Source organism: Asparagus officinalis, chromosome 8, assembly GCF_001876935.1.
Source record: "Asparagus officinalis chromosome 8, Aspof.V1, whole genome shotgun sequence".
In the NCBI taxonomy this organism is placed as follows: Eukaryota; Viridiplantae; Streptophyta; class Magnoliopsida; order Asparagales; family Asparagaceae; genus Asparagus; species Asparagus officinalis.
In genome coordinates this window covers 38,774,113-38,846,201 of record NC_033801.1, presented here as the reverse complement: position 1 = coordinate 38,846,201, position 72,089 = coordinate 38,774,113, and the positions used below count along the sequence as shown (strand labels likewise).

General features: G+C 40.2%; 1 protein-coding gene across 1 annotated transcript; it reads left to right on the top strand.

The window, feature by feature from the left end:
• Nucleotides 28,054–35,269, top strand: LOC109821154. The gene is made up of 8 exons (XM_020387346.1): nucleotides 28,054–28,198; nucleotides 28,279–28,350; nucleotides 30,869–30,997; nucleotides 33,143–33,220; nucleotides 33,318–34,424; nucleotides 34,485–34,685; nucleotides 34,760–34,837; nucleotides 34,935–35,269. Exons 1-8 carry the CDS (start codon nucleotides 28,054–28,056, stop codon nucleotides 35,267–35,269), a joined length of 2,145 nt encoding a protein of 714 aa, XP_020242935.1.

Sequence of the window (72,089 nt, the reverse complement as noted above, 5' to 3'; positions counted from 1 at the left end):
TTTCGCACTCTTCTTTTGTAATTTTTTTTTTGTATATGTATATATATTTTAAAAATATGTAAATCAAGACACTTTGAATAAAATTATTTTCAACTCTAAGTTAAGCATGCAAAAATTTCAAATTTTTAAATAAAAGTCCAAGTTATGGCTTAAGTAAAGTATACTACTTTGAAAATTATTTCTTAAGAAATTTATTTAGAGTTATCATAAAAGGTGAACTTAAGTAAATAACCAACTAAGGATTAGAAAATTTCAAATTTATCAAATAAATCAATTATTACATAACTCTATCAATTTGGCAAGTGACGATATTTTTATAAATTTTTTTTTAAAGAAAAAGGAAAAAATGTAACTAAAAATGTAAAATAAAGAGAAAAAATAAGTAATTCTCACCCCCACACCTAAATTTTGCATTGTCCTCAATGCAAACTCTATGATGTATAAAGTAAAGCAGATAAGAAGTGAAGCACTTATATTTTGTCTGCTGATAAAAATCTGCAATTACCTTTGGTCTGAAGAGGATGAAAACAAAAATTTATTTTTCTGTTTTCTTTTTTTTTCTTTTTTTTTTCTTTTTTTCTCTTTTTTTTTCTTTTTTTCTCTTTTTTTTCTTTTTTTTTAACAACTGAACAAGAAACTCTCACATGAGAGAAGAATAAATTCTTTTTATTATTCTGAAATAAACAAAATAAACAATATAGAATAAAATATTCAACATGAAGAGTTCTTGTTCTACATTGAATCCTACCTTATTGCTGAAAATTCTTCCCCGGATTTTAAACAAATTCAGAATGATATAATCAATAATGTGCTGAAATTCCTGGGTGTTCAATGATTTTTGTGGCAATGGAAGGTAGGTATTATTGGTGTCATGCATATTGGACTTAGATTCTTGATTTGTGAATGTTTGTTCTCTAACAACCAATTTTTCTTTAACAATTTTCTCAACCCCAAGATTCATGGTTGATGTGTAAAAATTTGGTTGTTGTTTATTTTCCAAAAATCTTAGTTCATCAAGAAAGAGTTTTTCAAAATTCAGTTCAAAACAGCAATTGTCCAACACAGTTTCTTTATTTTGACAAACCCGATCTGCTTCTCCTAATATTTTTAGCTCCTCACCGAAAATTTCCTCAAAACTTAGATCTGACTCTTCTTCTTCTTCCCTCGGTCTTTCCTGAATTGAATTATCAGGGGAAGAATGAATTGGAACAAGAATTTGGCTTAAAGGTGTTCTTTCCTGATTATCGACCTGTTTTCCTGACTGTAGTGCATTCATTTGAGTGTCCTTAGGATTGACCACGGGTTGACTCAGAATTTCTCCTTCCTCTACTTCACTTATGGCACTAGCTAGTTGATCAATATGGGTTTCTAATCTAGCTAGGGCTTGAGTGTTAGAGTTAAGTATGAGTTCGGTTGATTGCATAAAGGAGTTCATCGTGTAGGATGTTTGAGTTAACATATCCGTGGCTAGTGTGGAGGCCTTAATAATGATTTCAAAACCTTTTTCCAAAAAATTGAGACGTTCATCATGATCTGTATCAAGAGGAGTGTGAGTTACAACTTGATGATGAGGAGACTGATTTTGATGTGACAGATTGGGTTGTTGAAATTGTGGATGAGAATTGAAAGGAACTGTGTTTTCCCTAGGAAAATGTTGGGTCAAAGAGGGAGTGAAGTTTTGAGTTTCGGAGTGGTTTCCCTGATTCCATGCAATGTTTGTGTAACTTGCCCAACCTGGGTTGTAGGTTGGAAAAAATGGATCATTCACCGAATACTGAGATGGACTCTCTACAAACTCCCGAGTTTCATTGGAGATTTCAATCCTATTGGGATAACATAAATTTTGAAAAACTTGTGGATTAGCCATTTGTTCAAAAATGAATTTGTCCACGTTTTGCATGCACCAAAAACAATTTCTTTTTATATATTTTTTTTTGGAAAAATAAAAGTTAGTTTTTTTTTTAAAGAAGAAAATAGAAAATCCTAACTAAAACAAATAAAAATCAATCACTTCAATCACTCTAACTCTAGGGTTAAGCCTAACTCAACTAGACTAGCTCCTAACCAAAAATTCCTTAAGTGAAAAGATAAAAGTTTTACCCGGGTAGTTAGCCAGGTAAGGATAGTACTAGAGGGTGATCAAAGATCAATTAAGTACCTCTTTCCTTGCGGAGCGCTTTACGCAACCCCTAAACCTTGCCTTAGACACCAACTAATCTGAGAAAACTTAAACCAGTTCACTTAAGAATTTCTTGTTCCTTATTGAGCTCGAATCCTTAGGGGCCAACGTCTAATGAGTTTTATTAGGCTTGGGTGGTGTAGTGAGGAATTAGTGATTTTTGGGCTAAGGAAGGGTGATGAAATCCCTCACTTATCTTGATTAGGGGGTTTTGCCCTTAAAAATATTTTGAAGTGTGTGCCAAATCAAGATGCTCAAATCACTTGGTGAATTCCTACTAACGATATGAAATGCAACCCTATGAATTAAAAGCAACTAAAAAGGATGGAAAAGAAAAATCTTTTTTTTTTAAATTAGGGTTAACAATCAAACAAATGAGAAGGGGGGATTTGTTTGAATTTATTATCTTGTTAGTAAATGTCAAAGTGGAGGATAAATTTTATTATGGTTAACAAAAAAATAAAATCTTTTTTTTTAGTCCTAATTGTCTCTAATTGTGAAGAAGTAGCTAAAGGGTGGAATTAAAAACTAGAAAGAGGACTTACCCGAAAGCAAATCTTCAAATCCTAGATCTCCAATCCGCGATCTTCAAGCTCCAAGCGTTTCCTTCACAAAAAACACACAAGTTAAAGAACCAAAATAATTAAAACCTACTTAAGCACCTTCCCCGGCAACGGCGCCAAAAACTTGATGCGGCATAAACATGTACCAAAAAGGTTGCAAGTGCACAACCGTGTCAAGTTATAGTATTTAAGATATCGATCCCACGAGGAAGGTGTTTTGTAGGAGAAAATATAAAATCGGCTCTTATGTTGTGTGCGTGACAAATAGGACAATTGAACCCACTTCTTAGAAAAGGGTGATTCCCTAGAGGGTTCTAGCCTAAAGGCGAATCAAACAAAATAAAAATAAACAAAAAGAAAAACTAAACCCAAGAGGGTTCTAGCCTCAAGGTGAATAGTATAAGAAATTAAAATCTAACTACAAAATAAATTGCAAAATCTAATTACAAAATAAAATTACAAGAATTAAATGCAAGAAAATAAATCTACTCTATAAGCATGAAATAAATCTAAGGCAAGAGGGTTCTAGCCTCTTGGCTATTTAACAAGAAAAATAAAATCTAATTACAAGCATGAAAATAAATCTAACTAATAAGCAATAAAAGAGAAATAAAAGAGAAAAAGGAAAGAAATGCAAACCTTCAAATAATTCTCCATCTTCATCTTCATCTTCATCATCCAATAAAGAGAAGAAGAGAAAAATTTAAAGTTGTGAAAAAATTATTATTATTAATTGCAACTAAAGTTACAATTTTGGAAGGCCTTCTCAATTAAGAGTAGCCCTCCTCTCCAAAAAGAGTTACAAAAATTTTCACACCCTTAACCCCTCACTCTCTATCCCTATTTATAGTAATCATCGATGAATATGAGCCATTGGATTTGTCTTGAGCCCAAGCAACAATCTCCACCTTTGAATTTGCTTTTTGTTCTTCTCTAGCCCAACATAGGAGGCCCAATTGATTTTCAAAATTAAATGAAAATCAAGTTCTCAGCAGGTCCATTTCATACATTGATTTTCTTGTAAAAATAACCAAGCCAAAGTCCAGCCCAAATTCGGTCACTGTAGCAGGTCCATAAGAGTTTATTTGATTTTCCCATTTATTTCCAAAACCGAACAACAATCAATGAACCGGCCCATGAATTAAAAGCCAATCCTTTGCATCCATCATTCCAAGTCCGGTCCATTAAATTTCGGCCCAATTGCATTTGTTTTTCCAAAACAAAACAACCAGCCCATTGATGTAAGATCCATTTGATTTCAAAAAGAAATGAAGAGTATTTCCGGCCCAATCAAGTTTGCAGCAATCAATATTCGGTTTCCATTCATAAAAATCAAATTTTTGCATCCAAATCCCTTTAAATCCAACTCTTTGCATCCATCTTCATTTGTGTATTTATTTGTTGATGGGCTTTGGGCCTTCATTTTCTCATTTGAGACTAAAGAGGAGCGTGCTTCTTTTGGGCATTTGGGCTTTTGGCTTAAAATTCAAATATTTTATTTGGCTTCTTGAATTCCTCTTATTTCTTCATTTACTCAAGGGCCTTTGTTGAGAGATGAGATTTTTGGGATTTATTCTGCAATTAAAGATAAAAGCAATTATTAGTGGTATATTTATTCATATAAAATAGATAATGAGGGTATAAAATTATAATAAAATGTGATTATCAACACCCACTGGATCCATTGCTGCACAGAGAGCGTTTCTCGCTTGGAAGAAGACCTGAAAGCCTTGGAAGGCTTAGGTCACGTGGATCTAAATGCTCAAGTCCAATCCACCGCTGTTGATATTTAGGCTGAGGAGGCACGTCAATATGAAGCGATTCAGAAGGACTTGGCTAAGAGGAGAACCTAAATTGCACATCTACAGGGGCTATGCACCCAAAGGCGTGACGAGCTAACTATTTTAACCAACGTTTTGCAAATCGCTTGAGCCACAATTATTCTGGCCGAAAGGCCATTGCTCAGCTACAAACAGAATTAGCTCGACAAAAGGCCTAATACACTCAGGATGAAGCTATTATAAGGGAGTTATCTATCAGGAATGCTGCAGGTCTCATAACTTATCACCAAGAGGTCCGAGTCTTTGAAGAGGTCAAGAAAGAGGTTGCTGCCAATGTGCCGTATGAGGACAAGATTAAGAAGAGGGCTAAAGTAGTGGTGCGAGCTGCTCATGAGGAGAAGCTTTCCATTATTAAATCCCGGCTCGCATCAATTAACTTAATGGGCTCAGAGGCTTAATTTTGTATTGCTCTTTTTGATAAGAACAAAATTTTGTATCACTTCTTAATATTTTGAATAAAAGTCATATCATTTTTTACTTCTCATTGTTTCTTTTGTGTGTCATATTCTAACTTGAAACAATGAAAAATATAATTGAAAATGCCCAGAGGTGTGAATTTAACATAGCAAAACTTCTCACCTAAAGCGAGACTTAACACTTTTCTTTGTTATGGTTTAAGATAATTCTAGAAAATTTCAATCTACTGGGGATGTTTATTAGCTCCCGAACTTCATATTCTTTAAGAATCATCAAACCTTTAGAGTTATGTTAAAGGATTGTCATTCTCTTGAAAAGAATTAACAAGCTCATTTCTTCCTATGTTGCATTTTTACTTAAAACACTGAAAGAAACTTATAAGCGCCAGAGGTGTAATATTAACATAGCGTGAATTTTCTGAATAATTGTGGCTAAGCAATGGCCTTTCGGTCTGAATAATTATGGCTCAAGCGGTTTGCAAAACGTTGGTTAAAATAGTTAGCTCGTCACGCCTTTGGGTGCATAGCCCCTGTAGATGTGCAATTCAGGTTCTCCTCTCGGCCAGAGGTGTAATAATTGTGGCTGAGCAAAGGCCATTGCATATGAGTAACAGAAATTCAGAAATTTTCTTTTCTTTATCACCCTATTGGGGTAATTCTAGAAAAGTTTGATCCGCTGGCCATTTTATGAATACTTGTTACTCATATGCAAAAGAATAGCAAGTTGAAAGATGGTTTTAACTATTAGAGGTATAGTGTTAACATAACAGCAATTTGTGGACTTATCATCCTATTGAAGAGGATTGATAAGTGATTTTGGTTGTCAGAGGTGTGATATTAACATGACAGGAATTTTTTGCGATCGGAGCAACTTTGATGACCTATCATCCTATTGATGAGAATTGATAAATAGACTTTGATTGTTAGAGGTGTAATATTAACGTGACAGGAATTTGTGCGATCAGAGCAACTTTGAAGACCTATCATCCTATTGACGATGACTGATAAGTAGATTTTGATTGTCATAGGTGTGATATTAACATGAAAGGAATTTGTGTACTTGTGATTTGGACAAGATTTTGGGAATTAGCGTCTCACTGGGGAGAATTGCTAAATGAGTTTATCATCAGGAGCGATGAACTTTGGTACTTGTGACTTGAACAAGATTTAGAAATTTTATCACTATGTTAAAGGGGGTTGATAAATTAATTGTAATTTGAGCAATTTTGAGGACTAATTGCTCTGTTGATGAGAGTCAATAAGTTAATTTTGACTGAGGAATTGTTATCACATCGGTGGTGATGTAAGCTGAATCCAAACTCTATGGAGATGATGGTTGTCGTAAGTGTAATGTTAACTTGACGACGTTAGGAAATTTAGCCAGCTGATACAACTTAGGCCCTGTTGAAGGTGTACAGAGGTTTTGTCTATACTCTATTAAAAGAGAATGTGATACATGACTTTCATGAGAATAATTGACATGTTGGAAACGTGGGTTGAACCTATCGTTTGAGATCTGAAATGCAAAAGTAGATTTTACATTCAATTAATCGAAACGCGGCATTGACACATGCGTTGAAAGTTCAAAATGCTTGTCTAACTCTATATTTAGGTTGGGTCCTTTTGTTTTGATGATGTTTAACAAATAATTTACCACTAATATTATTTGTCTAGTATTTATGTTTTTGTATTTATTCTAGACAAATAATATATTAGAGGATGGATGAAATTGCTCTTCAACGAACATATCCAATGGAGGTTGGCGGAATAGTGGAGTGAAGCAACGTATATTCAAGTTAAAGATACAAGTTCAAGCTTCTTTCACAAGTATACCAAGTCAAGCTTATTGAAGATCAAGATCAAGCTTGGGTATATTTAGTTTAGGTTTTATATTATGTGTGTTAGTACTTTAAGCTCAATCATATATACACACATAGATTTGGTTTTTATATATATAGTTATATATATACACAAGTTTTGGTTTAAGGACTTAACAATCATTGTATACATATTTCATTAAGTCTATAAAATCATTTCATATGGTTTCAAAATATTGTTTATGTCAAAACATCAAATTTCATGTACATCACATTTTCATGTTTCGGACACACTTGCAAAATACATGAGTTTTCACAAATGGGAAACTCAATTTGAGAAATTCTTTTTCTAACATGTTCAATTTTATGTTTATAAATGTTTTCCAAAGTTTTATTAATTTTGGAATTAATTTGTTATGTTTATTTGAATTTATAAAACCGTATTTTTAGTAGTTTTTTTAGAAACTGTATATCTATGTTCAAATATTTATTTCTCTCAACTGGGAAGTTATTTTTAGAAATTCTTTCTCTAACATGTTTATCTATATGTCTAGAACCTTCCCTAAAAATTTTATAATTTTTAGAGTTGATTTACTATTTTTAATTGATTTTACAAAACCAGATATGCAAAATTCTAGAACTGTCGTTACTGTTCCAACGGCTATATATAAGTCAAATTAATCTCTCCCCAAGTCGACTTAATAGTGTTTTTCAGCCTATAACGGCTAGTTTTCCAGATTTGATTGTTTTTGTCTTTTTGCTTGATTTTTCTTGGTTTTTGGGGTTGTTTCATGAGCCTATAAATACCCCATGCCCTCATACTTCTAAAACAACTAAGAGAAAAGTTTTAAAGAGTTTTACAAGTTTGTTTAAGGGTTTCTAAGTGTGTTTAAGAGTTTGGTTTGTGAAGATAATTTCACAAGGGCTTGAGGAGATAATCTTTGGTGTTTGAGCTTCAAATCATCTCTCTCTCACTCTTATCATTTATTGGAGAAGTTTTCTAAACTCAATCTAGCTTTACATTTTATTGTTTGATTATCATTTTATTAAGCTAGTGTTTATATTGAGTTTAGTTGATTTTATTTATCTCTTTGTACAAGCACAACCATTGAGATTATTGTATTTGCATACATTGTATAATTAGGTTGTGGGATTGTGTGACTTAGAGAGTGAGCCTACATTGAGTTCTCATCTATTGTAGAGAACAAATTTGTTGTATTGTGAGCCTAATTGTGTTGAACACTTTGTATTATACTAGTACACCAAGAGGAGTGTGTGGTGAGAGACGGGGTCGTCCTAAGAGGAGTGGGGTAGGTGATAATGCCTAGAGAGAGGTTATAATTCCTAACACTTGAGGGAGACACGGGCTAGAGACCAACACTTGAGGTGGTAGTTAGTGTAGTTACATTGTGTGTGTGGATTGTAAAGTTTTCGGTTAGCTAGAAAACCGTATTGTGAGGTGTAAACGTTTTTTGGGTAAGCGTAGAAAACCCGGTGTGATAGTGGAGATCTTCTCGAGGTGAGGAGCGGAGACGTAGGTCGTAAGGATAGAACCTCGTGAACATATCGTTTGTTTGTGATTGCATTGGCGCACTTTTATATTCGTGCTTATTATTCATATTGCCTTTGTCAATTACTCATTATTTATTTTACCCACTATCTAGTTTTGTTTGTTCACCCTTGTGTTAACTTGTATATCCTTGCTCATATATTGTTCATAAGTCATTTGCTAGTATATATTTGTTAATAAATTTTAAATTGGCATAAATCGGATTAGATTAGCATAAACCCTATTCACCCCCCCTCCCCCCCCCCCCCCCAGGGTTCTTTCATAGCGACCTTAGGGTCTTTTAATTGGTATCAGAGCTTGGTTCTCTTTTATTTAAGGTCTAATCACCTTGAGTTAAAGATCCAAGTTAGTTTTTTTTGTGCTAATCTAGTTTTGCAATTTATTGATTACATTGCTTGCATATTTATATAATTATGGCTATGAATGATGCATCTTGTTTAGGCTCTGATCCTAGTATTTCTCCTAACTTCAATACTTTCCCTTATGCTCAATGGTGTTTTAGATTCAAAATATTTGTTCAATCTAAAAATATCGATTTATGGGAAGTCATTGATTGTGCTTATATTGTACCCACGTTGGAGAAATCCAAGTGGAGCAATCATGATAAAAAGATGTTTACAATGAACAAGCTTGTGTTAGAATTTTTATTAAATGCATTTGATTCATCAATATCTAACAAGATTGATTCTTTTGATAGTGCTTACAAATTGTGGAAATTCATAGAAGCACATCAAGGGAACTTGGAGGCTTTTCGACAAGCTTTGGCGGGTTCCTCTTCAAGTTCATGTGGAGCCTCATCTTGCACACGACCACTAGGCGATAGCCCTAGTGTGGTAAGCGATTCGAAATCTGATGATGATCTATCTATTAATGAACTCACTTGTGCATATGATAGATTAGCGCATGCCTACAAGAAATTACAAAATGATTTTATTGATTTAAAAAGCAAGCATGTAGAATTAAAATCCGATCATTAGTTGCTAGGTTCCAAATTTGATATCATTGCTAAAAAGAATGTTACACTTAAAGAAAATAATGATATGTTAATTTTGGAAAATAAAAATTTGAGCTCATCTATTGCTAGCTTAACTCATGCAAATAAAGATATCATGCTAGAAGTAGAATGCATTAGAAATGAATTTGATAACCACACATGCTCTACTTCTATTATCAATGATGTTGTGCATAATGAAGATTTGAATCTTGTTAAAAACCGCATTTCATCTTTAGATTCAACTCTTAACATATGCATTGATAATCATAAGAGACTTATGGACAAGTGTGCTAGATCTAGTGCTACAACATCTAAATCATCTACACACTATGCACACTTGTATAGCAAAGTTTACAAATGTTCAATTTATAGTCGTAAAGTCCACATTGCTAAATTTTGCTATGATACACATAAACCTACAAAGACTAATATTAATGCTCCTTGTGCATCTCATAAGGCTTCTTCATCACACACACATTTACATGCACCTAAAGTTCATCATAAGCATGCTAATATGTATTCATGTGATTATTATGGACGTTTTGGTCATTTGGCCAAATATTGTTTTGATTTGAAAAATAAATCTCATTTGCCAAATGTTTCTAGTAGACCATATGTTTTTAAATATGATGTTTGTTGTAGGTTTGGACATCTTGCTAAATTTTGTTATGATATGCAAAAAAAACTTATAAATTGTAATATTTTCCAAATAGACCATTGTTTAAGAATGTTTCTCATTTGTAAAATAAATTTAAAAGACAATCTTTATTTGCAAATGATTCCCATGCACCGCCACTTGGTCAACAAAATCAAATGGGCCTCTTTCATTGCACTTATTGCAATCGGAAAGGTCATTTACACAATTTTTGTTTTGACCGTGTTTGTGCACTAAATACGTCCAAATGGGTTCATAACCCAAGGACTTTGAGCTTTAATAATAGGGGTCATGTCCCTAGTCTCTTAGGTACCAAGAGTAATTGGGTATCAAAACTTGTTTAATCTTTAAGAACAATGTTTTTTAATTTTTTTTTATGTTCTTAAAGATAATTGTTTTTGTTGTTTTTCAAATCCATAGTTCATGATTCATGTATGTTTTGTAATCCTAATTTGAACTATAAAGAATTTGTTTTAGTATGTACTTTTGAATTCATTATAAAACACCTCTATGATGATATTTATGTATTTGTGCTTATGGATCATCTACTTGTGCTTTATAATGTGTTCTATATGTGGTTTGATCAAAATTTTCAAAGAAAATTTCCTTTATTGATCAAACATTATTTTTGAATATACATATATACTTTGTTTTGTGTTTTCATATGAGAGGTCTGTGTTTATATAACCCCCCGGATTTATTGGGTGTTTATTTCCCAAATTGTATTTACCAGGTGCTAAAATATTTATATGGGTTGAAACAAGCCTAAGAGCTTGATATATTTACCTCACTTGCCTTATATGGTTTTCTTTGATGTATTTATTTGATTTATGATTTTATTTGAGTGATTTGTTTTCATTTGAAAACTCTTTTTTCATGATTCTCATGTTTTTCTTTCTTTTGATTTCATAAATCTTTTTATAAATGACTTCTATGTTTTTGCCTCGGTTTTTTTTTTGCATATATTCCATAAGGCATTTTGATAGGGGGAGCAATCCCTATACTTGTTTATACTCACCTATGCTTTATGATAGGGGGAGCTTTCGCTCTCTTACTATTTTGTTTTCCCTTTTTGATGTTGTCAAAGGGGGAGAAATATTGTGAGTATATCCTTTTTGTTTATATGCATGATAATTATAAATTGTATAATCATTTCCTTTCATGCATATATCTCTTTTTGTAAATTGTTTGTCATCATCAAAAAGGGGAAGATGGTTAGGTCATTTTGTTTTGATGATGTTTAACAAATAATTTACCACTAATATTGTTTGTCTAGTGTTTGTGTTTTTATATTTATTCTAGACAAACAATATGTTAGAGGATAGATGGAATTGCGCTTCAACGAACATATCCAATGGAGGTTGATTGAATAGTAGAGTGAAGCAACGTACATTCAAGTTAAAGATACAAGTTCAAGCATCATTCACAAGTATACCAAGTCAAGCTTATTGAAGATCAAGATCAAGCTTGGGTATATTTAGTTTAGGTTTTAAATTATGTGTGTTAGTACTTTAAGCTCAATCATATATACACACACATATTTGGTTTTTATATATATAGTTATATATATACACAAGTTTTGGTTTATAGACTTAACAATTATTGTATACATATTTCATTAAGTCTATAAAATTATTTCATATGGTTTCAAAACATTGTTTATGTCAAAACATCAAATTTCATGTACATCACATTTTCATGTTTTGGACACACTTGCAAAATACATGAGTTTTCACAAATGGGAACTCAATTTGAGAAATTATTTTTCTAACATGTTCAATTTCATGTTTATAAATGTTTTCCAAAGTTTTATTAATTTTGGAATTAATTTGTTATGTTTATTTGAATTTATAAAACCGTATTTTCAGCAGCTTTTTCAGAAACTGTAAATCTGTGTTCAAATATTTATTTCTCTCAACTAGGAAGTTATGTTTTAGAAATTCTTTCTCTAACATGTTTATCTATATGTCTAGAACCTTCCCTAAAATTTTATAATTTTTAGAGTTGATTTACTATTTTTAATTGATTTTACAAAACCAGATATGCAAAATTCCAAAACTGTCATTACTGTTCCAACGGCTATATATAAGTCGACTTAATCTCTCCCCAAGTCGACTTAATAGTGTTTTTCAGCCTATAACGGCTAGTTTTCCAGATTTGATAGTTTTTACCTTTTTTCTTGATTTTTCTTGGTTTTTGGGGTTGTTTCATGAGCCTATAAATACCCCATGCCCTCATACTTCTAAAATTTTTCTTGGTTTTTGGGGTTGTTTCATGAGCCTATAAATACCCCATGCCCTCATACTTCTAAAACAACTAAGAGAAAAGTTTTAAAGAGTTTTACAAGTTTGTTGAAGGATTTCTAAGTGTGTTTAAGAGTTTGGTTTGTAAAGATAATTTCACAAGGGCTTGAGGAGATAATCTTTGGTGTTTGAGCTTCAAATCATCTCTCTCTCACTCTTATCATTTATTGGAGAAGTTTTCTAAACTCAATCTAGCTTTACATTTTATTGTTTGATTATCATTTTATTAAGCTAGTGTTTATATTGAGTTTAGTTGATGTTATTTATCTCTTTGTACACACACAACAATTGAGATTATTGTATTTGCATACATTGTATAATTAGGTTGTGGGATTGTGTGACTTAGAGAGTGAGGCTACATTGAGTTCTCATCTATTGTAGAGAACAAATTTGTTGTATTGTGAGCCTAATTGTGTTGAACACTTTGTATTACACTAGTACACCAAGAGGAGTGTGTGGTGAGAGACGGGGTCGTCCCAAGAGGAGAGTACACCAAGAGGAGTGTGTGGTGAGAGACGGGGTCGTCCCAAGAGGAGTGGGGTAGGTGATAATGCCCAGAGAGAGGTTATAATTCCTAACACTTGAGGGAGATACGGGCTAGAGACCAACACTTGAGGTGGTAGTTAGTGTAGTTACATTGTGTGTGTGGATTGTAAAGTTTTCGGTTAGCTAAAAAACCGTATTGTGAGGTGTAAACATTTTTCGGGTAAGCGTAGAAAACCCGGTGTGATAGTGGAGATCTCCTTGAGGTGAGGAGCGGGGACGTAGGTCGTGAGGATAGAATCTCGTGAACATATCGTTTGTTTGTGATTGCATTGGCGTACTTTTATATTCGTGCTTATTATTCATATTGCCTTTGTCAATTACTCATTGTTTATTTTATCCACTATCTAGTTTTGTTTGTTCACCCTTGTGTTAACTTGTATATCCTTGCTCATATATTGTTCATAAGTTTTTGTTTGTTCACCCTTGTGTTAACTTGTATATCCTTGCTCATATATTGTTCATAAGTCATTTGCTAGGATATATTTGTTAATAAGTTTTAAATTGGCATAAATTGGATTAGATTAGCATAAACCATATTCCCCCCCCCCCCCTCTAGGGTTCTTTCATAGCGACCTTAGGGTCTTTCAGTTTAGAGTTGGAAAACACAGGGTTGGGCATGACATTTAATAATTGAAATGCATCCATGGGCATTGTGTTTAAGAAGGCTAACAGCCTTATCTTTTAACACTGGGAATGCGTTTAAGTTGTTGGAATTCTATTCTAGAATTTTGTGCCACCTTAACAGCTTGGTTGCTTTATAAATAGACCTGAGCGATCAAATCAAGAGTCATTAGACTCTTTCTTTTTTCCATCTTGATTTCTTGAACGAGAGCTCTCGTTATTTTCGAAGAAATCTCCAGCAACCTTCTCCAACCATTAATATTAATGGCACCCAAGAGGATGAGCTCTGGCTCTAAGAAGTCATTAGGACAACTTTGGAAACATCTTAAGCGAGTCGATGGTGTTTTTGCTTTCACGGCCACACCGTCATCACCGCTGCCGCCGCGTGAACCTTCCTGTTATCGTGAGTGACGTCCGCGGTAACTTGTTTTGACAAGTTTTCAAAACCCTAATAGAGTTTTTGATAACGAGGAAGATGACTTGTTTTCTTGATACCCAAAGTTGGAACTTAGTGTTAATTATGAAACACAATGTTGACCCCTGTGTTTTGAAATCTGAACGTGGGTCTTGATCCCTTGCATTCGAGATTGAAAATGTGGGTTTTGACTTCTGCATTTGATATCGAAAACACGGGTCTTGACCTCTGCGTTTGAGCTCGAAAACATGAGTGTTTTGACCTCTACGTTTGAGATTAGTCTTTTGGACTTATATCAGTAACTTGTTTTAGCTACTCACTTCTGCTTTTTGTTTTGTAGTGTTTATCCCTAATGTACAACTCTCTCATGATCATCATTTTGGGTACACTGGTGGTCAAGATGATGACAAAACTTTTGGTTTCCGCTAAAGAATTCCACTATGCAATTTCCCTAATTTTGAGAGAACGTACCAGATCATGGATGCCAAATGTTCCACCCTTAGAATTCGGATCACCAACCTTGACATTGGAGACGCCGGCAGGTCATGGCCAATTTATAAAGACAACGTTTTTGTTTTGGGATCTCATAGTGATGGATGACAGATTTATACATGTGGATGAATCCAGGCTGCGGCGAAGAATCAACGACCATTTCTTCTTTCTCCCGAGCATGAAGAGAATGTATCCGCTCACTTATTTTCTGAGTGTTAGCTACCATAGAGGTTTGGCTTTTGACCTTATCAAGGAGAGGGAGAACATATCACTTGGATCTAGTTGACGAGCTTGTATACAGATTGGTGGACAAATCAAGGGCCTGATACCTAGAGATTTGATAAAAAAAAATCTCGCTCAAGAGATGCCCCTTCCGGCGAACGTTTTTATCATCCAATTCATTATCGCTCGGGGTGAATTCCTTACGCAAGCCTTCAGATCTCCTGGCTGGGTATATTTTGGAAAGGGTGGTTGGTAGACTTGCATGGTGGACTTTGTCCTTGAAGACCTTTAGGAGCCACTTGCCCAATCCGGCCTTACAATCCCAGTATTGTCCACCCGACGCGGGATCGTTCTGAGCTATCCTAATTTCTTCGCTATGTTGGAGTGATACAATCTGGATATCTGCACATTCTTCACACCTGTCGGAGAGCTGGGTTTCTCTCTCCATAAAATGTAAGCAGTATCAAGGCTACCATTCGGAAAGATGCCTCATGAGGAGTTCATGCTTACCACGGAAGAGCTCTCTATCTTGAGGGCGGCACATCCCGAAGTTTATGCAACTTTCTGGGATTTGATGTGCCACTTCTATATTTGTGCTCAAGTCATCGGGCTACGTAGAGGAGGCATTATGCACACTGCCTGGGCAGATTATCTTTTTCAAAATTTGAGTCAGATAGATGAGGCCATGACCGGACCCGCTGCCATCTCTCCCAAGAGCATTAAGGCTCGCATTAAGGCTTCGAATGCTAGCTACAAGAACGAACATGCAGAGAGCAGGTTCAAAGCTGGTACTGTTTTCGAGAGCTTTCACTACCATGCCGCGACTCCCATCTCCAACACTGGTCTCATCGCTGGCTTCTTAATGATTTGGTTGAAACGTTGTGTAGTGCCATCAAAGCCAGTAGAGTGTATCTTAGCTGAGGTAGTATACTCAGCTGTTTTATTGGCTCATGGAAGGCCTGTGAGTCTCCTCACTACCATGGTAGGTTGTATACAGAGTGACCTACGATCGTTGTCTTCTGAATTCGTTGACGTCCAAGAGATAAATGTTATTGGGAAGAAAGTTTGGAAAACTCCCCAAGCTCGTGTACCAGTGCCGTATACATACTTGGTGGCTTGGTTCATGTTGCATTGCCCTTCATTGATGATGGGGATTGCCAACGATAATGAGACTTTTGTTCCATTTGTGCAGAGGCTCGAGTCGGCCACGTGGACTAATATTTATATAGTCCAGGCTTGACAGCTCTTGTTCCAAGGGGATAATTATAAATTTTTTTCCTGCTCTCCCGATTTTGATGGGCCTGAAGAGGAGGGCACAAGCTTTACAGATGTGAGTTTTGAGGGATTCTTATCTCTAGAGGAGGGCGTCTTCAGATGGCTACTCACAATTAGAGTGGGTTACTTGGTCTTCCGTCAAAGGGAGAAATGTGTTATAGAGCCTTATATGCCTTCTCGGTTTGCCAGGCAGTTTGGGTATGACCAACTTTATGTTGGTAATCCTAACCCAGAGTTGGCTCAAGTCGAAAATTTATATGAGGAGGCTCGCGCTTGGTATTTCTGTTGGCCTCTTTGTTTTGATGATGTTTAACAAACAATTTACTACTAATGTTGTTTATCTAGTGTTTGTGGATTTCTATTTATTGTAGACAAACAACGTGTTGGAGGATGGATGGAATCGAGCATTCACGATCATATCCAATGGAGGTTAGCGGAATTGTGGAATGAAGCTTACGCAATTCAAAATTCAAGATCCAAGTTCAAGCTTCATCCACAAGTGTACCAAGTCAAGCTCATTGAAGATCTATCAAGCTTGGGTAAATTTAGTTTTAGGTTTTATATCATGTGTGTTAAGTACTTTAAGCTCAATATCATATACACACATATTTTATTGGTTTCTATGTATATATATATTGTTATATATATACACATTTTGGCTTTTTGTTTATCCACAAACAAAGTTTTTACTAGCATATAAATAAATATTTATATTCATACATGTTTGTTTTTACGTGGATAAATTGGTTTAATTTCATAGATATGAAACAAATATATGCTCATATTCATACTCATATGTTTTATATTCTATTGTATTTGTGAAAATACTATATCCATTGTTTATAGACTTCATAATAATAGTTTACATCTTTCTTCAAGTCTATAAAATCATTTTGTATTGTTTCAAAACATGGTTAAGCTAAAATGTCAAAACTCATATGTTCACATTTTCATGTTTTGGACTATTTTGCAAAATAATGATATTTTTCATTTGGGAGATCCTTTCTGAAAAAAAGTTTTTGTAGCATGTGTATTATCATGTCTACAATAATTTTCCAAAGTTTTATATTTTTCTGAATTTGTTTGATATTTTTAAACAGGGTTTCAAAATCAGAAAACAGTTTTCAAACCTGTATTTTCATGTATCAGTTCGCGGTCGACCGCCACGGTCGATCGCACCTATGTTTTTTCCTTAGGAGCTAGCAGAAACTTTCGCGGTCGACCGTGACGGTCGACCGTCAGTCCTTAAGTTTCCACGGTCGACCGCCACTATCGACTGTAGCTTTCTCTGGAAGTTTTCTCAGGTTTGAATATGCCTCGTGGTCGACCGTGAGAATTTCACAGTCGACCGCCGAAGTATCTGTTGGCTTCTAATGGCTATTTTCTGTAGCTGTTTTCTATGGGCTTTTTGGTCTTTTCTGTTGGGTTTTTGGCTGAGATTTTGGGAGGCTATATATACCCCCTTGCTCTCATCTTTCATGCATAACTAAGAGAATGCTTTAAAAGAGTTTAACAAGGGTTTAAGTTTGTTTTGTGTTTGTTTAAAAGAGTGTTTAAGAGTTTGTTTGTGAAGAGAATTTCACAAGAGCTAGAAGAGATCATCACTTGGTGTTTGAGCTTCAAATCATCTCTGTCTCACTCTTGTCATTTATTGGAGAAGTTTTCTAAACTTAATCTAGCTTTACTTTTATATTGTTTGATTATCATTCTATTAAGCTAGTATATATATTTGAGTTTAGTTGATTTAATTTTTCTCATTGCTTATACACACAATCATTGAGCTTATTGTATTTTCATACTTAGTATAACTTGGATTGTGGGGAGTTGTAATAATTGAGAGTGAGCTACATTGAGTTCTTATCTATTGTAGAGAACATATTTGTTATTTCATTGTTAGTGTTGTAAAGTTTTTGGTGAGCTAGAAAACCGAGTGTGAGGAGTGAACGTTGATCGGTGAGCATTGAAAACTATTATTATGAGTGATTGTGAACGTTGATCGGTGAATGTTGAAAACCGACATTGTGAGGTATAAACATATATTCGGGTGAGCGTAGAAAACCCAGTTGTGATAGTGGATTTCTCCCCGGGAGTGGGGAGCGGAGACGTAGGACGGAAGGTCCGAAGTCCGTGATCATATCGTGTGTTTGAGTTTGCTTTGGCGCACTTCTCTTATGTTTATATTTCTTATCGCCATTGTCCATTACTCGTTATTTATATCATCCACTATCTTGTTTATTTTGTTTACCCTTGTGTATATCACTTATCCTAGCTCATATATCTTATTGTATTTTATACTTGCTAGGATAACTTGTTAATTAGTTTTAATTGGCATAAAATCATATTAGATTAGCATAAGATCCTAATCACCCCCCTCTAGGGTCTAACAATTTCTTTTCTGCCGGAGGGACCCATGCTCGATTTACGTTGCCCAACTCGATGCCCAGCTGCTCTGCTGTTTCTGATTTTCGCGACTAGCTTTATGAAGCTTCTCAGATTCCAGAGTACAACATGTATACTTCATGCATTAATGAAATCCTAGAACTTTATGAGTCCAAAAAAGGTTTTACAAGGAGTCGTCTGCCGGGGAAAGAAGAATATTTATCTTGCGAATGAGAAGTAGCTGGAGCTAGAGAGGTCCAAGAAGAGCTACCAACTTTCAAACCTTGTGGAGAGAAGGTGACTGAAGAAATTCATGAGGAAGCACCAACTCTTGGATCTCGCGCACTAAGATCATCGGGGAAGAAGGATCTTACTACTGAGGAGGAGGGTAAATATGAGAAGAGGGTTCGTAAAAGAAGACCTGTTGTAGCCAAAAACTCTAAGAAGGCAAAGCTAATGGGAGACGCGATGAAGTCTGCACTTTTCGCTCTCCCGGATGATAAAGGAGATAAAACGCTTTAATCGACTCCTTCTATTCCTTAGGATATAGAAGCTGAAGGGAAGTTGAGTGTTGGGGGTTCAGAATTTGTTCCCTCGAGGGGACCTCTTAATGGTATGACCACAAAACAGGATCCGCCAGAAAATTTTCCTTCTGAAGTTGTTCCTAGATCTTTTCCTACCAAATTTGTAGGTTTGATCTACCCCATTGCCCCTCCTCCTAGTTCAAGAATTCTAAGGAAACTCGTCAAACAGCTATGGAGTTCGATAAAATTAACAAGCGATGTTGTTATCCTTAGACAAGTTGTTTTTGAGGATTTCGAGCCTCTCCTGACTAGCTGTCTAGACATCATCGAGAGCTTGGGTGATGTGTAATGGACTGAACGTTGTAAAGAGAGCATTATCCTCTTAGAAGTGGAATTAAGGGCCTTTGTAGATTTACAGCACGCCGATTTGGAATCTGAAGTGGAGCAAGCTCTTTCTATGGCTCGCATCTCAAAATTGCATCATCGAGAAGCCCTTCGCAAGAGCTTATCTAAAACAGAGACCTAAAATGGGATTTTGCAAAAGTAGCATGATCAAGTCCAGGCTGAACTGACCACTTCCATTATTGGTCCTACTGATGAAGAACTCAGGAACAAAGTGGCTGAATGAGTTTGAGCAGCCCAAGAGAAGAAGTTGTCTGTGCTTAAGCCCAAGCTCAGATCCCTCAAATTAATGAGCTCTGGCACTTGAATCTTATATTGCTTTAGCTGGGGACAGGAATTTTTTGTTTTGTATTATTTTCATGACAAGTATTGTCACTCTGTATCAGATTAACAATGTTGAATGAAAGTGATATCATAATGCTTTTCATTGTCTTTTCCTTTGATATGTTTCAATTTGAGATAATGAAAATATTAAAAATGTCGTAGGTGTAATGTTAACTTAGCATAAAATAGAAATTCTTATTATTATCACTTAGAATGATTCTAGAAAATTTCAATCATCAGAGGTGTAATGTTAACTTGACGACATACAAGCTGGGGAAAGTTAAAAATGGTTTATTACTCTCCATTCAAATGAATTACGAGTAATCAACCTCCAGTTTAAATAAAATTAATTTCTCATCTTAAACTTGCTGGGGAAAGTAAACATGATTTATTACTTCTCTATTCAATGAATTCTGAATAACCAAACCCCAGTCTGGGGAAAGTTGATTCATTATTTTAGACTTGGCTAGGGTTTAGGAGAAAGGGAGCTCCACGGTCTACGAGTAATATTTCTTGAGAAATTTCCCATTGATAGACATCATGAGCCTGTCACCTTTCTGGTTGATGAGACGATATTCCCCATTCGAATATACTGATTCTATTATGAAGTGTGACGCTCCTAGTTTTAATAAGGCTGCAGTCCAAGGTGAAACTAAGAATGTCAAACCTGTCAAGCACGAAACACCATGCTACGACATGCTTCGCCATCACAGTCACTACCTATCTAGTAGAATCAACAACAGGTGTAGGTACAAAATAAGCAAAAGAGAGTATACAGAAAGGAAACTAAACAACATATACTCAGAAGAATAATCACTACCACTGATAATACAGAAAGGAAACTAAACAACATATACTCAGAAGAATAATCACTACCACTGATATAAATGGATAAGTTTCTAAAAAGGTAATATCTGAACTGTATACTCAGAAGAATAATCACTACCACTGATATAAATGGATAAGTTTCTAAAAAGGTAATATCTGAACTAAATACAAATGTCTCGACATAAGAATCAAATGAAATGATATTAAGGCACATTCCCTATACAAAACTAGAATAAAAACTCAAATGTTTCATATATACATCTATTGTGGAGTTCTGACATAAACTACTTGTTTCCTTCAAAAGTCGCCTTTGTGATAGATTTCATTATAACTTTAGTCGTTTACAACGAATTCAAATAAAAAAATACAATTCTCTTGAAAATAAATACAAGATTTGTTTATCGGCTCTTGCTTGCGTGGGTTCTTGGCTAGTGATAGTGACATTAATATCCGTGGACCACCTGATGATCAGATCAGGTCTGAAGCTTTGTCGATTCGTGAAGGAATCAAGAAGCTGAAGCAAGTATCTCGGTAATGGTGAGATAATTACTCTTCTTAAGATAACCGCAACGAGGTAATCTCAAGGGAAGAACACTGGAACTGCAGATCTGACGAACTCTTCTTTCTGCACCGAGGAACTCGATCGATCTCCTCCTCTCTTCTGAAATTCGTGCTCCTTCAGTCTTCAGTTTGGCAGGGTTTCGCCAACGCTCGAGAATTCTAGATCTAAAAAATGAAGACCATGCGGTTGTATTTATAGGCTTCGGGACTTCTGTTTTTGGATAAGAACGTCCAATTCCCTATTATCCTTAGTTGTAACCACTTAACCATGTTTATGGATGATATTTTATCAGTTGGAGCAAATCCAGGCGGTTAACGATCGAAAAATCGCCAAAAATAGCCAAAATCAGCCTTTTCGGGTTGTAGACACCCGCGGGTGTCTCGGCATGGCCGAGACACTTATGAGTGTCTTGGCCAAGCCGAGACACTCATGGGTGTCTTGGCTTGGCCGAGACACCATGTGGTGTCTCGGTTTGGCTCAGGGCTTGGTCTCGCGCGCTCCGTCCGTTTTCGCCGTATTTTCATCATCCAAACTCAGAATCACACGATCCATAATGCGTCAGAAACCCGATGAGGAGATCTACAAGCTCTCATGATTGAATCATGTGTGGAGTAAATGGGACACTAGGGGTGCTTCATCTTTCGTAAGCAATGTGCAGCTCCCGGTTCATTCATGTTTCGGTTATTCCAAAATTTTGTTGCTTCACATGGTCCGTCGACTCACATCATGCATTTGTCATCATCAAATGAGCTTCTGTGACTTGAATAGCAACGTTCATCATCTCCTCTCCGTCTCGAGCCGTGTACGGTGACCTATAGGTAATTTTTGACGCCTACAGATACCCCTTCCAAAGTATTTTAGTCTCATTTCTTTTATCGATGAGCCTGAAATACTTTGGATATGATCAATCCAACCTTCAGTTGGTGTAAAAGGACCGGTAGTTAGATTTGATTCTTGAATCCTTCGATTTTCAATCTATTCGATGTTTTAACGAGTAGCTGAAGTTCTCCCGGCGCTGCGTTTATTGTCTGGCCGTTGTCGAAATCTTGAATCAAAACTGGTGAATTGATTTTAGCTCGTATCGTCGAGTTGACTTTGAACTGACCATCTCCATCACGATATATTAACTTGTGTTGACTTTCATCGTAACGCGCTGATTGGCGTTGACCTAGGGTTACACGTTGACCGGCATTAACCTAGGGTTTTGGATCGCCCAATGTTGACTTTTTATTGCAACACATTGAATGGCGTTGACCTAGGGTTACACGTTAACTAGCGTTGACCTGGGGTTTCGGATCGCCTAACGTTGACTTTTCATTGCAACACATTAACTGGCGTTGACCTAAGGTTATACGTTGACTGGTGTTGACCTAGGGTTTCGGATCGTCTGATGATAACTTTTTATTATAACGCATTGACTGGTATTGACCTAAGGTTACATGTTGACTAACATTGACCTAGGGTTTCGGATCGCCTGATGTTAACTATTTCACCGTAATGCGTTGACTGACGTTGACCTAGGGTTACGCGTTGACCAGTATTAACCTAGGGTTTCGGATCGCCCAACGTTGACTTTTTATTGTAATACATTAACTAGCGTTGACCTAGCGTTACGCGTTGACTGGTGTTGACCTAGGGTTTCGAATCGCCTGACGTTGACTTTTTCATCGCAACGCGTTGATTAACGTTGACCTAAGGTTACGCGTTGACCGGCGTTAACCTAGGATTTTGGATCGCCCGATGTTAACTTTTTATTATAACGCATTGACTGGCGTTGACCTAGGGTTACGCGTTGACTGGCATTGACCTAAGGTTTTGGATCGCCTGACGTTGACTTTTTCATCGTAACGCGTTGACTAGCGTTGACCTAGGGTTACACGTTGACCGGTGTTAACCTATGATTTCGGATCGCCCGACGTTGACTTTTCATTACAACACATTAACTAGAGTTGACTTAGGGTTACACGTTGACCAGCGTTGACCTAGGGTTTCAGATCGCCCGATGTTGACTTTTTATTGCAACGCATTGACTGGCGTTGACCTAGGGTTACGCGTTGACTGGTGTTGACCTAGGGTTTTGGACCGCCCGGCGTTGTTTTGTGTTGATTTTTATCAGAATAACTAATCACCGTCAAAATTAGGCGAAACAGGATCGCCAAAGGCCTANCCCCCCCCCCCCCCCTTTTCTCCTTTTTTTGTGTGTACTTTCATTTCCCTCTCACTCTCAAATTTCAAAAAGAGTCATTTTCCCCCCCTAACTTCTTCTTCGTCCTCCTATCCAAACTCCTCATAACCCATTTTTCTCCTCTTCAAGAATTCTTAACCCATTTAAACTCTCTCTTTTAAAACCCCTCAACCCCCAAAAAAAATTTGGATTTTTCCTCCTCATTGGCCGAAATTTTTCTCCTCTCAAAGCTAGGGTTTCATCTCCTCTTCAAGCTCAAGACTTGATTTTTGGAATTAGGTTTTGAAAGTGGCCGAAATTTTGGGGGGGTTTATGCAAGAACAAGGCCAAAATTTTGGAGGACTTTTGTGTAAAATAGGGCTGAAATTTTAGGGGGCTTATGCAAAAGTGGACTAAAATTTTGGGATTTTGATTGTATACCCATTTGGCCACAACTTTGAGGGGTGTTTCATGCAAAAAGATTACCAATTGTTGAGGGGTTTATTTGAAAAAAGTGGTCAAAATTGGTTGAGGGACTTGTTTGCAAAGTGGCTGAAATTTTAGGGCTAAAATTTGTAGAGTTTTGACTACACACCCATGATCAAACGTTTGAGAGGTATATGTGCAAATTGGACTGAAATTTATAGAGGGGTCTATTTGCAAAGTTGGCCGAAATTTGTAGAGGGGTTTATTTACAAAATTTGGCTGAAATTGTGAGATATAGAGGATGATGGTTTTTCTTCCTCGATCATGGCCAAATTCAAAGGTGTTCGTGGCTAAAATTTAACCTTGAACATGAGGGGTATTTTGTCGATCATGGCCAAATTCAAAGGTGTTCGTGGCTAAAATTTAACCTTGAACATGAGGGGTATTTTGGGTATTTCACCCAAAAGTTGATCAAGGTGTTCGTGGCTAAAATTTAACCTTGAACATGAGGGGTATTTTGGGTATTTCACCCAAAAGTTGATAATGAAGGCTTTAAATACAATTTGAACCCATGGTTTGCAGGCATAAAACTCAAAGGTTTAATTAGACTTCAACTATAAAATCCTATTCTGTTTATAGGACTTTAGCTAAAGTACGTAATTTCCCTTTTAATTTTCGGGTATTTAGATTTATGATTGTACCTAATCCATTGATTTTCGTTGCAGGTTAACCATGTCTCCGCTCCGACCGTGATTCCATAGGAGTCGCTCCTCTTCTCAGCATAGCAAGAGGGAGGCTCCCATAGCGTTCTCTTACGGGGGTGAGCTTTTATATTTTCTATATCCTCGCTTGACCCCTTCGCGGGTCATCGAGGAAGAACCGGTGTCCTCCTTCACGGGGATTGAGGTTTCGGGATGACTTGTAGTTCTGTCATGCCCTCGCATGGCCCTTTCGCAGGTCACTCGGGAAGAACCAACGTCCTCCTTCGCGGGGATCGAGGTTTCAGGATGATTTGTAGTTCTATCATGCCCTTGTTTAGCCCCTTCACGGGTTACTCGGGAAGGACTGACGTCCTCCTTCGCGGGGATCGAGGTTACAGGATTATTTGTGGTTCTATCATACCCTCATTTGACGCCTTCGCGGGTCACTCAGGAAGAACCGACGTCCTCCTTCGCGGGGATCAAAGTTTCAAAAAGACGTGTTTTGCTTGACAATTCACGTCTTCCGGCATATTGGGGCAATTTCGTGTTGTATTACACTGCGTAGGTCGGGGTACATTATCACGTTGCTTACATGATGATGCATACTATTTTTTAGGTGTAGGACACTCGAAATCGTCTCACCAATCAGTCAATGAATAACTCTATCATGCTAGCTTGTGAGATGAATTCAATCATTGTATAATTCATGAATAATTTTCTGATTCCACGTTTGTTTTGCTGCAATTGAATTCCCCATGGACAGCCTTCCTCCTCATGCTACTAGCGGTTGTAGTGGAGAGAATTTTGCTTCTGTTGTCGATAGGCAGGCCATTGGTCCGACTCCTCAGTTTGATAAGAGTCGTTCCAAGGAGTTCTGTCGCTTGATACGAGATGGGGGGTGTCGTTCACTGCGCCAGTTGATTACTGATGCCACCTTCACTAAAGACTCTATTTCCACTCAGGCTTTAGAGAAGCCGGGTTATTTATTTGGAGACCATGTCGAGGATCCGGCTAAGCTGATTCTTGATGATGAGCACTGGTTGAATAATGATGAAGGACTCCTTCTATACATCCCTTATATTCCACGCCAGCATTCTCTCACTCATTTGGAGACGCAGACTGTGCGGCGACAGATGTCCTAGAATCTTACAGATGACCATGATCGAGTTCATTGTGGATTTATTTCCCATCATAAGACCCCAGGTTCTGATCGTTATAATTATATTCGCGGCCTTCGACCAGTGATTCTGGGCCTTGATACCGTGCCACCAGATAAGGTGTCAACAGCCGCTCCTACTGTGAGGAATCATTTGGCCAAGCTTGGGAGGAAGTTACCTCCGATAGAGTTCAGATGCTTCGGTTGGGCCTATTCACCACCCAAAAGGTAGTGGATTCGTATGACCAGTTATGTCTTGGGACATTGGGAGAGTGATCTGAGAGGCAGTGGGTTGTATGCGCCCATACAAGCCACCATGTATGGATTTGCGGTTAGCAGTCACCACTTCCTATCGTTATTGGAGACATATATCCCTGACAGTAACACTTTCCTGACCTGCAGTGGAGAGTTGAGGTTAGCTCTGCACGAGATGCACAAAGTTTCTGGTCTTCCGTTGGGGGACTATCCGTATCAGGAGTACTTTCCCTAGAAGCTACAATTAGAGTAACTGAAGAAAGATTCTCCCAGTATGTATGTTATGTTTTGGGACCTTACGTGTCATTATTATACATCCTTAATCAAAGTTAGTCCTCTGGCGAAGAGGAAGAGGCAGATCAGTTTGAAGCAGTTCGCTAATTGTTTATTCCAGTATTTGGAGAGCAATTCAGGCGAGACTGTTTGTGAGTTGGCCTCTTTGACACCTTCTGCCATCAATGAGTTAATGGCGAGGTCCGAAGTTTGTTCCTTTACTATCACTGGCGCTGAGGGAGCTTTCCTTACGGGGACCAAGTTTCGGACATTCCTTTGTCACGCTCAGAAGTCCATTCGACCTAGGACTCTGCTGGCGGGCTATCTCGCCCTCTGGTTGAAGAAGTACGTCATTCCATATTAGTTTTCTGATGTGTTGTCTATTAAGGTCCTTTCCCCTGCCGTCCAGCTAGCTTACGGGAAGGAGCTTTCTCTGCTTCCGGCGATGGTTGCCGGCATTCATTGTGGGCTTAGGTATTTGGTCGATGGTCTTACACATGTGGGTTATGAACCATCAACCGAGCTTCTTTCTGTAAAGGTCGAGCTTCCGTATACATACCTGATGGCGTGGCTCATTCTTCATCATCCTGATTTGATGTCGGCGCCTAGTACTATTGATGCCTCCATTCCTTTTGTGCAGCTGTTAGAAAGGAGCAAGTGGTTTGGGAAGACATTCACTGATGTCCAGCGAGAGCTATAAGTTCGTAAGAGCTGGGAGTTCTTCAAGTGTTTCCCTCACTTCTCAGGCCGCTATGATGATGTGTTGATTGATGAGGAGAAACCAAGGGCCGGTCGGACTTCTCTTGATGCTGGTTGCCTCCGTTGGTTGGTGAACATCCGCATTAGATATCTCCTCCTTCGTGTGAAGGGTCGTTGCCATATAGAGCCTTATCTTCCGTGCCGCTTTGCTCGCTAGTTCGGTTACGACCAACTATATGTTGGGAACCCGAGCCGAGGCATGAGGATCGAGGGGGGCCTTATTGACAGTGTCCGAGCATGGCTTTGGACTATGATGGGCTGTACTGGAGTCTTTTTCGCTCTTCCTTCATCCAAGTGCAAACCGTTGCTTACTTTCCTCAGCTACAAGTGACTCCTTTCTGCCAACAAGTTTCTAGATGTGAAGAGCCTCTCAGAGTTGGAGGCTAAGCACTTGGTTCAAACTACTATCAAGGCTTCTCGTAAGACTGAGCTTTCGAAGAAGCGGGGAAAGAAACTTGCCAAACCCTCCTGTTCAAGTAGAGACAAGATGGAGGATGACGAAGAGCTCCTTCCTATCGATGATGGGGATGAGACTTCTGAGGAAGAATTTATAGATATGGATACCGATGGGGGAGAATTTGATACAGGTCTGTCAGACTCTTTCTTTTCAGAATTAATGGATCTGGCATTTTCTCATTGGTATCAACGCCATACCCTTTCTAGGTCTCAACCGGCTTTTCAAAAGCCAGAACAAAAGGTCTTATTCACTTATCCTAACAAGATGACTCTTGTTACTCCAGCTAGGATGGTTGACGAGCACGAGCCCCTTATTTTTCGTTATGCGAGATCACGGCCCAGCGCCGAGGCTTCTACCCAAGTTGAGATGAGTACTAAATCCACGCATGAGAGACCTACTGGTCCTGTAAGGGTTTGTCCTCTAAAATAGAAGAAGACCGCCCATAAGTCGCATATTGGTTAGTGGGCTCGCGGAGTAGAGCCACGAGGTACTACTGGTGGATAAGAGGGTAGTGCTCTACTATCTTCACTACTTTGAAATAATGCTCTTTTGGATTCCCTAAATCTAATCATGGTCCATGTTTCAGGAAGCCATGACGGAGGTGAACTTCCGTAAGACCCTGTATTCTCTGATCCTGGTCATTTGGATAGCCCGAGCTTCGTGCAGCAAATGTGCGATATCATTCATGATGAGTCTATGGATGTTAAAGCAAACAGAGATGCCACGCAGGCTGATAGCGTTGAGCCGGGGATTCTATGCCTAGGTATATCTAACATCGGTAATACACTATTCGAGTAGTAGTTAAAGGAGTTAGGCAATTCGAAATTTGTTCCCCCTTTAATCACTTCCGCGCTTCATTCTCTTTTAAACAAATTGAAGAACGCGGGCGTGAATATTAGGGTAGAAGAGCCTTCTACCACCGCTGCAGGTAAATATGGGTCTTGGGGGATTCAGCGAACACATGTATGTCTCAGCACAGAGTTTCTCGGGATCCGACACTAGATTGCTAGTTGAGATGTTGGCGGAGCAGGCCACCAGAGAGGCTGTAGGACCATCCTTCGAAGGTGGTTCATTTGCAGGTATGCATCTAATTTTTGACATTATAATTATATTTGTTTGTTGAGACCTCTATTTGACCGATAGGGAATTCTAATCGTAGGACTAGCCACTGAGACTGATACGGCTGTGATTTCTAGCATCCCTAGTTTAGCTGAGGGTGATGGATCTGTAGGTATGCACATAATCCCCTTCATCATTGTAGGGTGAAAATTTGATTCTTCCGAAGAAAGGAGTTTCGTTTGTATTTATAAGAAAGCTTATTACAAACTAACAAATCAAATGTTTACAACAGAAGCAGAGGGAAGGCCCTCTTTGTTTTGTGTGGGGACTTTAGGTGGCTATAGGACGCTTCGCTCGATGCTCGGGTCGAGTCTGCTTCCCTTGGACCGTTTGAATGAGGTTGCTGGAGAGCTTCAGTTCGCAGTAGAAGCTCGGGGCAATGGAGTTCGGGTCTGCTTGGTTCGTCGGCGATCGGAGCTCGGAACTAGGCAGCAGTGCTGTAATGCAAGGATTTGCTAACAGCTTGGTCTCAACTCTTTTTTCTCCAAGTTTTGCGACCTCTCTTCCATCGTGCTGGAAGGGGTTTTTAAATGAAAGAAGGACAGCTTGACTTCTCCTTGAATTGTGGGATGTGACCACATCCTCTTCAGAGACGTCTCGCCGTTCCTCGATACCATGAACGGTCATTCCAGGGATTGTGCTCTATGTCCTGTCACCTACGATGGGAAGGCCCATTCTTGTATGTGAGGCAACAAACGACTGCTATCCGAGTGGATTTGACCAGCATTAATGAACCGCATTTATGAGTTCGCAGATCGATGAAGTGTCTGTCCGATCACTTGTACTGTGCGTGACCGCCCGGCGTGCTTTGAGCACGATGCTTTCTCCTTTCCGGTCAGGAGAGGCGGTGAAGTAGGTGTACAGTACTCGAGTGGGTCTAGCCAGCTTGCCGAGTGCCGGCGGATCCAGCTCTTGGCTCAGACATCCGAGGTGAGTCGCATTTATGAATGCTCAGGTTGACTCGACACCTGTCCAGGCCTTCGTGCTGTGCGTACTGCGAGCGGCCGTTTGACGGTCCTGGGGTACTGTGCTCTCTCTCCCTTCGGGTCGAGAGAGATGGGAAGGTCCATCTCAGCACGTGGGGTAGTGGATACCCAGCTGTACTGACGGTTTTGGGGCTTGCTGGCGGATTCGACTCCGAACTCGGGCAGGCGAGTTGAGCGAAGAGCGAATTTCCGCCATCCTGATCGACCCTGACTCATGCTGGCGAGTCGACCGTTAGGCGAACCTGGACTTGAGTACAGTCGACGTCTACGCGGTTTAGGTCCGTGCCAGAGAACTGGGCGTGCGAACTCTTCTCGTAGACAAATTCCCTGTAGACCCATAGAGGTATTTTTTACCGTCTACAAGACCCCCTTCAAAGTTTTCAGACCTAAACTGGCTTGCGTGTGGTCTGGAATACTTTGAATGAAGAAATTGTTGGCGAAGCAAGTGCCTTCGATTTCTCTTAGGATTTTTAGCAAATCCTCAGCTATCAACGGGTTTGATGTGCCTTTACCGATTACCGTTTGAATCGGGCTAGCCATACTATTCTCCTCAGTATGATGAGTTGTCGAACAGTTTCTCTTAGGCTTAATGCTAAGATTTCTGCTCTAACCCTTAGCCATCTGGGGCGTGGGTTTCAACCGTTTAAGCAAGGTCATTCTTTTGGCTTTGTTCGTAATTTTACCTTTGAGGGCGAATGCATCGTCAAGGCGAAATTAGTTTTTGAGAGCCAATTTTCGCGCGACTCGTGGGGTTATGCCCAGTATTTGCAGGCGAAACCCTTCCTTTTGTAGGCGGAACCGGATCTGACGGGAGATGAGCCACGTGTCTGCTGATAGAGCCTCGTGCTTCCCAGCTAAGACATTGGATCGTGGCGATCGTGACTTGACAGCACGATCTTCGTGCGTTTCGCCCTGCGACGTATCGTGGCCGTGGTTCTCGGACTCAACCGTCGGATTCAACCGCCAATCTCGGTTCCTTCGATGTACTGAGGGTGATCTGGGCCGTCGAATTTGATCGTGGCCCCGTTTCCTGTCCGTTAGGGTTTTCGCCTTTCGAGGGCAGTCGTGGCCACGTGGACAACTCCGCCCTTCTAAATCAGCCGTTTTCCTCCATTGGGAGTTACCGTGCTTTCAAATCTTGAAAGGGAACATCCAAGGAAAGAATTCCCGCTTCCTCTTACAATGGCTCCGAAATCTAAGAGGTGTAAAGTGAGGGGTGCAGGCCCCGGACGTTACTCCGACCGTCTCTCTGCCGGCATGCCTGCCGGTGCTATGGAGTCGCGCCCAGGTACGTTGATGGGTTTGCTGGACGTTTTCTTGTAGGTCTTAGGCGTCGGATTTGGGGAGATGAGCGTTGCTCGTTAAGCTTGGTAGCCTTCCCGATTTGGGGCAAAGTTTGCCCTGTTTGCCCTTAGAAGACGATTACTGTCTCCGCGGGCGAGCCCTTCAGCGGGAAGGAGGCGAACTCCCTTTTTGTAAGGCGAGTCCGGCCCTTTCCTGTTAGAGGGACGTCTAGTCTGTAGGGGCAGACTTTATTCGAAGTGGGTTCCTCCTTGCGATTTCGCCCTCCTCTGTTTGATGGGCGATTTTGCCCCTACAGCGGATTTTGTCTTGATTGACCTTCTTCTTTTCTTTTTCTTGCAGCGACCTTTTCCGATGAGGCTTTTCCAGAGGGTGTGGCCGTCGGCCACGTCGGGGCTACGAGCTACGCAGCACCTTCTCGGTTTCCCTCTTTGGCTCCAGTACCCGTGTTCACCGCTGATAAGCCGCGTGGTCTGATACAGAGGGTCTCGGATGGTCATCATTTGACCCTACGCGAGCTGACAACCAACGCAGCGCTGACAGATGAGGCTAGGGCAGAGCTGCCGAAACCTCAATTTTTGTTTGGTGACTCCATGACCGACCCTTCCGCCCTGTTGCTCAAAGAGAGCCGGTGGTACCGCACGGTAGAGGGGACCCATTACTACCTCCCCAGCATGTCGAGAGGGTTTTCGATTGTTGAGCTGCGGTCCCTCGCGATCCCTCGGACGATGAACTGGGATTTGACCCCCACTCAGGACGGGGTCACTTGTGGCGTCTTTACGGGCTCTACGGCTGGGTATGGAGTGGAGAGCTCATGTAAGCGCGTGACGGGTCTGCGCCCTGGCTTAGTGTCTGCTGAACCGCCCGTGGGGGAATCGACAGCGGTGGCGGAGACTTTCCGTCACCGCTTCTTCCGAGTCGGTGGAAGCTTTCCCCCGAAGGACTTTAGAGCCCCGGGGTGGGTTTACTCTGCGCCTGGCAGCGACACGTGGTGGTCCAAGATCACCGACTATGTTTTGGCCGAGAATGCTGACCTCAAGGGCACAGAGCTGTATGTGGCCCTCGAAGCCACTCGACATGGCCTGCGGATCAACGCTTCTCAATTCCATAGCATTCTGGAATTGTATTGTGCGGAAAGCGGCACATTTTTCACCCCCAACGGTGAACTTGGTATCACCCCCTTCGAGATGCACGACGTGTCAGGGCTACCTCTGGGAGACTTCCCTTATGAGGAATACGTCCCTGATCAAGATGAGATCGATCAGCTGTCGGACAATTCCCCTCTGGCGGTTGAAACTCTGTGGGAGTTACTCTGTCACTTCCACATATGCCTCAGTACCTTAGGGGCCTCGGATCATAAGGGGAAGAGGAAGAAGACCCCAGGGATTAGCCACAAGAATTGGGCTGATTATCTGTTCCCTGGGAACGATGTCAAGGGGAAGCCCGCTCTCCCGTTAGGCGCGTGCGACCAGCCCGAAGTGGAGGCGAGGACAGCTAAAGAAGGAAGCACCATTACTCTTGACCGCGACGAGGGCGGATTTAAGGCTGGTACGGTCCTTCACTCATTCCATCATCAGGCGAAGTTTCTCATTTCGGGGAAGGCGCTGCTCGCGGGGTACCTCATGTTATGGCTGAAGAGGTGCGTAATCCCCACTCACTCCTTCGAGGCTCTTCCTATAGAGGTCGTGTATCCGGCGGTTTGCCTGGCTCACGGGAAGTCTTATTCCCTGGTATCGGCGACGATAGCGTGCATCCATCGGGGGCTCCGTACTCTGACGAGCCAATTCTGCCGTGTGTCGGTCCTCGACGAGGGGGAAGGAGAAGTTATCAGAACCCCCAATCCTAGGGTGGGGCTACCGTATACCTACTTGGTGGCATGGTTCGTCTATCACTGCGAATGCTTGATGAGTGCCCCGGCAGCGCTTCAGGGAGACAAGTTTGTTCCCTTCGTCCAGCGTTTGGAGAGGTGCTCTTGGAAGTGCAAGGACATCCCCGATACGAGGAAGACGCTCTCCCACTTCGGGCACTATAATTTTCGTCGATCTTTTCCTTACTTCAGCGGGGGTGGATATGGAGAATCTCTCAGGGATGCGCCGACGGCGGATCACCACACAATCCTTTCCCGTGGTGCCTTTCGCTGGTTGGTGGACATTCGACCAGGGTATCACGTTCTGAGAACAGGCTCCACATGCTATCTCGAGCCATACATCCCTTGCAGGTTTGCCCGCCAGTTTGGGTATGATCAATTGTATGTGGGCAACGCCAACCCTCGCCTACACTTCGAAGGAGGACTGGTTGACGGCGCTCGGGGGTGGTTCTGGACCCATGCTGGAGGTACTCAAGCTCGTTTTGAGTTGCCTGCGAAGGACCGCGATTTACACCACACGCTCTTGTACTGTCGGTGGTATCGGGGTGCTAGTGCTGACCCTGCCAACTTCTGGTTCCAAAGCTCATGTCTGGCGGAACGCGATCGTCCCATCAGGGCCGTCCAACGTGAGGTCACCGTCGGGAGTTCCAACGGCTTCTTTGCCCGCATCACGAGGTAGTCTTTGCCACAGTACCCTTGATTGCAATGTTGCTCTTGTACCTTTTGATATTGGTAATGGATCTATGCAGGTGCGGTTGAGAAAGTGATCTCCATTCCTTCCGACGAAGAGGAAGAAGCTGGAGATGATGAGGGGTTTACGGGCTTAGGTAAGTATAGACTTTAGCATTACTCGTTCTTTCACGCCTCACCGTAAATAGGGTCCCTTATGAGGGGTCTCCGTTAACTCTCTCGGTGCATTTGTAGCCGATCCTGCCCGCGAAATCGCCGTCAAAGAGGGTCCTTCCTCTTGGGCAAATCGCTCGTCTAGGGAGACGGGCGAATCTGAGGAGGATGACGACGACGCCTCAATACACGAGGCCCTGTCGAGTGAGGAAGAGGACTTGGCTCATGAAGATGCGACTGGTCAAATAGGGGGATCCCCTGCTCCTGCGGCGGTGTCTGCTGAGGATCGTTCCTCAGTGCGAGAGTCACCGCTTCAAAGAGAGGTTTCTGCTCAGCAAGTGATCACCTCCCTGTCGGGGGTCGCCGTTGATGCCATGATTGCTGTTCCGAGGTCATCATTGGTCACACCGGCCCTGGCGACGCCAATTACCACTTCCACAGTTATGGCCACCGGTGCTTCAACCGCGGTTCCATCTATGATGGAAGAGGCTGCCCTCTCTCCCTTGGAGCGTGAGCGAAGAAAGAGTGCGGCACGATCCGTGGCTGAATTCCATGACACTATGGCTGCCTGCATCAGGCTCGCGCTGGAAGAGAGTTGTCCTTTCGAGAGCTTCGAAGAGGATATCGACTACATCATAGGCTTCTTAATCAAGAGGCTAAAGCATTCTGGGGCGCAGCCTTATTTCCAGCGTAAGGAGGCGGTGAAAGAAGCCATCCAGCAGTTGCTTGCTCTTCGCGCGAAGAGTTCCACTCTTGTGGATCTTGCATCCGGCGAAGTCCGAGCGGTGGTGCAAGAGCGGGATCGCCGTCTGAATGAAACCATGTCACTAGAGGCGAGATTGTCAGAGGAGTTGGAGCAGGCCAAAGCTGAGAATGAACGGATGGTCTTCGAGCGACAGAAGGCTGACAACCGCGTTTCTCGCCTGTCTTCGGAGGTAGAGACTCTGAAGCAGGTCATAGCCAAGGCGCGGGCCTCATTGGCTATTCAAGAGAAGGCTCGTGAGCAGGCGGTCAAAGAGTTGGAGAACATTGAATCTCGCCAGCAGCTGACTGCCAATTCAGTGGAGGAAAAGGAGCGAGCCCATAAGGAAGCCAAAGAGACCGTTCAAGACTTGGCCTCGCGTACGGATGAAGATCTTCGCCGAGAGATTCTAAGGAGGCTTGAACTTCGCCATGCCGAAGAACTTCGTGAGGCGGAGCTGCGGTTAAAATCTCTGTAATTCGCTTTCAATTTTCCGTTTGTAATAGGACTTCTTTTCGTTTCTCCGATAAGGATTCCTGGAGTGGCTCTGTCCGGGTCTGGAGTGGCTCCGTCTGGGTCTGGAGCCGTGTCGCCTGCCTCACCTGCCGCATCGGGGGCAGTTCAAGAGGCTCCGAAGGACGTTCCTCTGCCGTCCAACGTGAGGTCACCGTCGGGAGTTCCAACGGCTTCTTTGCCCGCATCACGAGGTAGTCTTTGCAACAGTACCCTTGATTGCAATGTTGCTCTTGCACCTTTTGATATTGGTAATGGATCTATGCAGGTGCGGTTGAGAAAGTGATCTCCATTCCTTCCGACGAAGAGGAAGAAGCTGGAGATGATGAGGGGCTTACGGGCTTAGGTAAGTATAGACTTTAGCATTACTCGTTCTTTCATGCCTCACCGTAAATAGGGTCCCTTACGAGGGGTCTCCGTTAACTCTCTCGGTGCATTTGTAGCCGATCCTGCCCGCGAAATCGCCGTCAAAGAGGGTCCTTCCTCTTGGGCAAATCGCTCGTCTAGGGAGACGGGCGAATCTGAGGAGGATGACGACGACGCCTCAATACACGAGGCCCTGTCGAGTGAGGAAGAGGACTTGGCTCATGAAGATGCGACTGGTCAAATAGGGGGATCCCCTGCTCTTGCGGCGGTGTCTGCTGAGGATCGTTCCTCAGTGCGAGAGTCACCGCTTCAAAGAGAGGTTTCTGCTCAGCAAGTGACCACCTCCCTGTCGGGGGTCGCCGTTGACGCCGTGATTGCTGTTCCGAGGGCATCATTCGGGGGGCGCCGTTGATGCCGTGATTGCTGTTCCGAGGGTATCATTGGTCACACCGGCCCTGGCGACGCCAATTACTACTTCCACAGTTATGGCCACCAGTGCTTCAACCGCGGTTCCATCTATGATGGAAGAGGCTGCCCTCTCTCCCTTGGAGCGTGAGCGAAGAAAGAGTGCGGCACGATCCGTGGCTGAATTCCATGACACTATGGCTGCCTGCATCAGGCTCGCGCTGGAAGAGAGTTGTCCTTTCGAGAGCTTCGAAGAGGATATCGACTACATCATAGGCTTCTTAATCAAGAGGCTAAAGCATTCTGGGGCGCAGCCTTATTTCCAGCGTAAGGAGGCGGTGAAAGAAGCCATCCAGCAGTTGCTTGCTCTTCGCGCGAAGAGTTCCACTCTTGTGGATCTTGCATCCGGCGAAGTCCGAGCGGTGGTGCAAGAGCGGGATCGCCGTCTGAATGAAACCATGTCACTAGAGGCGAGATTGTCAGAGGAGTTGGAGCAGGCCAAAGCTGAGAATGAACGGATGGTCTTCGAGCGACAGAAGGCTGACAACCGCGTTTCTCGCCTGTCTTCGGAGGTAGAGACTCTGAAGCAGGTCATAGCCAAGGCGCGGGCCTCATTGGCTATTCAAGAGAAGGCTCGTGAGCAGGCGGTCAAAGAGTTGGAGAACATTGAATCTCGCCAGCAGCTGACTGCCAATTCAGTGGAGGAAAAGGAGCGAGCCCATAAGGAAGCCAAAGAGACCGTTCAAGACTTGGCCTCGCGTACGGATGAAGATCTTCGCCGAGAGATTCTAAGGAGGCTTGAACTTCGCCATGCCGAAGAACTTCGTGAGGCGGAGCTGCGGTTAAAATCTCTGTAATTCGCTTTCAATTTTCCGTTTGTAATAGGACTTCCCTTTCACGAATGAAATTATCCCTTTTGTTTCTGGCCTATTGTCATTTGTGTGCGTGTGCCATTTTCGTAACCATGCATTGGTCAGAATCAGGCCGCAAGAGGACCTCAACTGCAGCGGGATTATCATCGATCGATTTGTGCTGTAGGTTTATTTGCATTGAGGGGTGGATGTATCGCCTCGAAGAACTGGCCAACGAAGATTCCTCCGATGAGCCACCGCCCCCTTCTTTGCATTATCTGCTCGAACGCAAGAATCGGGCGAAGAGGATTCAGGCGAAGGAGGCTGAGTTTGGACGCCTGCGGAAGCGACAACAGGCGGTGCGGGACCGGATGGATGCTTACTTGGACCGGTCCTTCTTCGAGGATGCCGGCTCTCTTCGCGGCGAGGCGAAGCTGCAGGAGCGGGGGCTCGAAGTGAGGAGACTCGGCGAGGCTGCCGCGGCGGTGGGCCAGGAGCTCCAGCTCCTTCGCCAAGAGGAAGAAGCCAGCGAGGCGGACTTGGCCCGGCGGCAACCGGAGCGGAAGGAGAAGGCGAGGATCCAGCGGGCTGCGGAGCGTGCGAAGCTCAAAGCGAAGATCGGCTCGTTCAGCCTGCTGAAGTTTTTGTAATGCCGTGTTCAAGTCCATCCTTCTGTCTTCTTGAACTTTTTTTTTTGTCAACTTAGTTGGTGCTTCGGGCATCACAACTAAACTGAAAACTCATGTAAATTGTAGTGGTCCTTTTGCTTATTTTGTTCACCTTTGCTTTGCGCCTACAGTTTTCTCTCTTTGACTGCGCCGTTGGGCATTTGAATTGAACTTGACGATCCACTGATTGTCCTGTTTAGGACTTAGTCACATTAAGCTCTTGTTTTGCCTTCTGTTGCTCACAGCGTGAGATCGGATTAACTCCGATCTTCGCGTTGTAGCTCCAACGGGATCGAAAGAGTAACCCAAACGTTTGCCTTTACGGCCAACTGAAGAACTTGACTTCGACTCGCCTTTCGGCGAGTTGTTGTCTGGGGAACCGTCTTCGACGATTGTCGTCATGTGGGAATGAGACAATTGATTGTGGTAAAAGTCATCGCCTGGTAGACTCTACCCATCAGTTATCCTAAAGCAATGTTAGGACATCCGGAACAGGTCAGATAGTTCAGGTACGTAGGAGTGTGACTATTGACAGGAGTAATGGCACGTCGCATGGTAGGCCATTGTTCAGGCTATGCTATTCGTAAGAATAACGGCGCCAATCATCAGAGGTGATCATTAACTTGATGAGGTGATGTCGCGATTGAAGCGACCGTGGGGGCCTACCATTCCTCAGAATAGGAATGGTAAGCGGATTTTGTCAGAGGTTTAATGTTAACATGACAGAGGATGTCGTGATTGGAACGACTTTGAGGACCCACCATCCTATAGAAGAGGGATAGGCGAATTGAGTGGATTCGTCGTGATATGAACGACTTTAATGGATCCGCCTTCTCATTGGAGGATTGGTAAGTTGATTTTGTCAGAGGTTTAATGTTAACGTGACAGAGGATGTCGTGATTGGAACGACTTTAATGGATCCGCCATCCCATTAGAGAGATTGGTAAGTTGATTTTGTCAGAGGTTTAATGTTAACATGACAGAGGATGTCGTGATTGGAACGACTTTGAGGACCCACCATCCTTTAGAAGAGGATTGGTAAGTTGATTTTGTCAGAGGTTTAATGTTAAAGTGGATCCGCCTTCTCATTGGAGGAGATAGGCGAATTGAATGTATATGTCGTGATATGAACGACTCTAGTGGATCCGCCTTCTCATTAGAGGAGATAGGCGAATTGAATCCCACAAGAGGCTTTCGCCAGAGCGGGCAAAGTAGGAACAGTTTAGCCTCGTGTACTAGTTGGAGGGTTTTGAGGGCCAGTTTAGACTCATGCACTCTTGGGAGTTTGTGAAGGAGCACTATGGGTAGTACTTCTTCAGGTACTTGCCGTTGATGGGCATCATGATCTTATCGCCGTTCGGTTTGACGAGGCGATAGGCGCCGTTTGAGTAGACTGTCTCTACCACGAATGGTCCTTCCCATTTGGACTGGAATTTCCCCTTCTTCTTGGAAGTGAGGATCATTGGTCTACGGACGGATAGGACGAGCTCTCCTTCTTTGAAGGCTCGGCGCTTGACTTTCTTGTCGAAACTCTTGGCCATCCGAGCTTGGTAAAACTCAATGTGCTGCTGAGCTTCCAGTCGCTTGTCGTCCAGTGCTTCGAGCTCTGCGAGTCGAAGTTGGTGATTTTCCTCAGTCGTCATCCCTGTCGCTAGGGCGACGCGCAGGGATGGAATCTGAATTTCTAATGGCAATACAGCTTGAAGGTTTCGCCGTTCCAACGCATTGGCAGTCGGCGAGGACCGTGTGGATGAGTCTCTCGCAATGACACTGAGGATTCGCCTCGTGAATAGGGCGTTTGCGAGTCAAGAATTCTCTGAGGTCTTCTACGGGTGGTTGGTGACAACCCCCAGCCTCAGAAGAGTCGCTCTGGTGAGTCGACGAGAGATGAGAGATTTTTGGGCGCTCTCTCTGGCGCGTGTTGGGTGGAACGCCTTGGTGTTGGAGTCAGGCGATCTCGCCTTGACTGGCGAGTCTTCGCGTTTGAGCGAATTCCAGTACGTGGGCGAGTTTCGACCCCGTGTTTAGAAGAGCGGGTTCGGGAGGAACCGCCTATTTCCTTTCCTTTACGTTTATCCGCCAAATGATTATGGCGAGGCTCGCCAGCCTTCGAGGATTCGCCTACTTGGGTAAGCTCGTATGCTCGGTGTGGTTTGTTCGCATCAGGGATATGACCTGAGAAGCGAAGTCCTCCTGAGCGGATGGCTCTGCTGTCCTCGGTTGACGCTCCTGATTTGGAGGGCCTTCCGAGGTCGGGCAGCTTGCCTTCCTGTCTAGCGTTTCTCGGGCCTGTGTGATGGTTCAGGCCATTATGAGAAATGGAGGTTTGGACCCCCTGTCTGACGGGTGTTTGCCGTCGCTGTTGGTTAGTTCTCCCAGCGGGGAGAACGTCACCGTGGGTTGTGGCATTGCGGTTTGTACCGGAGTGAACTGGCACTTCCTCCGAGGTAGGTGTCTGTGTGGACCGCTTGGCGATCCATCTGGCAGACCCTTGCCTCTTGCGCTCGATCTCTGGCTTGGCCTTGATCGATCGCGAGGGAGTGGGCTCCTCCGATGAGACTCGGTTGGAACCCTCGGGTGCGGAGGCTTTGACCGTCTGAGGTCGGCCTCGGCGCACAGCTCTGTGGCGTTTGCGGGACGCATCGCCACCAGAGGAGGAGGAGGACAAGTATTCTTCGTACTTGGCCTGGTCGAACTCGATTTCGAGGGACTCTACTGTCGTCCCGATAGTAACCTCATCAAACTGAGCCACCACCATTTCACTCGATGAAACAGCTGCTCCCACTGTGGTCGCCATCTTCTGTAGGGTGAAAATTTGATTCTTCCGAAGAAAGGAGTTTCGTTTGTATTTATAAGAAAGCTTATTACAAACTAACAAATCAAATGTTTACAACAGAAGCAGAGGGAAGGCCCTCTTTGTTTTTGTGTGGGGACTTTAGGTGGCTATAGGACGCTTCGCTCGATGGTCGGGTCGAGTCTGCTTCCCTTGGACCGTTTGAATGAGGTTGCTGGAGAGCTTCAGTTCGCAGTAGAAGCTCGGGGCAATGGAGTTCGGGTCTGCTTGGTTCGTCGGCGATCGGAGCCCGGAACTAGGCAGCAGTGCTGTAATGCAAGGATTTGCTAACAGCTTGGTCTCAACTCTTTTTTCTCCAAGTTTTGCGACCTCTCTTCCATCGTGCTGGAAGGGGTTTTTAAATGAAAGAAGGACAGCTTGACTTCTCCTTGAATTGTGGGATGTGACCACATCCTCTTCAGAGACGTCTCGCCGTTCCTCGATACCATGAACGGTCATTCCAGGGATTGTGTTCTATGTCCTGTCACCTACGATGGGAAGGCCCATTCTTGTATGTGAGGCAACAAACGACTGCTATCCGAGTGGATTTGACCAGCATTAATGAACCGCATTTATGAGTTCGCAGATCGATGAAGTGTCTGTCCGATCACTTGTACTGTGCGTGACCGCCCGGCGTGCTTTGAGCACGACGCTTTCTCCTTTCCGGTCAGGAGAGGCGGTGAAGTAGGTGTACAGTACTCGAGTGGGTCTAGCCAGCTTGCCGAGTGCCGGCGGATCCAGCTCTTGGCTCAGACAGCCGAGGTGAGTCGCATTTATGAATGCTCAGGTTGACTCGACGCCTGTCCAGTCCTTCGCGCTGTGTGCACTGTGGGCGGCCGTTTGACGGTCCTGGGGTACTGTGCTCTCTCTCCCTTCGGGTCGAGAGAGATGGGAAGGTCCATCTCAGCACGTGGGGTAGTGGATACCCAGCTGTACTGACGGTTTTGGGGCTTGCTGGCGGATTCGACTCCGAACTCGGGCAGGCGAGTTGAGCGAAGAGCGAATTTCCGCCATCCTGATCGACCCTGACTCATGCTGGCGAGTCGACCGTTAGGCGAACCTGGACTTGAGTACAGTCGACGTCCACGCGGTTTAGGTCCGTGCCAGAGAACTGGGCTTGCGAACTCTTCTCGTAGGCAAATTTCCTGTAGACCCATAGAGGTATTTTTTTCCGTCTACAATCATCATTCTTTTTCTTTTGTCCAAATCTCTATTTGACTAATAAAGAATTGTATTCATAGGACCAGCCGTCATGACTGATACGACTACGATTCCTAGCATCCTAAGTTTACCTGGCGGTGGTGTATCTTCTCCAAACCCAATGGGCATTACAGAATTACCTAGAGGAGTTGATATACCATCAACGATCACACCTGCTAGCATTCCTGAGCCTGCTGAGATTAGATTGACGGAGCCTGTCATAGGTTCTCAAACTGAGGGGACCTCTGTTGGTACTGGTATGCTCATAATTCGCTCTGAATTTCCCCACTATATTCTAGAGTTTCTTACCCTTCTGCGCTATTACTTGTAGGGTCTCCACTATCTCCGTATGAGTGTGTCCTATCCCTTTTAGCCGATCCTGATCCTAGCAGAGACATTTTCTGAATGGATCTTGGTTATTTCGTCAACTTTTTTGACAGAATGATCGAGAAACTTCTTCATCAGGAATATTGCTTCGATCAGTTCAGGCATTCCCTTGCTTGACACATGATGATGATTAGAGAGGAGGGATATCCTGGGCTAGCTGAATCTCTCACTGTCGACTTTATTATTCTGGAGTGTGAATTCTGAGAGTTAGAGGAGCTGAAGGCTAGTGGGGCTTCTTCCTTCATATCTTCTCAGTTGGAGCATAGACTGACACAATGGCGTGACCTCAGATCTTCTATTGGTAGTGAGCTTCAGTCGCATGAGAGTTCTATCACGCAGATGATGGCTAGTCTTGCGAGGAAGGATACGGATAGAGCTGAGTTACTTAGTTCTTTAGACTCCAACCGCGAGGAGGTAGCCAGGTTGAAGAAGGCCCTGAAGTACGCTGAGGAGTCTGGTGCCATCATTGTAGATGAGCTAGCTAGTTTAGAGAGCTCTCGCGGACAGATACTTGAGAGACTAGAATCTACGCGGGAGAGATTAATGAAGCTAAAAGGTAAAGCCACGGAGATCTTGAACAGTTCTGAAGATTCTGTCCGAGCTGATCTGCAGATTAAGCTTGAGTAGGGTTATACAGACATGCTCTCTAGGTTGGAACTTCACATTCTCGGTCGCCGATTGCGTTCGGGCCGATTAGCTTTATCATTGTATGCTTTGACTTGATCTATTAGTAAAGACCCAATATTTGATTTAGCATACTCATCTTGTATCATGATGTTTCTTTGTTGGTTGTGAACCCAATGGACACAATGCTTATAGGATTTTTAGCAAATCCTCAGTCATAAACGGATTTGATATGCCTTTACCGATTAGCGTTTGAATCGGGCTAGCATGCGGATTGTATAAGTCCGTTCTGTATATAACGTTGTGCTAAAATAATTAATTCTTTTAGCACCATGATATGGAATACGTAGACTTTGTCTTTATCACGGGAATAGACTACCCGGCAACGCGTGTTAGGTGCTGACTCATCCTTACTTAGGATTTAGGATAAAAGTCCCCAGATTTGTATTCTAGTATCTTTCCATTCAATGAAAGACTAAATCGGCAACGTGTGTTAGACGTAGACTTAGAATTTTTTGGCAAATCCTCAGCCTTTAACGGATTTGATGTGCCTTTACTGACTACCGTTTGAATCGGGTTAGCATGCGGATTGTATAAATCTGTTTCATATATAACATTGTGCTAAAAGAGTTAATTCTTTTAGTGCTACGATGTAGAATACGTAGATTTTATCTTTATCACGGGAATAGACTACCCGATAATGCGTGTTAAGCGCTGACTCATCCTTACTTAGAATTCAGGATAAAAGTCCCCAGACTTATATTCTGGTATCTTTTCGTTCGGGAAAAGACTAAACCGGCAGCATGTGTTAGAGACAGACTTATCTCTCTTTTGGGGTTTGAGATAAAATCCCTCGTGCATGAAGTGCACGGATTTGTAGTTGAGAAATGTGTCTTTTCGAAAGATAAAGACAAACCCAGAGTGGGAGAGGAAGAATTTTATATTCTATCTCCCAAAACTAAAGAGGAAGAATTTTATACCCTATCTCTAGTTGTGGGGGAAACTCAAGGTGGGATCTCCACCTTAAGAATCCGAAAAAGTGACACTAAGAGTGGGATCTCCATTCCGAGAATCGAGAGGATTCAAACAACCTTAACTTTTATAGGATTGGTTGCTTAAACTGAAAAGAGCTCTTCGTTTATTGAAGTGAGATCGGAGTTTGACCTTAACATTTATAGGTTTGGCTGAATGGGTTTGAGACAATCCTAACTTTTATAGGTTTGATTGCTCAATTGAAAGTGGACCTCTCGTTCATGGAAAGAATCGAGAGGGGATTCTGGTTTTGACCCTAACTTTTATAGATTTGACCAAGAAAGCAAAGGGAGTGGAATACATATAGCAGTGAAAATGCCGATTTGTACTAGCCACTCGATGTAGGATTTCGATGCCAAGTGATCAGTACTTAACATGCAAAATTTGAAATTACCAAAGATTAGCGGATAGGATTTTTGGTGGACTCACCATCAATTGATTTGATCGGTGAGGGATTTTGTGAGGAAAGATTGCTCCTGTCAAAACGGTTGAATCTCGTCTCAGCAAAAGAATTCATGAGAGTTGGTGAATTTAATCTCGAAAATAAGATAGATTCCATCATTAAGGACATTCAGAATCCAAATAGGGATTTCTTGCTTATCCTTTTTATAACTACCGGGTTATCCCTAAGAATACCCCACATAGTATTCTTCCGGGAACTTCCCGTGACATGGGTTATCCTAAACGTACTAAGGGTAGTACTTTTTTAGAAATTTCCCGTTTATCGGCATCATCAGCCGAGCGCCTTCCTTGGTAATAAGGCGATAAGCGCCATTCGAGTAGACTGTCTCTACTACGAATGGCCCCTCCCATTTGGGTTCAAATTTACCTTTATTCTTAGAATTAAGGATCATGGGCCATCGGACAGCTAAGACCAAGTCTCCTTCTTTGAAACTTCGTTGTCGAACTTTTTTATCAAAAGCTCGGGAAATTCTGGCTTGGTAGAACTCAATGTGCTACTGATCTTCCAAGCGCTTCTCGTTGAGTATCTCGAGTTCTTCGAGATGTTTCTGATACTATTCTTCAGTTGTTAACTCTGTTGCGAGAGCGATCCGGAGCAATTGAATTTGGATTTCTAACGGAAGAACGGCTTCACACCCGTATACCAGAGAATATGGGGTCGATCCCGTCGGTGTGCGGACCGTGGTACGATAGGCCCATAAGGCTGCGCCAAGCTTATCATCTTAATCTCGTTTATTAGTTTTCACGAGTTTTGATAAAAGCTTTATGATAGTTTTGTTAAAGGCTTCTCCTAATCCATTTGCTATGGGATTGTAAGCTGTCGACGAGACGTCTTGAACTTTGAACTTCTCGTAAAATTTGATAAAGGTGTTACTGACAAACTGGGGCCCATTGTCATGTATGATTTGTCTTAGGACACCATATCGGTAGATAATATGGTGCTTGATGAACGCAATCACGTTGCTCGTTTTTACTTATTTGAGCGGAATGGCTTCAGTCCACTTGGAGAAGTAATCGGTAATTGACAGAATGAATCTATCGCCTTTGACTAATGGAGGATTTATAGGACCAACAACGTCCATTCCCCAAGTCTCAAAAGGCCATGAGGTAGCCGAAGGATGTAGATGCTTCGGCGGTTGGTGCATATAATTTGCGTGTACGTGACACGCATGACATTTTCGGGCATATGCGACTGCGTCTTTTATCATGATGGGCCAGAAATATCTCATCCTTCTAATACGGTCGTAAAGTTTGGGGCCAGATTGGTGTGCACCACAAGCCCCTTCGTGTGTCTCCCTAAGGACTTCTTCCGCCTCTTTAGTGGATAAGCAACGTAATAGTAAACCATCATACCCCTGACGATATAGCATTCGACTCTCCGTGTTAAAGTAGAATCTCGGAGATCTTCGTCGGATTGAGTCCCTTTCCTTCACGTCTTCTGGTAAAATTCCATGTAAGACGTAATCGATGATAGGGAAATGCCAACCTCGGGGTTCGAACTCAACTTTAGTTGAATACACCTCTTTAGTATCATCTTCTCAGTTGCCTACATCGTAGATTGGTACGAAGAGTTAGTGAGTTCTCACCGTAATGAATTGTTCCGTTTCAGGAGGCTTTGCTAGAGATACTGCTAATGCTGCTAATACATTCGCGTAGGTGTTCTGTAAGAGTGGAATGTATTCAATAAATAATCCTTCGAATGATTCCGCCATCTCGACGGTCATCCTATGGTATGGTATCAAATCCTGTTTTCTGATCTTATACTCCCCTTGAACCTGTTTAACTACCAATTGAGAGTCACCGAAGGCTTCAAGGTATTAGACCCCCAGCTCTTTAGCAAAGCTGAGTCTAATAAGTAGCACGTTATACTCGGTAACGTTATTCGAGCACGGCTTGGTCAGCGAGTAAGCTTGAGGCATCACATATTTTCCCAGGGAAACTAAGACAACTCCAACTCCGGAAGAAATCTTAGAACATCCAGGAGCACTTACTACATTAGTTGCTCGAGAAGCACCATCAAAGTACAAACACCACACCTATTGATGGGAAGTTGCGTTGTCTTCATGGGTTTCATCTGGCAGGTCGTTGTATACCTCGGCAGTATCTGTAGTTGGGTTAGCTGCCAGGAGATCACAAATAGCTTGGTCTTTGACCGACTTTTGTTGCTTAAAGTGTAGGTCGTATTGGGACAGAAGCAGGGTACATTTTGCTAGCCGTCGGTTCATGAAAGCGGGTTGCGTCATGAATACTCTGCATGGGTTAACATTAGAAATGACATAGATAGTCTATCCGACCAAGTAGTATCACATCTTTTGAATAGTGAATACCAAGGCGAGACACTCCCTTTCGATCATTGGATATCGAGATTCGGCACCCACGAGGATCTGGCTCAAGTAATATATGGCCTATTCGTGACCGTTATCGTTGTCTTGTGCAAGTAATGTACTTAACGAGTGGCTTGTCGCCTTGACATAAATCAAGAACGGTTTGCCCAATTTTGGTGCAACGAGCACAAGGGGTCTCGAGAGATATTCTTTAATATTCTCGAACACTTTTTGACAAGCGTCGTCCCATACAAATGACACGCCCTTCTTTGTAAGCCTGGAGAATGGTTGACATTTCCCCGAAAGGTTTGAGATGAACCAACGGATATAAGCCAACCATCCTTGTAATCCTCTGAGTTCCTTAAGGTTTTTCGGAGGTTGCAGCTCGTTAATTTCCTTCACTTTATCAGGGTCGATGTGAATACCCTTTGTGGTGACGACGAATCCAAGGAATTTGCCGCTGGACATTCCGAGGAAAGATTTGGTAGGATTCATCTTCAATTGATGAGTCCGCATCAGGTCAAACATCATTTTCAAGTCTTTGATATGATCATTCTTGTCATGACTTTTCACAACTAGATCGTTCACGTACCATTCGATAATCCAAGCAAGCATCTGAGGTTTCATCATTCGAGGATCGTGACCTTCTGGGTCTAGGTCTGATAGTTCCAGATCGTAACCAAGTCATGCGTTGAGATACTTCTGCAAAAGGTTCAGAACTAAAGCGTCGCATGGATTTGCCTTTGTCGACCATGTTAATAGTAACTCGTAAGAGCTCGTTACTTGTGTCGGTTGACCTTCTTCTACGGAAAAGCCTCAGTTTAGCCTCGGATGGTCTGGTGGAGATTCTTTCAAACACCGAAACCATTTGTGGGGCCTTAGGGCAGTAGCATTCTGACAACACTACCTTGATTATCTTAGCACACGGACAGTGCGAGTCCGTGACTCGGGTATTTTTTTTAGGATTTATTCGCACCCCCAGCCCGATAGTACAACTCGTCAGTCTGATGACCGGAGTAACCCATCGTGTGTTGGCACGACTTCCCAGGTATAACATCATCATCGGACAAACCTGTTTCCCTCTGGGGATATGACGCTTCATTGGCGTCTACAAGAGTCATGTATTCAGACTTACGCCTTCGTGAGCGTGAAACTCTAACGGGCTCTTGAACTTCGATTCGCAATCCGATGCGGTCGGTCATAAGGGCTTTCCCTTTGTTGTTATTAGGGGGATTAGTATGACCCCCAGCTTGAATTGTTATTTGGAAACCTTTCAATGGCCCCAATCGCTCCTTCACATATTAGGGAGGAGCAATGCAGTCTTTTAAAGAAACTCTAAATTTGGTGAGATCCACGCTACCGTATGGCTCCGTCGGAAGTACGAGGATAGGGGAGACGAGATCTGAAGTTGACGAAGACTGAATGATAACTTCGTCCACTTTTTCCTTAGGCACTGACTTTGCCTTTGGCACCCACACCCGTTTGTACTTGGGCGACTTTTTAACCGCCTCTTCCTTCTGCATTTCTTTTGCTTTTTGCAAAAGGACTTGGGCGTACGCGAGCAATGATGGCGCTTTCGGATTCGCTCCTCAAGGGTAGAGCGGGTCCTTTTGACGTGGACCCATTCATTCTTCTCTGCTTTAGAGGAGGGGTTGTTTACTCACCGTTGTTGTTCTCGGCGCTGCCTAGATTTCAGATCCACATCATAGCGGATCCCGTCCATTGGCTCCAAAAGGCGTTGGCGTTGTCTTTGGTGTGCTCTCTTCGACAGAGTTGGCACGTCTTCACCAGCTAAGCTTTTGCTGGAGGGGAGTCCCAGATCTACAGCTTGGACCTCGTTGGATGCTGGAGGGGCATCGCGAGGTGTAAGTGCGGTGGTGGCGAGAGGATCTTGGATCTTCGAGCCTGAAGTCCAGCGAGCATTCTTGGAAGAGGAGGCCTTTCTGCACCTGTGTGGAGAGCCGGATCTGGAAGAGGAGGAAGAGAGATACTCTTTAAACTTCTACTGGTCGAATTCGTATTCGACCTCTTCGTTCACAGGGATCTTGATCGCCGGTTGCATCACGACAGCCTCTGCAAAGAGGCTATTGGCTCCCCCCCAGGGATCTTGATCGCCGGTTGCATCACGACAGCCTCTGCAAAGAGGCTATTGGCTCCCACTGTGGTCGCTAGTTTGTTTCCATCGAAAGTCATATTTGTGATGGATTTCATTATAACTTTAGTCGTTTACAATGAATTCAAATAAAAAAATACAACTCTCTCGAAAATAAGCACAAGATTTGTTTATCGGCTCTTGCTTACGTGGGTTCTTGGCCGGTGACGGGGACGTCAATATCCATGGACCACCTGATGATCAGATCAGGTCTGAAGCTTCGTCGATTCGTGAAGGAATCAAGAAGCTGAAGCAATTATCTCAGCAACGGAGAGATAATTACTCTTCTTAAGATTACCGCAACGGAATAATCTCAAGGGAAGAACACGAGAACTACAGATCTGGTGAACTCTTCTTTCCTACGCCAAAGAACTCGATCGATCTCCTCCTCTCTTCTGAAATTCGTGCTCCTTCAGTCTTCAGTTTGGCAGGGCTTTACCAATTCTCGAGAATTCGAGATCTAAAGAATGAAGGCCCTGGGGCTGTATTTATAGGCTTCGGGACCTCTGTTTTTAGATAAAAATGGTTGATTCCCTCTTATCCTAAGTTGTAACCACTTAACCATGTTCATGGATGATATTTTATCAGTTAGAGCAAATTCAAGCGGTTAACTGTCAAAAAATAGCCAAAATCAGCTTTTTCGGGTTGCAGACACCCGCGGGTGTCTCGGCCTGGCCGAGACACTTGTGAGTGTCTCGGCTTGGCCGAGACACCATGTGGTGTCTCGGTTTGTCTCAAGGCTTTGTCTCGCGTGCTCTGTCCGTTTTCACCGTATTTTCATCATCCAAAATCAAAATCACGCGATCAAGAATGCATCGGAAAGCCGACGTGGAGATCTACAAGATCTCACAATTTAATCATGTGTGGAGTAAATAGGACACAAGGGGTGCTTCATCTTTCGTAAGCGATGTGCAACTTCTAGTTCATTCGTGTTTCGGTTATTCCGAAATTCCGTTGCTTCGCATGGTCCGTAGACTCACTTCATACATTTGTCATCGTCAAATGAGCTTCTGTGACTCGAATAGCGACATTCATCATCTCCTCTCCATCTCGAGCTGGGTGCGTGGACCTATAGGCAATTTTTGACTCCTACACTACTAGCAAAAATTAAAAAAAATGGTAACTAGAACAGCTCTATCAAACTACGGCTCTCCGTGCACCTGGCTCGTTACCTGAAAGTAGGGGAAAGACAAGCGTCAAAGTGCTATAACGAGTAACATCTCAACTAACCCTAGGGAAAAGGTCTAGAAGGATAAAAAAATATCTGATAATACATATAGATAGCTAAACATCGACTATAAAAAAAAAATAGAGGTTTGATGTTTAGAAATTTACAACACGAGTATAGGTACGCCTCCCTTAGCTCAAATTGTAAATTGCTAAATACCAAATTCAAAAGCTACAACATGGAGTAATAACTCTATCTCCAACCAAAATATCAATGACCTGTCATATGTCAATTACATATCCAACTCGTGGTATGCAATAAATAAATGTCCAAAGTATGATCTGCAATAGCTTAAAGTCCAACACAAGGACTGTAGTGGATTATAGTCCAACAAGAGGACTTTAATAGTTTATAGTCCAACATGAGGACTTTAATAGTTTATAATCCAACACAAGGAATTGATAGCTTATAGTCCAACATGAGGACTGTAATATACAAATAGTGTCAGAAATCACGTACATACCATTCACCCTCATGCTCCGATGAATAAATCTAAGACTCATGTCTGAAGTCAACTCATGTATACCAATCTCAGTGTATAACAAACCCATATAACCCAGATATTTTGCCAGCCATACAAACCTAAACACAACAGGATAAAAGCAGAAAAAATCCCCCAGCGGTCGACCGCGACTGGAGCAGAAGCTTACTGCTTCTATGCACGACACGCAGTCGACCGCCACGGTCGACCGCGTAAAAGCAGAAACCCTAGTTCAGGTTTCTATTCTATGTGGTTTTATCCAAAAACTTTCGTGCGATGTTTATATACATTATCAATCCTTCATATGAGATTCAGCATAACCAGAACATGTGAATTTCAGTCTAATCACTATAGATAAAATGAATCAAATCTTAAACATGTAAATTTCGTGTCGAAATCTTCAAAAACAAAAATCTTTCTTACAAAACTCTTGATAGAAATAAACTCAGATCTAGATCTGTATTAAGAATTTCATGGGTGAGCTTTATTAACTGAAAACATGTTTTCTTTACAAAAATACAACATATAGATCTATTTTTATACATAATCTAGTATGTTAGGCTCACAAATCACATGAAAAATATTATTAAAACATTTAAAAACATGGGTATAGGGTTGGGCGAGATGAAACTCGCCTGAGGGATGATGAACAACTCCAACAAAACGTTGGAAAATATCCTCCTACGCCGAAAACCGCTGGATCCCGCTCAAACTCTTTGAAATCCGTCGAAATCACCAAGGAGAAGGGGCTAGGGTTTGCAAGAGGGAAGGAGGAGGCTGCTAGGGTTTTCTGTGGTGAAGAAGAAGCTCTCACGAATATAATATTATATATATGAGCGCACAAACCAGAACCAAAACCCAATAAGACTCGAACTGGAAAAAACTGGTAAAACTGCATACGGTCGACCGCCACGTTCGACCGCACAAGAGATAAAAGCTTTCTGCTTCTGTTGTGCGCCCGGCGGTCGACGTCCACGATCGACCGCATAGGAAATTTCTTGTTGGTGCATATTGTTTGTGTGCTGGTCTTATCACTCGATCTTTCTCATATAAATACACTCGTTTGATCCCCAAACACTTGTTATCACATTCATCTATGATATAAACATATATGTCACAATAAAAAATTCATTCACTGTATTTTACGGGGTTTTACATTCTTCCCCCCTTAAAAGAATTTCATTCTCAAAATTTCAAAATCGTATCTTAAAAATTAATAATACGAGAAAAGCACATCGGGAGTAGTCATTCCCACATACACCTCTCGTAGCATTAATTTTCAGATATTAACATAGTAATATCTAAATTTAACAGTCTTAAATGCAAATATTCACGCCTTAATCCCTAACAAAATGGAATTAGTACGTCGGGCGAAAAATCCAAACAAGAAACCGCCCATATATATCATGTATCCCAAATGATTAAGGATTAAGTGACAATACCCCCATTATAGTGTTAAAGATAAATATGACTATCAAAAGTATCATAAAACATAAGAAAACATAATGCAAATAATTTATCTGCTCAAACAGGTGTGGGTAGTCGCGACGCATATCCTCCTCGCACTCCTAAGAAATCTCCTCGGATCCTCTCCGGTTCCATTAAACTTTCACCAAAGGAATCACCTTGTTTCTAAGTTTCTTCTTTTCTCTAGAAAGTATACAAACTGGGATCTCTATCATAGTCAAATCGTCCTGAAGCTCAATCTCCGGAGCATCCAATGCTCGTTGTCTTTCCTCGTCATGTAAGTGCTTCTTGAGCATAGAAATATGAAACACGTCGTGCATACAAGACATCAATGTTGGAAGGTCTAGTCTGTATGAAACAGCCCCAATACACTCCACAATCTAAAAAAGGCCAATATATCTCGGAGCAAGCTTCTCCCGTCTACCAAATCGCTACACCCCCTCCATCGGCGATACCTTCAGCATGACAAAATCTCCCACCTGAAACTCCAAAGGTCGTCTTCTGTGATCCGCGTAACTCTTCTGCCGACTTTGAGCGGTTAAAATAAGCTCCCTAATCAATGCTACCTTTTCGGTAGTCTGCCTCACAAGCTCTGGTCCAAGAAATAAGCTATCCTCTTGCTCTGGTCCAAGAAATAAGCTATCCTCTTGCTCTGCCTAACATATAGGGGATCTACAGGGCCTCCCGTACAAAGCCTCATACGGAGCGATACCAATCGTTGCTTGATAACTATTGTTATACACAAACTCTACCAATGAAATATGATCCTCCCAGCTACCTTGAAAGTCAATGATACAAGCTCGCAGTATGTCCTCCAACACCTGGTTCACTCTCTCTGTCTGACCGTCTGTCTGAGGGTGAAAAACACTGTTGTGCAATAATCTGTTGCCAAATGAATCCTGGAAACTCCTCCAAAAGTGCAAGGTAAAAACTAAGTCTTGATCTGATACTATCGTGTCTGGAACTCCGTGAAGTCGAACTATCTCCCGGATGAATATCCTCGCATATGTCTTGGCGGTGTAAGTAGTCCTCACTAGAATAAAATGTGCCAACTTTGTTAACCGATCCACGATCACCCAAATTGAGTCGTTCCCCCTCTTCCATTTCGGCAGCCCTACAATGAAGTCCATAGAAATATCTGCCCACTTCAATTCTGGAATGGGTAGAGGTTGAAGTATCCCTGCTGGTCTCTGATGTTCTGCCTTCACTTGCTGGAAGATGAAATACTTAGTGAGCGTTTGGCTACCAATGTGTTTTTTCTGTTTCCATTTTTTTTGTCAAAAAAACACTGAAACTTGTTTGGGAACTAGGGTGTTTTTTTAAGTTGTCCCTTTACAAATATGAAAAAATCCACGCTTTTCTCAAAACACCTTTTAGGTGTTTTGAGATCCCCGTTTATTTTCCCCCAAACCAACGCGATCCCCTTTTCTCCCCCTCAACCCGAGCAGCCGTCGCCGCCACTCCTCGTCATCGCCTCATCGCACCATTCGCCTCTCGTCATCGGCCTTCGCCGCCTCCCTCAGTTAGCGTCGCGGCCCGGCCTCATCGCGAGCCTTCGCAACAGTACCCACGATGCTTCAGATTTTGATCTTCGTCGCGCGGCCAACTCAGATTTGATCTCTTCGTCGCCGCCACTTAGATTTGATCTCGTCGTCGTCGTCGCCACTCAGATTTGATCTCGTCATCACTGTCGACGCTTTCAGATCCCGCCTCTCTCTTCTTTAATGCCCTGAACCCAGGTTTAGATAACCCATACTCTTCTTCTTCTCTGTTTTATTTTCTAATTTTGGGTGATTTTTTGTGCGATTTTGCTGACATTTGTTGGGTTTTTTGGAAATTGATTCTAAGGGGAGTATGTGGCTTCGGTTGTTGAGGCTTAGCGACATTGATTTGGATACAAGAAGAAAAGAGGAAGCAGGTGATTTTTTTTGCTTGAAGTTTTGATTTTATTTTCTGGATTTTACCTTGAATATTGGTTATGGATGACTATTGTGATATGGGTCATTTTTAGCTTCTGTAATGATGCATTATGGAATGCAACTCAATGTTTTACAATGGTCTTATCAAACACTTTAGGAGAAAAAATACAACACCAATGTGTTTTTTAGAAAAACACTACAACAAAAAACACCTTGGTAGCCAAACAAACCCTAATGATAATCACATTTTATTACAATTTTATACCTTCATTATCTATTTTATATGAATAAATATATCACTAATAAGTATTTTTATCTTTTAATTGAAGGTTAAGAAAGAATAAATCTCAAACTCTCATCTCTCAATAAAAACACCTTTATTAAATGAAGAAATGAAGCAAAGAAGCCCATTGGAAAATCAATTGCCAAATTATCCAAAAGCCAAAACACACGAAGAAGTTGCGGGCTAAAAAAGGAAAACTCTTGACATCGATGCCAGCATCGATGGGGGCATCGATGCTAGCATCGATGCCTGTATCAATGTCAGCATCAATACGCTTATCGATGCTGGCATCGATACCTCCGGTAGTTTGTTACAGATTAGTGGGTGAAAATTATTGTTTTTGGATAAGATTTTAATCCAATGGCTCTTATTCACTGATGTTTACTATAAATAGGGGTAGAGAGTGAGGGTTAGGGTGTGAAAAATTTTGTAACTCTATTTGGAGAGGAGGGTTACTCTTAATTGAGAAGACCTTTCAAAAATTATAATTTTTTCTTGCAATCAATAAAAGAATTTTTCTCCACTTTAAATTTTTCTTTTCTCCTCTTTGTAGAATGATGAGGATGGAGATGAGGAGCAGTTTGAAGGTTTGTATTTATTTTATTTTTCCCTTTTATTTCTTTTTAGTAATTTCTTTATTATTGCTTATTAGTTAGATTTACATTCATGCTTGTAGGGTAGATTTATTTTTTAGTCTTTTTATTTCTTTTTGCACTTTAATTTGTAGAGTAGATTTATTTTTATAAATTTAATTTTTGCAATTTATTTTGTTGTTTAGATTTTAATTCTTTGTAGTTAGATTTATTATTTGTTCATAGTTTAGATTTTTCCTTTCTTTTGAATTTTGTAATTAGTTCTTTTCTTCTTACTTTTATTTCTTAAGATGTAAAATTAATTCTTATAGTAATCTTAGAATTATATGAAACTAGTCTAATTTCCTTTATGTTATGCAAATTATTCTCTTACACTTAAAATGATCATGTATAGGATAATCAACTAGAGAACTAATTGATAGAAGAAGAATTTAATAATCTATGCTTATCTTGAGTGGTTTGATAGGTTATACTTATGAATTCTAGGATTACTATCTTGTTGTTGTTCTTATCATGATTTTTATTTTGACTTAGATGATAATTTGATAGGTTATACTTTTCTTAAATAGTTTGATATTCTATGCTTAATAAATCTAAGTTGAAATATGATAAAAAGAGAATAGTTTGTACTTTATAATTAAGATTAGCTAGTGCATTCAATTCTAGATCACTCATATCTTTAATTAAATCCTTCATCTTTTGTTTTCTTAATTTTTCTCTTTTTATTCTTTCTTTTTATTTTATTCTTTGATTCTTTCTTCTCTCTTCTAAAATTCAATTTATTGTCACTTGCATATATTCAAAACAATCACTCATAATATCTCTCTCCATAATCACACTTATTCTTTAATCCTATTTTTGTCACGTATGAAATATAAGAACCAATTCTAATAATCTCTTAAAATCACCTTCCTCGTGGGATCGATAACTTTTTATACTATAACTTTATCAATTGTGCACTTGCAATTTTGGTACATAATTATACTGCATCAAGTTTTTGGCGCCGTTGCCAGGAAAGGTGCTCAAGTAGGTTTTAATTATTTTGGTTCTTTAACTTGTGTGTTTTTGTGAAACAACTACTTGGAGATTAAAGATCAAGAATTGGAGATTAAGAAATTGGAGATTCGCTTGTGGTAAGTCTTCTTCCTAATATTTTCAATTCCACACCTTTAGTTAGTTTCTCACAATTAGAGACAAATAGGATTTTTAAAAAAAAAATTCATTTTCGTTGACCATAATAAAATTCACCCTCCACTTGAATAAATACTAACAAGATAATAAATTCAAACAATTTTCCCCCTTCTCATTGTTTGATTGTTAACCCTAATTAAAAAAAATCTTTTTACCATCCTTTTTAGTCGCTTTTAATTCCTAGGGTTGCATTTCATACAGTTAGTAGGAATTCACTAAAGTGATTTGAGCATCTTGGTTTAGCACACACTAGAAAATATTTTTAAGGGTAAAACCCCATAATCAAGATAAGGTGGGGGATTTCATCACCCTTTCCTTAGCCCAAAATCATTAATTCCTCACTACACAACCCTAGCCTAATAAAACTCACTAGACGTTGGCCATAAGGAATTGAGCTCAATAAGGAACAAAGAATCTTTAGGTGAACCGGTTTAAGTTTTCTTGGATTAGTTGGTGTCTAAGGCAAGTTTTAAGGGTTGCGTAAAGCGCTCTACAAGGAACGAGGTACTTAATTAATCTCTAATTAACCTCTGTTTTTATCCTTACCTGGCTAACTAACCGAGTAAAACTTTTATCTTTCCACTTAAGGAATTTTTAGTTAGGAGCCGGTCTAGCTGAGTTAGGCTTAACCCTAGAGTTTAGAGTAATTGCAAAGTGATTGTTTTTTCTTTTTTTCTCATTTTTCCTTCCTTTTATCTAAAAAAAAGAACTAACTTTTATTTTTCTAAAAAAAAAGTAGTATTTGCTTTATATATATATATATATATATACATATTTCCTCATATTTTTTTTATATATAAAAAAAAGAGAAAAGGAAAGAATAATATATACATATTGCCTCATTTTTTAAAAAAAGAAAAATATACCTATTTCCTCATAAAAAAATAAATAAATTAAAAAAACGGTGAATAAGTAACATGAAGAGAAAAAAATATGTTAAAAATCAAATATTTTTTAGGCCATTTTCTATGGCCCAAAAAACATTTTCAAAGCCCATGAGAAAAGGCCCACTTTCAGGAAAAAAAATTTATAACCCACCGCATCGATGCCAGCATCGATGCGATGGGTCTGCTGCATCAAAACCGTAGCCCCACCCCCTTCTCCCGCTTGTTTTCTTCTCCTCATCTCCCTAAACCCCATTTCCCCAACCCGAAAATTCCCAAAAAAAAAATTTAACCATCCAACCCCAAGGAATCAAGACAAATTAGAGGGCTTCTTCTTCAATTTTCTCCGATCTTTGCCTTTTTCCACCTCTACACATCTCCAAGGTATAATTTCTATCTTGATTTTGTAATTTCCTTATGTGAATGGGTTCATGGATGATTTTGTGATTAAATCATGAATAGTTTTGAATGATTATCATAGTTTTGTGTTGATACATGATGAAATTTTAATCAATTGGTTAAATTGAGAGTTTAATTGGGGGTTTTATGAAAAATACGAAACTGAACTTTAGGATGTTGTGAAAAAAAATAGAAATATTCAAATCTTCAACTTGTATGAAGAATAATTGATAAATTTCAATTGAAATTTAAAGTTTTAGGGGGTTTTATGCAAAAGTTAAAACTTAAATTTGGGGTGTTTTGTGTAAATTTTAAAAATTCAAGCATTCAAAGTTCAACTTATGAAATGTGAGTATTTGGTCAAATAAAAGTTTAAATTGGGTACTTCTCACATTCGAAAATTTGTATTGGATAATTAAGGATGCTTTATTCAACATTTGTAAGGTTTAGCTTATAATTGTCATATCAACATTCATGTTTCACCGATCAAGTTATCAAAATTTTGACATTTTTTCTAAAAGAATAATTTTGAGGAAATTTATTGACAAAATTTTGATAACTTGAAATTAACTCATGTTGAACAATCCCGAGCAAGTTCATCATCTTCTGATCCTTCTGATACCGATATAGATAGACCCACAATTTTGGCCATAATTATGGGTCTTAATGTTCATTTTGAGAGGGGTTTTCAGATGAGTGTATTACAGACATATCAATCCACAATCATCATGTTAACTGCAGTAGGTCTTAGGAGCATGATGACTAAACCCCTAGAGAAAGCAAACATTTCATTAGTCCATGAGTTCTATTCTGGATGGGAAATTGATCCAGATAGAGAATTTTCAGCTTTTTCTATAGTGAGGGGTGTTAGGGTTATTTTTGGATGGGAAATTGATCCAGATAGAGAATTTTCAGCTTTTTCTATAGTGAGGGGTGTTAGGGTTATTTTCGATCTTTCCACTATTCGTGCTACCCTTGATCTTGCAGAATTACCCACTGATGTACCAGATTATTTCCACTTACCCTCCACATTACAGCCTGGTACACCAGAATACAATAACATGTCTACAACCTTGTGTGGGAGGATCTTTACATCTAATTTCGGTTCAGGAAATCTCAAACCAAAATACAGATTACTTAATCTTTTCCTGAACTTTGATTTGAAACCCACCACTGCATATTCTGTCATTACCCCCCACGACATTCTCTTCTTTTTTGGATAGCCACTGGTTAGCGGTTTGATGTAGCAAAGATTATATTTGTATGGATGCGCTTATATGTGGAAGGGTGTGTTGGATTGGGTCAAGACACCGTCTGCATCACGAACTCAGCTCATTTACCCCTATTTCATCACTCGACTCTGCCATAGATTTCATGCTCCAGTATTTACAGAGGATAGTGTTGGCCTTCTTGTTTTGATGATGTTTAACAAACAATTTACTTCTAATGTTGTTTGTCTAGTGTTTGTGTTTTTGTATTTATTCTAGGCAAACAACGAGTTGGAGGTTGGATAGATTGAGCCTACACGATCATATCAAGAGGAGGTTGGTGGAATTGTGGAGTGAAGCAACATACAATTCAAGTTAAAGATCAAGTTCAAGCTTCATCCGCAAAGTGTACTAAGTCAAGCTTATTGAAAATCAAGATAGGCTTGGGTAATCTAGTTTAGGTTTTATATTATGTGTGTTAAGTACCTTAAGCTCAATATCATATACACACACGTATTTGGTTTCTATGTATATATATAGTTATATATATACATGCATGGTTTTGGGTTTTCATGTTTTGGACATACTTGCAAAATACATGAGTTTTCACAAATGGAAATTTAATTTGATAAATTCTTTTTCTAACATGTTTGTTTTCATGTTTATAAACATTTCGCAAAGTTTTATCAAGTTTGGAATTGATTTGTTATGTTTAATGGAATTTACAAAATCATGTTTTTCGTTCGTGCATGTTCGTGCATGTTTTACAAAACAGATGAGTTTTCATAAATGGGAAGTGATATTCAAGAAATTCTTTCTTTTACATGTTTATCTACATGTTTAGAAACTTCGGTCAAAATTTTACTATTTTTGGAGTTGATTTACTGTGCCCAATTGATTTTACAAAATCGTGTATGTCTGCAGTTTTTCAGAAACTGTAAATCTGTGTTCAAACATTTATTTCTCTCAACTGGGAAATATATTTTCAGAAATTCTTTCTCTAACATGTTATTCTATATGTCTGGAAACTTTCCACAAAAGTTCATAATTTTTGGAGCTGTTTTACTATTTTTAATTGATTTTACAAAACTGATACATACTGCTACAGTACCAGCGGTCGACCGCCACGGTCGACCGCCAAACTCTCTGTTAGTTACTGTTGCCCAAGACCGCCACGGTCGACCGCCAAACTCTCTGTTAGTTACTGTTGCCCAACGGCTCTATTTTTCCTGATTCTAATTTTTTGGGGATTTTCCTTGTTTTTTGGGCTTTTCTTTGGCTTTGGGTTATTGTCTTGAGTTCTTATAAATACCCATCATCCCTCAACACTTAGAACCATCCAAGAATGTTTTAAACAAGTTTTTAAACAAGGGTTTAAGTGTGGTTTTAATGTTTATTTGGCTTGAAGATTGTTTTCACAAGTGGAGGAGATCATCTTCTTGTTTGGGCTCCAATCTCCATCTCTCCATCTTGTCTTCTATTGAGAAGTTTTCTAAACTCTACTCTAGCTTTTATTTATTACTTGTTAATTATCTTTTCTATTAAAGCTAGTTTTATATTGAGTTTAGATTTGATTTTAATCTCATTGTTACACACACCCACATGAGCTTATTGTATTTGCATACATAGTATATTAGGGTTGTGAGAGATTGTAATATTGAGTTGTGCTTCATTGTGTTCTCATCTATTGTAGAGAACAAAATTATATCTGTTACATTGTGAGTGTTGTAAGGTTTTTGGTGAGCTAGAAACCGAGTGTGTTGTGAAGTTTTCGGTGAACTAGAAAACCGAGTGTGAGGAGTGAACGTTGTTCGGTGAGCATTGAAAACCGACACTGTGAGGTGTAAACGTTATTCGGGTGAGCGTAGAAAACCCGGTTGTGATAGTGGATTTTTCCCCGGGAGTGGGGAGCGGAGACGTAGGACGGAAGGTCCGAACTCCGTGATCATTTGAGTGTGTTTGAGTTTGTCATTTGCACATTTGCTTTTGCATTTATCTTATATCTCCAATTGTGCATTGCTCTTTTATTTCATCCACTATCTAGTTCATTTTGTTTACCCTTGTGTTAGTTTACATATCCTTACACATACATTGCCTTTATCTCTTTGCTAGGATAACTTGTTTATTAATTTTTATTGGCATATAATCGGATTAGATTAGTATAAGACCCTAATCACCCCCCCCCCCCTAGGGCAAAAACAATTAGGGAATGATGTAATTTTAGGTCGCGTATGAGGAGGAGCATTTCAGGGCGAGATCAGTCCGGTCCTTCAGGTAGAGAGCCTCCTCAGCACCAGCCACATACACATGACCCCATTCGAGAGGAGATGGATAGGATGCGAAGTCGTATGGACAGGATGCAGATTCAGATGCACAGGATGCACCGTCAAATGCACGAGATGCATGGTCAGATAGGCTACTTAACCGAGACCTTGGCATATTTGGCGAGAGGATGGCAGAGAGAACATGGAAATAAAGATGGACCTCCACCTGAGCTTCATAGTTTTATCACACCATTTCAGCTAGATGATTTCCCAGGAGAGGATGAGGCGGGACTGAGTTCAGCAGCTGCCGCTAATGATGTGGATGACGATCTATCAGGAGATGAGCAGTGAGGGATGTTCTTTTTATGTTACCCAGTCTTTAATTTTTATTTTGGCATGTACTTATTAAACTGTGATATTTTGGATATTATTGTCAGTATTTGCCTATAAGACACTACAAAATCAGGGTATGGGGGTGTAAGCTAGTTAGCCTTTTGTTTATATTTTCCTAGCTAGTATTTTGTTTCAGTAATTTTTTTTAGCATTTATCTTTTGTTAGTTAAAAAAAACTTGCCAAATTAATAGAGTCAAATAATAATTGATCTAATTGATAGATTTTAAATTTTCTAATTCCTAGTTAGTGATACACTCAAGTTCACCTTTTATGATAACTCCAAATAAATTTCTTAAGAAATAATTTCTCAAGTAGTATACTTTACTTAAGCCTTACCTTAGACTTTTAATTAAAAATAATAAAATTTTTGCATGCTTAACTTAGAGTTGAAAATAACTTTTTCAAGTTATCTTGATTTACACATTTTTTCAGACTATATATACTTACACACATATATATATTTAAAAAACTAACCTTATAAAAGAAGAGTGCGAAAAATGGGCACCAAAAAAAACTCTTGAATACATTCATGCTTGTAGGGTAGATTTATTTTCTTTATAGTAATTTCTTTATTATTGTTTATTAGTTAGATTTACATTCATGCTTGTAGGGTAGATTTATTTTCTTATCTTTTTATTTCTTTTTGCACTTTAATTTGTAAAGTAGATTTATTTTCATGAATTTAATTTTTGCAATTTATTTTGTAATTTAGATTTTAATTCTTTGTAGTTAGATTTATTTTTTATTCATAGTTTAGATTTTTTCCTTTCTTTTTATTTTTGTAATTAGTTCTTTTCTTCTTGATTTTATTTCTTAATATGTGAAATTAATTCTTGTAGTATTCTTAGAATTATATGAAACTAATCTAATTTCCTTTATGTTATGCAAATTATTCTCTAACACTTAAAATGATCATGAATAGGATAATCAACAAGAGAACTAATTGATAGAAGAAGAATTTGATAATCTATGCTTATCTTGAGTGGTTTGATAGGTTATACTTATGAATTTTAGGATTACTATCATGTTGTTGTTTTTATCATGATTTTTATTTTGACTTAGATGATAATTTGATAGGTTATACTTTCCTTAAATGATTTGATAGTTGATAGGTTATACTTTCCTTAAATGATTTGATAGTCTATGCTTAATAAATCTAAGTTGAAATATGATAAAAAGAGAATAGTTTGTATTTTATAATTAAGATTAGCTAGTGGATTCAATTCTAGATCACTCATATCTTTAATTGAATCCTTCATCTTTTGTTTTCTTGATTTTTCTCTTTTTATTCTTGCTTTTTATTTTATTCTTTAATTCTTTCTTCTCTCCTCTAAAATTCAATTTATTGTCACCTGCATATATTCAAAACAATCACTCATCATATCTCTCTCCATAATCACACTTATTCTTTAATCCTATTTTTGTCATGTATAAAATATAAGAACCAATTCTAATAATCTCTTAAAATCACCTTCCTCGTGGGATCGATAACTTTTTATACTATAACTTGATCAATTGTGCACTTGTAATTTTGGTACATAATTATGACGCATCAAGTTTTTGGCGTCGTTGCCGGGGAAGGTGCTTAAGTAGGTTTTAATTATTTTGGTTCTTTAACTTGTGTGTTTTTGTGAAAGAACTACTTGGAGATTAAAGATCAAGGATTGGAGATTAAGGAATTGGAGATTCGCTTGTGGTAAGTCTTCTTCCTAATATTTTCAATTCCACACATTTAGTTAGTTTCTCACAATTAGAGACAAATAGGATTTAAAAAAAAAAGAAATTTCATTTTCGTTGACCATAATAAAATTCACCCTCCACTTGAATAAATACTAACAAGATAATAAGTTCAAACAATTTTCCACCTTCTCATTATTTAATTGTTAACCCTAATTAAAAAAATTCTTTTTACCATCCTTTTTAGTCGCTTTTAATTCCTAGGGTTGCATTTCATACAGTTAGTAGGAATTCCCCAAAGTAATTTGAGCATCTTGGTTTGGCATACACTTGAAAATATTTTTAAGGGTAAAACCCCATAATCAAGATAAGGTGGGGGATTTCATCACCCATTCCTTAGCCCAAAATCATTAATTCCTCACTACACAACCCTAGCCAAATAAAACTCACTAGACGTTGGCCATAAGGAATTGAGCTCAATAAGGAACAAAGAATCTTTAGGTGAACCGGTTTATGTTTTCTTGGATTAGTTGGTGTCTAAGGCAAGTTTTAAGGGTTGCGTAAAGCGCTCTGTAAGGAACGAGATACTTAATTTATCTCTGATCAACCTCTGTTCCTATCCTTACCTGGCTAACTAACCGAGTAAAACTTTTATCTTTTCACTTAAGTAATTTTTTATTAGGAGCTTGTCTAGCTGAGTTGGGCTTAACCCTAGAATTTAGAGTGATTGTAAAGTGATTGTTTTTTTTTCTTTTTCTCATTTTTCCTTCCTTTTATCTAAAAAAAAGAACTAACTTTTATTTTTCAAAAAAAAAGTAGGATTTGTTTTAGTTAGGTTTTTCCTTTCTCATCTCATAAAAAAATAAATTTTTTCCATTTCTTAAAAAAAATACTAAATTTTTTTTACCTAAAAAAATATTCTAAAAAAATACATATATATATATACACACATTATTCATATTTTTTTATATATAAAAAAAAGAAAAGGAAAGAAAAATATATACATATTGCCTCATTTTTTTAAAAAAAGAAAAATATACATATTTCCTCATAAAAAATAAATTAATTAAAAAAACGTTGAATAAGTAACATGAAGAGAAAAAAAATATGTTAAAAATCAAATATTTTTCAGCCCATTTGCTATGGCCCAAACAAAAAAAAAATTCAAAGCCCATGAGAAAAGGCCCACTTCTCAGGAAAATAAAATTTATAACCCCCCGCATTCGATGCTGGCATCTATGCGGGCATCGATGCCAGCATCGATGCGATGGGTCTGCTGCATCAAAACCGCAGCCCCACCCCCTTCTCCCCCTTGTTTTCTTCTCCTCATCTCCCCAAACCCCATTTCCCCAACCCGAAAATTCCAAAAAAAAAAATTTCCACCATCCAACCCCCACGGAATCAAGACAAATTGGAGGGCTTCTTCTTTAATTTTCTCGGATCTTTGCCTTCTTCCACCTCTACACATCTCCAAGGTATAATTTCTATCTTGATTTTGTAATTTCCTTATGTGAATGGGTTCATGGATGATTTGGTGATTAAATCATGAATAGTTTTGAATGATTATCATAGTTTTGTGTTGATTTATGATGAAATTTTAATCAATTGGTTAAATTAAGAGTTTAATTGGGGGGTTTTATGCAAAATACAAAACTCAACTTTAGGATGTTGTGAAAAAAAATAGAAATATTCAAATCTTCAACTTGTATGAAGAATAATTGATAAATTTTAATTGAAATTTAAAGTTTTGGGGGGTTTTATGCAAAAGTTGAAACTAAAATTTGGGGTGTTTTGTGTAAATTTTGAAAATTCAAACATTCAAAGTTCAACTTATGAAATGTGAGTATTTGGTCAAATAAAAGTTTAAATTGGGTACTTCTCACATTCAAAAATTTGTATTGGATAATTGAGGATGCTTTATTCAACATTTGTAAGGTTTAGCTTATAATTATCATATCAACATGCATGTTTAACCGATCAAGTTATCAAAATTTTGACATTTTGTTCTAAAAGAATAATTTTGACGAAATTTATTGATAAAATTTTGATAACTTGAAATTAACTCATGTTGAATAATTTGTAGCTAAATTCTTAAAAATAATAATAATAATAGAAAATAAAAATAAAAAATCAAAATACAAATATATATATATATAATCCCGAGCAAGTTCATCATCTTCTGATCCTTCTGATACCGATATAGATAGACCCACAATTTTGGCCAGAATTGTGGGTCTTAATGTTCATTTTCATAGGGGTTTTCAGATGAGTGCATTACAGACATATCAATCCACAATCACCATGTTAACTGTAGTAGGTCTTAGGAGCATGATGACTAAACCCCTAGAGAAATCAAACATTTCATTAGTCCATGAGTTCTATTCTGGATGGGAAATTGATCCAGATAGAGAATTTTCAACTTTTTCTAGTGAGGGGTGTTAGGGTTATTTTCGATCTTTCCACTATTTGTGCTACCCTTGATCTTACAGAACCACCCACTGATTTACCAGATTATTTCCACTTAGCCTCCACATTATAGCCTGATATACCAGAATACAATAACATGTCTACAACCTTGTGTGGGAGGATCTTTACATCTAATTTCGGTTCAGGAAATCTCAAACCAAAATACAGATTACTTAATCTTTTCCTGAAGTTTGATTTGAAACCCATCACTGCATATTCTGTCATTGCCCCCCACGACATTCTCCTTCTTTTTGGATAGCCACTGGTCAGCGGTTCGATGTAGCAAAGATTATATTTGTATGGATGCACTCATCAGTGGAGGGTGTGTTGGAATAGGTCAAGACACAGTCTGCATCACGAACTCAGCTCATTTACCCCTATTTCATCACTCGACTCTGCCATAGATTTCATGCTCCAGTATTTGCAGTGGATAGGTTAGAAGCAGGGAAGGGGTTACTAAATGATCAGACTGTGAGGAGGAGCATTTCAGGGTGAGATCAATCCGGTTCTTCAGGTAGAGAGCCTCCTCAGTACCAGCCAGATACACATGACCTCATTCGAGAGGAGATGGATAGGATGCAGAGTCGTATTAACAGGATGCAGATTCAGATGCACGGGATGCAGTGTCAGATGCACGAGATGCATGGTCAAATAGGCTACTTGATACGGGTGTATCTTCTCTTCGGAACTTAGCTATCCTCATGGGAGCTTGAGGATAGATGATTCTCATGATAGCATGAGAATAGAGGTGTCAAACAGTACAAGGGAACGCAGGAGGAAGCGTGGAACGAGACGACGAGCAGAAGAATCGAAGTATCTAGTTTTCAGCCTTTGAGTCGACTCATGACTGTCATGAGTCGACTCATTAGGTTGAGTCAACTCATGACTGTCATGAGTCGACTCATCGCTGGTTTTTGAGTTTTGTCTAGTTTTGGACGAGTCGACTCATCTCAGTCATGAGTCGACTCATCGATGGTTTCCTGGTTCGTTTGGGTTTCTGTTCACACGAATTCCTGTTGGTTTTAGGTCTGGTTATTTACCAAATTGCCATCCACGTTTGTACACCTATATAAAGGATTGTTTTAGGGTTTCTAAACAATCAGAGAGAGAATCAGATAGATTCAGAGAGAGATTCTAATCATTGTATTAGGGTTTAGTGATAATTGAGAGTTTGTTCTCAATTCTAGTGAGATTGTGAGAGAGGGATTGTAATCTTTTCATACTCATAATCTAGAGAAGGTATTTTCCTTCGTCATATACTGAATTGTGTTTGTGTTTCTATCATCCTCTTCTCAACCCACCTTTTGGTAATTCCGCGACCAAAGGGTGCTCGCACGGCAACTCGTATCAAGTTGGTATCAGAGTGATCAGATCCTACGAAGGGGGCATCCTGTGTATGGTCCTTACTCAATCCCAATACAAGAAGCTTGGCGAGATCCTTATTTCATTAGAAGGAGTCCAAGATTTAAGGAAGGAGAAGATGGCTGAAGAGGACAATTCAGCGAGGATTGATGCATTGGAGAAGCAGATCGAGACGATAGGTTCGACTCTCACACAACTCGTCAGTCTTGTCCATGGAGATGGCAAACAAGGGGAATCTTCTTCGAAGAAAATTGTTGAGTCCGATGTGGAGAGAGTAGATTCAGATTCCGACGAGGAGGAGGGGACCGTTAAGACTGCATTGCATCAAGAGGGTAAGAATTCTTATCAGAACCTGAAGGTTGACTTCAAGGTGGAGATTCCTGTTTATGATGGGAGTGTTGACGTCAAGAAACTTGATGACTGTATCAAGCGGATAGAGACGTATTTTACTCTTTATGGCTATTCGTCGAAAGAGAAGATTCTGTTCGCGACTTTGAAGCTTTCAGGGCACGCGTTGACGTGGTGGAATTCCTACTACAAGCAGGAGAAGAAGGCGGTGTCGTGGAACAAGTTCAATGAGTTACTGAGGAAGCAGTTTTACCCGGTGGGATTCCTTGAAGAGCGTTCGTACAAGTGGTACGGCTTGCGCCAAAGGGTCAATCAAACCGTTCAAGAATACACCACGGAGTTCCAGCAGCAGGCGATGGTCCTCAACATTGCGACAGAGGAATATTCCATGTTTATGAAGTATATGGCGGGATTGAGCGATCACATTCGAAAGGAGATGAGGCTATTCACGGTAGAATCAATTGCAGAGGCAAGCGTGAAGGCAATTACCATCGAGGGTAAGCAAAAGAAGGGCAACGAGGCTAAGGGAGACTCCAAACAGACGGGAGGCGAGTCTAGTGGTTCTCAATCTAAGGAGGAGAAGAAGAAGGGTGATCCAAGAAAAGCAGGGCTGATTTGTAGTCACTACGAGAAGACAGGGCATACAGCCAAGAGGGTTAAAGAAGAAGGAGGAGAAAAAGGCATACATGATAGCTCAAGGTCTGAAAGAAGTCTCGGGGATGACAGAGCCCAACAGCAGTCTCAATCTTATGACGGGGAAGCAGACCACGAAAGAGGACGATAACCCGAGAGAGCAACTCTTTGTTCTTAAGTTGCAAGTGAAGACCAGTTTGGTTGATATCATTGTTGATTCAGGCAGCGAGAAGAATTTGATATCCGACGCATTGGTTCAGAAGCTGGGTCTGAAGACGGTCAAGCATCCGAAGCCCTATCCATTGGGGTGGATTCAGAAGGAGGAGAAACTAAGTGTAGTTGATCAATGCACTATCAGATTTGCGCTCCACGAGTCGTATATTGACGAGGTCACGTGCGACGTCGTTCCATTGGATGTTTGTCAGATTATACTGGGCAATCCGTACTTATGGGATAGATATGCGATCTACGAGAGGCGGGTTCAGAAGTACACCTTCACTAAGGATGGTGTAAAGTTTATATTTCGTTCGGCATCTCTTCCGAAGGAGACAAGCTTTGGGACGGTGACGCGAGTGAAGAGACTAGTGAATGCAAGCAAGAAGTTTGTCTCACTGTGTATTAGACTTCCAGAAAAGCCATCGACAAAGGATTGCAACTTAGAGCGAACAGTGACTACGACGAGACGCGGGACGAATGACTTGTTTCCGATCGGACGTCGAGACCGGATTCCTAGCAAGGCCAGGTGGTGTAGAAAAGATGGAGGAGCTCGAGAGTTTCCTCAGCAAAATTTCTAACTTGAATGGGACTTCAAGTTCTTAAAGAGGGGACCAATGATATGGGTGTATCTTCTCTTCAGAATTTAGCGATCCTCATGGGAGCTTGAGGATAGATGATTCTCATGATAGCATGAGAATAGAGGTGTCAAACAAATGATTCTCATGATAGCATGAGAATAGAGGTGTCAAACAGTACAAGGGAACGCAGGAGGAAGCGTGGAATGAGACGACGAGCAGAAGAATCGAAGTATCCAGTTTTCAGCCTATGAGTCGACTTATAACAGTCATGAGTCGACTCATCAGGTTGAGTCGACTCATGACTGTTATGAGTCAACTCATCGCTGGTTTTTGAGTTTTGTCCAGTTTCTGACGAGTCGACTCATCTCAGTCATGAGTCGACTCATCGATGGTTTCCTGGTTCGTTTGGGTTTATATTCACACGAATTCCTATTAGTTTTGGGTCTGCTTATTTACCAAATTGCCATCCACATTTGTACACCTATATAAAGGATTGTTTTAGGGTTTCTAAATAATCAGAGAGAGAATCAGATAGATTCTGAGAGAGATTCTAATCATTGTATTAGGGTTTAGTAAGAATTGAGAGTTTGTTCTCGATTCTAGTGAGATTGCGAGAGAGGGATTGTAATATTTTCATACTCATAATCTAGAAAAGGTATTTTCCTTCGCCATATACTGAATTGTGTTTGTGTTTCTGTCATCCTCTTCTCAACCCACCTTTTGGTAATTCTGCGACCAAAGGGTGCTCGCACGGCAACTCGTATCACTACTCAACCGAGGCCTTAGCATATTTGGCGAGAGGATGGCAGAGAGAACAAGGAAATACAGATGGACCTTCACCTGAGCTTCATAGTTTAATCACACCATTTCAGCCAGATGATTTCCCAGGAGAGGATGAGGCGGGACCGAGTTCAGCAGCTGCCGCTGATGATGTGGATGACGATCTATCAGGAGATGAGCAGTGAGGGATGTTCTTTTTATGTTACCCAGTCTTTAATTTTTATTTTGGCATGTACTTATTAAACTGTGATATTTTAGATATTATTGTCAGTATTTGCCTTGAGGACACTACAAAATCTGGGTATGGGGTGTAAGCTAGTTAGCCTTTTGTTTATATTTTCCTAGCTAGTATTTTGTTTAAGTAATTTTTTTAGAATTTATCTTTTGTTAGTTAAAAAAACTTGCCAAATTAATAGAGTCAAATAATAATTGATCTAATTGATAGATTTTAAATTTTCTAATTCCTAGTTAGTGATACACTACAGTTCACCTTTTATGATAACTCCAAATAAATTTCTTAAGAAATGATTTCTCAAGTAGTATACTTTACTTAAGCCTTATCTTAGACTTTTAATTAAAAATAATAAAATTTTTCTATGCTTAACTTAGAGTTGAAAATAATTTTTTCAAGTTATCTTGATTTAAACATTTTTTCAGACTATATATACTTACACACATATATATATTATAAAAAACTAACCTTATAAAAGAAGAGTGCGAAAAATGGGCACAAAAAAAAACTCTTGAATTCAAGGTGATTCTATCTTATAAAGCCTAAGTTGACTGAGTAATTAAGCCCAAGGAGTATCTCTATACTTAATGACCTAAGCCCAATTGGGTTGGGATTCATTGGCCCAAAACTCGTTAAATGTTAAATTAAATCTCTAAGATTTGACTTGGTTTTGTATTGCTATAATGAAAAAGATTTTCTAAAAGATTTGCATTGGAGTTATATATAAAAACGTTTTCTTGATTATTAACTAGTTTCAATTTGAATATCTAAATATATCAAAAAAATTAGTTATTTACTGACTTATTTAACTTGGCAAGTTAACTGAATTTTATGGGTATATTCACTACAAACCCTCACGAGACTACAACTCGTCCACTAGAGTAACCTAGGGGTTTAAAGGCTTGTTGTATGCGCTAAATACAACCGCGATTCCTGCGAATGTGAGTTAGGTTTTCTGTTTCTTTCTTTTCTAGAGGACTAGCAAAAGTTTAGGTATGGGGGTAATTGATAATCATATTTTATTACAATCTTATATCCTCATTATCTATTTTATATGAATAAATAGATCACTAATAATTGTTTTTATCTTTTAATTGTAGGTTAATAAAGAATAAATCTCAAACTCTCATCTCTCAATAAAAACCCCTTTATTAAATGAAGAAATAAAGTGAAGAAGTCCATTGGAAAATTAATTGCCAAATTACCCAAAAGCCAAAACACAAGAAGAAGCTGCGGGCTGAAAAAGGAAAACTCTTGACATCGATGCCAGCATCGATACGCCTATCGATGCTGGCATTGATACCTCCGGTAGTTTGTTACAGATTAGTGGCTAAAAATTATTGTTTTTTGATACGATTTTAATCCAATGGCTCTCATTCACTGATGTTTACTATAAATAGGGATAGAGAGTGAGGGGTTAGGGTGTAAAAAATTTTGTAACTCAATTTGGAGAGGAGGGTTACTCTTAATTGAGAAGACCTTCTAAAAATTATAACTTTTTATTACAATCAATAAAAGAATTTTTCTCTACTTTAAATTTTTCTTTTCTCCTCTTTGTTGAATAATGAGGATGGAGATGAAGAGCAATTTGAAGGTTTGCATTTCTTTTATTTTTCTCTTTTATTTTTTTTAGTAATTTCTTTATTATTGCTTATTAGTTAGATTTACATTCATGCTTGTAGGGTAGATTTATTTTCTTATCTTTTATTTATTTTTGCACTTTAATTTGTAGAGTAGATTTATTTTCATGAATTTAATTTTTGCAATTTATTTTGTAGTTTAGATTTTAATTCTTTGTAGTTAGATTTATTTTTTGTTCATAGTTTAGATTTTTCCTTTCTTTTTATTTTTATAATTAGTTCTTTTCTTCTTGTTTTTATTTCTTAAGATATGAAATTAATTCTTGTAGCAATCTTAGAATTGTATGAAACTAGTCTAATTTCCTTTATGTTTTGAAAATTATTCTCTTACACTTAAAATGATCATGTATAGGATAATCAACTAAAGAACTAATTGATAGAAGAAGAATTTGATAATCTATGCTTATCTTGAGTGGTTTGATAGGTTATACTTATGAATTCTAGGATTACTATCTTGTTGTTGTTCTTATCAATATTTTTATTTTGACTTAGATGATAATTTGATAGGTTATACTTTCCTTAAATGGTTTGATAGTCTATGCTTAATAAATCTAAGTTAAAATATGATAAAAAGAGAATAGTTTGTATTTTATAATTGAGATTAGCTAGTGGATTCAATTCTACATCACTCATATTTTTAATTGAATCCTCCATCTTTTGTTTTCTTAATTTTTCTCTTTTTATGCTTTCTTTTTATTTTATTCTTTGATTCTTTCTTCTCTCCTCTAAAATTTAATTTATTGTCACTTGCATATATTCAAAACAATCACTCATCATATCTCTCACCATAATCACACTTATTCTTTAATCCTATTTTTGTCACGCACAAAACATAAGAACCAATTCTAATAATCTCTTAAAATCACCTTCCTCGTGGGATCGATAACTTTTTATACTATAACTTGATCATTTGTGCACTTGCAATTTTGGTACATAATTATGCCGCATCACTTAGCCACATATTCTAAAATCTCTCTACGCATACCACTCCACCAAAAGTGTCTTCTCAAGTCCTTGCACATCTTAGTGGTTCCTGGATGCACTGTATATTGAGTATGATGTGCTTTATCAAACAACTCCCTCTTCAGCTCCACACTAGCTGGCATAACCAATCGGCTCTTCATCCGAAGGCCTCCATCTATCCCAATGGTCCAATCGTCATTGGGCTCTTTGGAAATCTCCTCCTTTCGGGTTTGAATCCAAGTGTCCTCTAACTGAGCTCTGACTACTCTGTCCCTCCAAGATGGTTGCACTGATATAGCTCCTAACTATGCACTGGTCCCACCAATCTCTAGCCTAAAATCGAACTGGCTAAGAGTGAGAAGATCTCTATACAACGAGCACCTCAAAACCGCGACCTGGTGTCGACGCTTCCTACTCAAAGCATCTGCTATGACGTTCGCCTTCCTCGGGTGATACTGAATCATGAACTGGTAGTTCTTGATGAACTCAATCCATCACCGCTGCCTCTGATTAAGTTCCTTCTGGGAGAAAAGGTACTTCAGACTATGGCGGTTTGTGAAAAGCTCAAACTGAACTCCATATAAGTAGTGTCTCCACGCCTTCAGCACGAATACTACCGGTGCTAACTCCAAATCATGAGTGGGGTAGTTCTGCTCATGCACCCTCAACTACCGTGAAATATATGCTACTACCCTTTGAGTCTGCATTAATACACCTCCCAAACCTGCTAATGACGCATTTGTATATACAACAAATGTCCTGTCACTTCTCGGAATAGTAAGAACTGGCGCCATAGTCAACTTAGTCTTCAAGGTATCAAAGGCTTTCTGGCACTCCATGCTCTAAGTGAACTATACATCCTTCTTCGTAAAGCATGTAAGTGGTACTGCATTCTTCAAAAAGTCCTGAATGAACTTTTTGTAATAGTCGGCTAACCCCAAAATGCTACGAATCTCGGTAACCATCTTTGGCGGTTCCTAATCAAGAACTGCTAAAACTTTAGCTGGGTCCACTGCTATGCCTTCTCTGCTGACAACATAGCTAGGAAATCTGACCTCAGAAATCCAAAACTCGCACTTGCTAAACAT

Bases quoted from the DNA above. Each gene is read 5' to 3' on its own strand.
- LOC109821154 (XM_020387346.1), top strand. From the start codon at position 28,054: ATGGGTCTTGGGGGATTCAGCGAACACATGTATGTCTCAGCACAGAGT. The intron at 28,351-30,868 runs GTATGCACATAA...TTTTTCTTGCAG, and splicing joins TGAGGGTGATGGATCTGTAG to CGACCTTTTCCGATGAGGCT. The intron at 33,221-33,317 runs GTAAGTATAGAC...GTGCATTTGTAG, and splicing joins TGAGGGGTTTACGGGCTTAG to CCGATCCTGCCCGCGAAATC.